This window comes from Schistocerca cancellata, chromosome 8 (assembly GCF_023864275.1).
Source record: "Schistocerca cancellata isolate TAMUIC-IGC-003103 chromosome 8, iqSchCanc2.1, whole genome shotgun sequence".
Taxonomy (NCBI): domain Eukaryota; kingdom Metazoa; phylum Arthropoda; class Insecta; order Orthoptera; family Acrididae; genus Schistocerca; species Schistocerca cancellata.
In genome coordinates, this window is record NC_064633.1 from 559,336,705 (window position 1) to 559,408,793 (window position 72,089).

A 72,089-nucleotide genomic window follows, 5' to 3' on the forward strand; every position below is an offset into this window, starting at 1 on the left:
GAAAGCTACTCAAACTGGTGGCGCTAATGTGCATTTTGTGCAACTGTTTCAGCATCATGATCAGTCTCATCCTAATGCGGCTGTTAGGCATGTTAACATGGGGCTGGGGAAGACTCTGATGATAGAGGGCATGGGTCACAATTCAGTAGACAGGGTTTCACTAGGCATGGCCTGAACCTCAATAGGTATGGGAAGGGGAAGCTAGCAAAGCTTATATGTGACAGTGTAGGGAGTGGTGGTGGGATAACTCATGGAAAAATTCCTGTAGTAGTTGGTGTTAGAGCTGCACCTTTTACACTGAAGTCAGCTCATGTGTATACCTGCTTCAAGGAAGTTCCTCTAACTAAAGTTTCACCTTCAGAGGGCATCATGTTTTCAAGCAGAGAAGGAATTAGCATATTTCATCAGAATATAAGAGGTATTAGAGATAAAGTTAGTGAACTGCTTATAGATGTTTACTTTGTAATTACTGGTATATCAGAGCACCACTTGAATAATTTGACAATTCAGAGGCTTCCTTTACCAGGCTACAGATTAGCTGGCCGTTTTTCAAGGAGTTCCTTGTGGGGTGTGAGAGTGGCCTTGCGCGTGAAAAACAGTATTTCATTTGAGTCCATACATGTATCATGACACTGCACTGAACAGATATTTGAATGTTGTACAGGGGCAGTTGAATTTAGTGAAACTTAACTTCTAATTGTTGTTGTTTATAGGTCCCCTAACTCTGACTTCAGAGCATTTCTGCTCAAGCTAGAGAGGGCTCTTGATTCACTTTATAGGAATACCAGAATTAACTTAAGTATGTTGTTAAATTAACTTAATATGTCATGTATTGGAAATTTGACTCGTTCCACATCATTATGAAATATCGTATTCATGATCCATGGAACTAGTATTAATCTAATCTAATCTAGTTATTCGTGGTGACTTCACTATAAATTTTGTATATGATGGTGCGAGAAAAAGGACATTGGTAGATCTCCTACATTCATATTATCTGATACAGACTGTGTTTTTTTCCAACTAGGGTGCAGGGGAACAGTAGCACAGCCATAGACAATATTTAATGGCATTTCAGACCATGATGCACAAATTTTAACACTAAGAGGCTTTTGTACCCAATCAAATGTTATATATTATTACAAACTACATAGAAAAGTTAATCCAACAGCAATAGAGAGTTTTTGAAACCTCATTAAAGAACAAGAGTAGCAGGATGTTTAGAGTGCGGATAACATAGATGACAAATATAATAATTTCCTTAACACATTTCTCATGCTCTTTGAGAGTTGCTTTCGATTACAATGTTCTAAACAGGATACTAACAATAAAAGGCAGCCTGGGTGGCTGACTAGTATGATAATGATGTCATGTAGAACAAAGTGGGAATTGGATCAGAATGTTAGAAGTAGTCACAGTCAAGCTATGGTGTCTCATTTCAGACAGTATTGTAAGGTGCTTAAAAATGTTATTAGGAAGTCAAAGTGTATGTGGTACACAAATAAAACAGATAATTCACAGGATAAAATTAAAACCATATACTCAGTTGTGAAGGAAGTGTCTGGACAGCAGCACAAGATCAACAATATAAAGTCAGTTCATAGTTAAAATATTTCTGTTACTGATAAGTCAGATATGTGTACAATGTTTAAGAATAATTTTCTGAGCATAGCTGGTGAATTAAATAAAAACATAGTTTCTACAATGAATCATATAACTCTCTTGGAAAATGTCTTTCCGAGATTGATGTCTGAAATACCTCTCCATGATACTGACAAGGGGGACACTGAGTCAATAAATAAATCAGTGAAGACTAAGGATTCTCATGGATATGATGGAGTGCCTAGCAATATTAAAGTACTGTGCTGCACCTGTTAGCCCCGTATTTAGCAGTATTTGTAATTTTTCCTTTAAGAATGGTCAGTTTCCTGAATGATCAAAGTACTCAGTAGTAAAGACGCTTTATGAAAAGGGAGAAAGGAATAATGCAGACAATGTTAGACCAATTTCTATTTTTTCCAAAGTATTGAAAAGGCTGCATATGTAAGGTTAATTGATCATTTTATATCACATAATTTGCTATCAAATGTATAGTTTGGGTTCAGAAGTCAGTTAACAACTGAAAATGCTATATTCTCTTTTCTCTCTGAGTTATTGGTTGGGTTAAACAAAAGGTTTTAATAGCTAGGAATACTTTTTGATTTAACTATGGCATCTGATTGTGTTGATCACAAAATATTGCTCCAGAAGTTGGACCATTAGGGAATAAGGGGAGTAGCTCACAATTGGTTCAACTCTTACTTTAGCAACAGACAGCAGAAGGTCATTACTCACAGTGTTGAAAATGGCTGTGATGTGGGGTCTGAGTGGGGTACAGTCAAGTGGGGGGTGCCCAAGGGATCAGTGTTGGGGCCACTCCTGTTCCCTATTTACATAAGTGATATACCCTCTAGTATTATGGGTAACTGAAATACTTCTGTTTGCTGATGACACAAGCTTGGTAGTAAAGGATGTTGTTTGCAACATTGGCTTGGTTTCAAATAGTGCAGTTCATGACATAAGTTTATGGCTTGTAGAAAATAAACTAATGCTAAATCACAGTAAGACTCAGTTTTTACAGTTTCTAACACACAAATCGACAAAACCCAACATTTTAATTTCACGGAATGGGCACATGATTAGTGAAACTGAACAGTTAAAATTTCTAGGTATTCAGGAAGTAAGCTGTTGTGGAAAGCCCACATTCAGGATCTTGTTCAAAGACTTAATGCTGCCAGTTTTACTATTCGAACAGTATCTGAAGTGAGTGACTGTTCGACACTAAAATTAGTCTACTTTGCTAATTTTCATTCACTTATGTCATATAGTATTATATTTTGGGGTAACTCTTCCCATTCTAAAAGCATATTTTTGGCTGAGAAATGGGCTGTTCAGGCAATAAGTGGTGTAAGTTCACAAACCTCTTGTCAACCTCTGTTCATTAGTCTGGTTATTTTGACATTGGCCTCTCAATTTATATATTCCTTAATGTCATTTCTTGTTAACAATATTAGCTTATTACCAAGAATAAGCGACTTTCACTTAGTTAATACACGACAGAAATCAAACCTGCATTTGGATCCTACTTCCTTAACTCTTGTGCAGAAAGGTGTGCAGTACACTGCTGCATCTGGTATTCAAAAATCTTAGCAGCAATCCATATGCTTTCAAATTGAAACTGAAGAGTTTCTTCATGCGTTGCTCCCATTCTGTCGATGAATTCTTGAAAAATTAAGCTGATTCTTGTATTGTTGATTGTGTCTATTTAAACTTATGGCTTGACTTTTTTGGGTTCATAAACATTTTACTTTTATCTGTTATTAATTTTATGTTGTAATTTCATGTACTGACATGTTCCATGACATTGGAGATTTGCTCCTCAATTTGGTCCTGTGGAATTTGACATTCAAATAAATAAATAAATAAATAGGTTACCTACTAATGTGGACCTCCTTTTGCCTGGTGTAGTGCAGCAACTCAAATAGGTATGTACTCAGGAAGTTGTTGGAAGTCCTGTGCAGAAATGTGGAGCCATGTTGCCTCTATATCCATCCATAAATGCAAAAGTGTTGCTGCTGCGGGGTTTTGTGAATGAACTGACCTCTCAATTATGTCCCATGAATGTTCAATCGGGTTCATGTTGGGCGATCTGAGTGGCCAAATAATTTGCTCAAATTGTACAGAATGTTCTTCAAAACAATTTTGGCTATTTGACATGGTCCATTGTTGTCCATAAACATTCCATCATTGTTTTTTGAACATGAAGTCTGTGAATGGTTGAAGATGGTCTCCAAGTAGCGGAACATAACCAATTCTAGTCAATGATCTGTTCAGTTCTATGTAAACACAGGCCACACCACTATGGTTTACCGTCAGTACAAACAAGGCGACCATAGGTAACAGAAGAAATACTTCAGTTGATCGAAGAAAGGAGGTATAAAAATGTTCAAGGAAATTCAGGAATACAGAAATACAAGTCACTTAGGAATGAAATAAAGAAAAGCTGCAGGGGAGCCAAGATGAAATGGTTCCATGAAAAATTTGAAAAAATCGAAAATAAAATGTTTGTTGGAAGGACTGACTCTGCATGTAGGAAAATCAAAACAACCTTCACTGAAACTAAAAGCAACATTAAGAATGCAATGGGAATACCACTGTTATTGGCATTGGCCCCTTACCTACCTTGCATTCATAATGAATCTCTCGCCCAGCACAATGCCCCAAGTGACTGGAAAAAAGCGCGGATGACTCCAGTATATAAGAAGGGTAAAAGAACGGACCCACAAAGTTATAGACCAATACCCCTAACTTCGGTTTGCTGCAGAATCCTTGAACGCTTTCTCAATTCAAATATAATAAACATTCTAGAGACTGACAAGTTTGTGTTCACGAATCAGCATGGTTTTAGAAAGCAACGCTAGTGCGAAACTCAGCTTCCCCTTTTCTTACATGATATGCTGAGAAGTTTGGGTGAAGGGCAACAGGTAGATTCCATATTTCTACATTCCAGGAATGCATTTGACACTGTGCACCATTGCAGGCTGTTAACAAAGTCATGAGCATATGGAACAAGTTCACAGATATGTGAGTGGCTCAAAGATTTCTTAAGTAATAGAACCCAGAATATTGTCCTTGACAGCGAGTGTTTATCAGAGGGAAGGGTTTCGTCAGGAGTGCCCCAGTGAAGTGTGATGGGACCACTGTTGTTCTCTATATACATAAATGATTTGGTAGATAAGGGGGCAGCAATGTGTGGTTGTTTGCTGATGGTGCCATAGTGTACGGAATAGTGTCAAAGATGAGTGACTGTAGGAAAATACAAGACGACTTATACAAAATTTCCAGTTGGTTTGATGAATGGCAGCCAACCCTAATTGTGGAAAAATGTAAGTTAATGCAGATGAGTAGGATGATCAGACCTGTGGTGTTCAGATACAGTATTGCTAGTGTCCTGCTTTACAGTGTCAAGTCAATTAAATATTTGGGCGTAACGTTGCAAAGCGATATGAAATGGAATGAGCATGAGAGAACTGTGGCAGGGAAAGCGAATGGTCAATTTCGGTTTTTTGGGAGAATCTTAGCAGAGAGTGTGGTTCACCTGTAAAGGAGACTGCATATAGGACGCTGGTGTGACCTGTTCTCGAGTACTGCTCTTGGGTTTGGGAAGACATCGAAGCAGTTCTGAGGCAGGCTGCTAGATTTGTTACCGGTGGGTTCAAACAACTCATAAGTGTTACGGAGATGCTTTGGGAAATCAAATGAGAGTCCTTGAAGGGAAGGTGATGTTATTTTCGAGAAACACTTTTGAAAAAATTTAGAGAACCGGCATTTGAAGCTGACTGCCAAATGATTCTACTGCCATCAACATACATTGCACTTATGGACCACGAAGATAAGATACGAGAAATTAGGGCTCACATTGAGGCATACAGACAGTTGTTTTCCCATCACTCTCTTTGCGAGTGGTACAGGAAAGGAAATGACAAATAGAGGTACAGGGTACTGTACAGTGTCTTGCGGAGTATCTATAAAGATGTAGATGTTAAATGCAGAGGAGAGAGCGGATAGGTGGGAAAAATGCATTGAAGGCCTCTATGGGGGGAAGGACTTGTCTGATGATGTGATGGAAGAAGGAGTAGGAGTTGGTATAGAAGAGACAGTGGATCCAGTATGAGAATCAGAATGCAAAAGAGCTCTGGAAGACTTAAAATCAAATGACATAGAAGGGATAGATACTAGTCCATCAGAAGGTCTAAAATCATTGGGGGATGTGGCAACAAAACGCCTATTCACATTGGTGCGTTTTTTTTTTTTTTTTTTTTTTTTTTTTTTAGGGCGCAAAACTTCTACGGTCATTAGCGCCCAGACTTTGGTGTGAAGAATGTATGAGTCTGGCAACATACCGTCTGACTTTCAGAAAAGTATCATACACACAATTCCAAAGATGGCAAGAGCTGACAAGTGCGATAATTATTGCACAATCAGCTTAACAGCTCATGCATCCAAGTTGCTGACGAGAATAATATACAGAAGACTGGAAAAGAGAGTTGAGGATGTGTTAGATTTATTTATTTATTTATTTTGATCCAACATCAACTGATTACAAAAAAGGCTTTTTTTTCTTGTTCCAGTCTTCTGGATAAGTCAGAGCCTTACTTACTAGGGTTACGTATTATTGGCTGGCACTTTTATCTACACAAGTTTTTCTAAATTTAGTTGAGAGGACAGAGTTACATATATGGACTACACATAAAAAAAATTGTTATTGCCGTACATACCATCTACAGTTTGTGACACAGTATTCATATCTTACATTCAAATATTTACAGTTTGTCACACAGTCTAAGATCTGAGATTACATATATTGTTAGATACATGGTCTTCCATCATACGAGGGTACTAAATCTAGAAACTCATCTATTGAATATACAGGATTGTTTAGGAGCCATAATTTTAATTTCGTTTTTTTGTTTTGTAATGGGCAATTTGGAGATATTAGGATGGAAGCAATTCAGTAGTTTTATGTCTGCATAGTGAGGGCTTTTCTCATAAAGTGTTGTTCTATGGGAGATGATGTGGGGTCTCTCTCTACCTCTAGTGTTGTGATTGTGTATTTCTTTATTAAATGTTTTGTTACTGTTTACTACCAGAATGATTATCTTCAGCACATACAGTTTATCAACAGTTGGTATTTTAAATTCTTTAAACAAATTTCTGCAGGACTCCCTGGCACATTTCTTTCTCATAATTCTAAGTGCCTTCTTTTGTAAGATAAGTATGCCTTTCATATTACCTTTACTGCTGGATCCCCATACCTCTATCCCATAGCTTAGATGGGATTCAAATAGTGCAAAATATATTTGTCTCAGAGTGGTGATGTTACAAAAAGGTGTCAGTTTTCTTAGGACATATATGGTAGTACATAGCTTTTTGCAAATATCATTCACATGATCAGAGCAGTTTAACTCTGCATCAAGTGTCATGCCAAGAAATTTGGTCGATTATTGTTTTTTAATGTATTCGTCACCCATTAAGATTTGGTTTTCATGAGATTTTTTGCCTCCCAAGATAACATTCAATATAGACAGATTTATTTGTGTTTAATTTTAGTTTGTTTTCATTAAAATATTGCAGAATTTAGCCTGCTGCAGTATTGGTTTCCACTTCGAGCTGCAAATAGTTTGGATTGCAGCATATTAAAGGGGTATCATGTGCATATAAGATAGCTGTTGCATGGTTTGTTATGGGCTGAATATCATTAACATAAATAATAAAAAGAAGTGGTACTAATATTGACCCCTGTGGAATACCAAAATTTATGTCAGTGGTGTTTGATTTGTATGCTCCCTCTGTAGTGCTAATAGACACAAACTGGTTCCTATTTGTCAAGTAGGACCTCATCAGATTATGGGCTGTGCCTCGAATGCCATAGTTCCACAGTTTGTCCAGTAATATGATCGTATCAACACAGTCAAATGCTTTTTGTAAGTCCAGAAAGATGCCACATACATGTTCTTTATTATCTATTGCTTGAGTGACACCTTTGATTAAGTTGGATGCTGCTGTAATGGTGGACGACCCCTTGACAAACCCATACTGCCCCTTAGAAATCACTTTTTTGCATACCAGGAAGTTCCAGATTCTAATGTATATTACTTTCTCAAAGATTTTGGATATTTTTGGAAGAACAGAAATGGATCGAAAGTTTTCTACTAGATTCCTGTTTCCTTTTTTAAAAATAGGCACAACTTGGGCAATTTTCAACTCATCTGGAAACAGACCATCTTCCATATGAGAGTTGATAACTGTTGATAAAGGTGATGCAATTTTATGTATACATTTCTTAAGAGTGTCCAGACTAAGACCATCATATCCTGCTGTATGGGAATTCTTTAAGCTATTCACTATTTTAACTATTTCTTCTTTACTTGTTGGCATCAAAAATATACTTCCTGACACTGGTGTTCATCTGAATTTGTATTTATGATTTTTAAGCTGATTGTTTATGCTGGAGCCAACAGAAGCAAAGTAATTGTTAAATAGATATGCTATCTTATTCTGATCAGTTTCTATTGTGCCGTTTATCAGCAAGTGATTTTCAGTTGTATGTTTCCCAGATTTACCTATTTCTCTATTTACTAGTGACCATGATGTTTTGGAGATATTATTTGAGTTCTGAATGACACTTTCAAAATGTTTCTGTTTTTCAGAAATCAGGAGGTCTGTATAGTATTTCTGATACTTTTTGAACTCTTCTTTTAATTTTTTATTCCTCAAGTCATATAACATATCATACTCATACCATCATAGTTTTTCTCTAGCCTCAGTGACTGAACTTAATATACAGTTTCGGGTATGGCATGTGACTGAATTATCTTTTTTATTAATGGGCAGACTTGGTTGAGAATGTAGTATAATTCACTTGAGAATTTTCCATAACTGTAATGTGTTGTTAGAATACTGTTCCAGTCCACATTGCTTAGCATGTTATTCAAGTGAGTTATATTGTGGTCTGTATTGATCCTAATATATCTTTAGCAATTGTGTGTAGGAACCTTTTTTATGTTCACACCTAGTTCTACTGAATGGCGGTCTGACAAAGCACTTATAATAACAGAAGATGTAAGATTGTAAAGACGAATATCAGTGATTATGTTATCTATTGCAGACTGGCTTGTTTCAGTCTCCCTGGTTGCCGTGTTTATTAGGTATCTTACATTATATTCAAGCAGAGTATTCTTGAATAGTCTAGTGTGTAACTATCTGCTAATACATTTATGTTGAAATCTCCTATAATGACAATCAGTTAGGCTTTAGGAAAGGTAAAGGCACTAGAAAGGCAAGTCTGACGTTGTGGTTGATAATGGAAGCAAAACTGAAGAAAAATCAAGATACATTTATAGGATTTGTCGACCTGGAAAAAGCGTTCGACAATGTAAAATGGTCCAAGATGTTCGAAATTGTGAGTAAAACAGGAATAAACTATAGGGAATGGCGAGTAGTATACAATATGTACAAGAATCAAGAAGGAACAATAAGAGTGGAGGACCAAGTGCGAAGTGCTCGGATTAAAAATGGTGTAAGACAGGGATGTAGTCTTTCGTCACTACTGTTTAACCTACACATCAAAGAAGCAATGATGGAAATAAAAGAAAGGTTCAAGAGTGGAATTAAAATTCATAGTTAAATGATATCCACGATAAGAATCGATGATGGCATTGCTATCCTCAGTGAAAGTGAAGAAGAATTACGGGAGCTACTGATGGGATGAACAGTCTAATGACTACAAAATATGGTTGTTGTTGTTTTCTTCAGTCCTGAGACTGGTTTGATGCATCTCTCCATGCTACTCTATCCTGTGCAAGCTTCTTCATCTCCCAGTACTTACTGCAACCTACATCCTTCTGAATCTGTTTAGTGTATTCATCTCTTAGTCTCCCTCTACGATTTTTACCCTCCATGCTGCCCTCCAATGCTAAATTTGTGATCCCTTGATGCCTCAGAACATGTCCTACCAACCGATCCCTTCTTCTTGTCAAGGTGTGCCACAAACTCCTCTTCTCCCCAATTCTATTCAATACCTCCTCATTAGTTACGTGATCTACCCATCTAATCTTCAGCATTCTTCTGTAGCACCACATTTCAAAAGCTTCTGTTCTCTTCTTGTCCAAACTATTTATCGTCCGTGTTTCACTTCTATACATGGCTACACTCCATACAAATACTTTCAGAAACGACTTCCTGACACTTAAATCTATACTCGATGTTAACAAATTTCTCTTCTTCAGAAACGCTTTCCTTGCCATTGCCAGTCTACATTTTATATCCTCTCTACTTCTAGCATCATCAGTTATTTTGCTCCACAAATAGCAAAACTCCTTTACTACTTTAAGTGTCTCATTTCCTAATCTAATTCCCTCAGCATCACCCGACTTAATTCGACTACATTCCATTATCCTCGTTTTGCTTTTGTTGATGTTCATCTTATATCCTCCTTTCAAGACACTGTCCATTCCATTCAACTGCTCTTCCAAGTCCTTTGCTGTCTCTGACAGAATTACAAAATATGGACTGAGAGTAAATCAAAGAAAGACGAAAGTAGTGAGAAGCAGCAGAAATGAGAACAGTGAGAAACTTAACGTCAGGATTGATGGGCATGAAGTAGATGAAGTTACAGAATTCTGCTACTTAGGCAGCAAAATACTCTTTATGATGGTTGGAGCAAGGAGGACATCAAAAGCATGACGGACGGTGCAAGGAGGACATCAAAAGCGGACTAGCACTGGGAATAACGACATTGCTGGCCAAGAGAAGTCTAGTAGTATCAAACATAGACCTTCATTTGAGGAAGAAATTTCTGAGAATGTACATTTGGAGCACAGCATTGTGCAGTATGTTATTCTGAGTTTCTTTGCCTCTGCCCATTATAAAAAAACATCCCAGACTACTTTGCTTTCATTCTCTGCATTCTATATTATTTTGTCATTAAATGACTTTTTTTGCAGCAATCAGCACCTTCCTATAGATCTTTTTGTATCTATGATAGAAATTTAAGTATTCTGGATCACTGTGAATCTTTTTCATGGAACTGAGCTATTTTAGTGTTTGGGAGGACTTCTTAATACTTGCTGTTATCCATCTGTTTTTGTGAGATGTTGATACAGACATGTATACTTTTGGAAATGCCTTTTCAAAGTTAAATTTAAAGAATGTGGAGAATTTACAGAATTTCATATTCGCATTGGTTTCCTTATACACTTCATCCCAGCTTTGTTTTTCTAGTTCTTTTGAAAAATCTTTAATTTTGATTCCTGTTAGATGTCGTTAGTAGGCTTGTAGTCTAGGGAATGATTCGATGCCTGATTTTACTGTTGTTATTTGACAGAGATGTTCTGATAGACCGAGATCTTTTACAGCTGCATCACATTTTCCCCTGTCCATATTTGTGGCCACATGGTCAATTACTAATACAGTCATTGTGGTAATCCTTGTTGCACTATTGACCAATAGGGAAATGCCAAAATTTTGAAGGATGTTTATGAAGGTGCCGCTGAATTCATTTATGATATTAGTGTTGATGTTAATGTCCCCTCATAGAATTATCTTGACCTTTGTACTTGAGACTTTGTCCAGAACTTCTGTTAATTTATTGAAAAAAGTGTCCTCACTACCACTGGGAGATATATACACACACACAAAATGATTAATTTCTTGGTGATATCAGGCCCTGTTAATTCAATAGCTGATATTTCAAAGTGTTTGTCTTCCCTTACTATACTGAAGTCACGTCTTGATTTGATTTCTGATATAAATGCGTGATCCACCACCCCTTGAAGTAGTTCTGCAGTAAGAGTTTGCCCTTTCATACAATGATAATACTACATGTTGGATTTCTGTATCTCTACACCAGTGCTCAGTAATACAAACTACTGTGCAGTTCAAAGATTGGAGCTCAACTTCTAATAGAAGTATTTTATTTTTTTATTGATTGCATGTTTTGATGGAGGATTGTTCAGTCTGTGAAATGCCCCATGTTACTCTTTCCAATGGTTTGTTTTTCTTTGTGATATCTGGTATGTGTGATATTTGAAGTGTAAAAATCTGTATTGTGAGTGATTGTTTCAGTATTTTTTAAACTGCTGGAGATACTCTTTAGGCAGGGGAACTTGTTGTCTGGATTTATCCTAAAAAAGAGCTACTTTTCGTACCTATGACAACAGGTATGTGACCATGTGTGGTCCGAGATCCATCCCCATACTTTCATGAATCAGCTGTACCAACCTTCCCTTCCCAGTCATGTTTAGGTGTAGGCCATGCCTAGTGAAACCCCATCTGTTGATAGTCCCAACGGTCACCAGAGAAACACGAGCAAAGTTGGCTGCCCTCAGAGCCATCCCTAACCCCACATTGGTTCACCTCACAGCTCCAACAAGGTGTGGTCGATCATGATGTTGGAACAGCTCAACAAAGTGTACGTTGGTGCCATGAGTCAGGGAAGCTATCTTGTCCAGGTCACCACCTATGTCATATGCCCCATCCCTGTCCAAACTGTTTCCTGCCCCACCCACTATCACTACATGGTCCTCTTTTGTAAAGTCCTTACATAAAGACCTAGGTCATCTATCACAGGACTTAGCCCTACATAGGCTTGCAGCTACTGGTGGCCAGGTGCACTGCCCCTGAACTTTCCTGTAACTGAGGGCCTACACCTCGCCCATGGCCACTACTTAGCAGCAGCACTGTCTTCTTCCTAACACTTCGTACATTCCTAGGCTTCTTGGCCTCGGTTGAAGTATGCTACACATTTCCTGCTCCTTGTTCTACCTGAGGCTCTTCTCCACTGAACTCTGGCAGTAGCAGATACCTGCTTTTGGTGTTGATGATAAAACTGTCAGATGGCGTTCTCTTTCCTCCTAACCTCCTACCAGCTGCCAGTTCCCAACTACCTTCTTCCCCCTACCTCCCTTGATCCTTATGAGTTCTGTCCTTGCTTCCTCCAACTGTGCCAGAAGGGCACAGATTTTCCTTTCCTGAACAGGAATAAGAATGTTCCTACTGCATACTCTGCAGTCCGAGGAGAGAGCCTCTTCTGTTCTCCCAAAATTCTCCCCACTGCATCCCCCCGCTCCCCCCCCCCCCCCCCCCCCAGTGAAAATATTTCCTACAAGATTGGCAACAAATCCCTCTACTCACTACCCTATAACAGCTCCCAAATTTCTCACTCATGGTCAGTTTCTGAAGAATAATTAAGTTTAAGGAATGTTTTAGATTTGTCAAGGACACGACACAAAGGTCCTATGTGCGGTGGTGGTTGTTTTTGTACTGATTTAGAGATACAATGACAGAAGAATGATGTCTCAAATGGCTCTGAGCACTATAGGACTTATCATCTGAGGTCATCAGTCCCCTAGAACTTAGATCTACTTAAACCTAACTAACCTAAGGACATCACACACATCCATGCCCGAAGCAGGATTCGAACCTGCGACCATAGCGGTCACGCGGTTCCAGACTGAAGCGCCTAGAAGAATGAATTTGTAATTACTTTGCTTTTAGAGAATTTACGTTATCAGGCTTGTTTGGTCAGGTTTTTAAACGTTTATAACTCGGAAAATTTAGGCCTAGATCGCGTCTATCTAACCAGTAAATAATACGAAATGTGTTAGTGAAATACGATTTAGAAACGTTTAATTACGCTTTTATTGTGACAATAGAAACTGATGAAACTAGTAGCTGTTTTTTTTAAACGAGTTTTGCACTATCAAGAAAACTTGAATACAATTTTTTGTGTTTATGTCACGCAAAATTTCGGGTTATGTCGCGATTATCGGGACTTCAGCTAAAGAACAAGTTGTTTCAAGAACAAGCTCTGCTGGGACGCTAAGATTCAGTTGTGTGACAAGAACGAACACTACAGTAAGTACACAAAACAAAGAAAATTTGAATTTGACACTATTTTCTCTTAAATGAGTTCTTTTAGCGGACGAAGAAAATACCTGTGATTTCACTCGGCGGCCATCTTGCAAGACGGCGAGGGAAGGAATATATGGGAAACACTAATAAAAAGAAGGGGCAGGATGGTAGGACATCCGTGAAGACATCAGGGAATAACTTCCATGGTATTAGAGGGAGCTGCAGAGTGTAAAAATTGTATGTGGATACGAGCCCAAGAGAGGCGCTGCCGGTGATATCCTGCTGTTAGCAAAGGCACCCGCGTCGATCGTCTGCTGCCACAGCACATTAACGCGAAATTTCACCGCACTGTCATAACGGATACTTTCGTCGTACGTCCTACATTGATTTCTAGTGCTTTTTTCACGCAGTGTTACTTGTCTGTTAGCACCGACATCTCTACGCAAACACCGCTGCCCTCGGTAGTTAGAGGCCTGGCCCCACAGAAAGCGGTCTGCGACCTCGAGCAGTGGCGGGCATGCCGCGTCGTTGAAATGCGTGTTGTTGCATAGCGGCGGTCTGTCTCAACATACGTCGTGAGCGACTGCAGCCGCATTTTTTGCCCTGTTCTCACACCGACGGCTGAGGGAAAGTCCGTCGGCCACTGCGTTCATCTACATCGACATGGATGCTCTGCAAATCACATTTAAGTGCCTGGCAGAGAGTTCATCGAACCACCTTCACAGTTCTCTATTGTTCCAATCTTGTATAGCGCGCGGAAGGAACGAACACTTATACATCTTTCCGTACGAGCTCTGATTTCCCTTATTTTATCATGGTGATCGTTTCACTCTATGTAGGTCGGTGTCAACAAAATATTTTCGCATTCGGAGGAGAAAGTTGGTGATTGAAATTTCATGAGAAGGTTCCACCGCAACGAGAAACGCCTTTGTTTTAATGATGTCCACCTCAAATCCTGTATCATTTCAGCGGCACTGTCTTCCCTATTTCGCGATAATACAAAACGTGCTGCCCTTCTTTGAAATTTTTCGATTTACTCAGTCAATCCTATCTGGTAGGGATCCCATATCGCACAGCAGTATTCTAAGAGAAGACGGGCAATCATAGCGTAGACAGCCTCCTCAGTATATCTGTTACATTTTCTAAGCGTCCTGCTAATAAAACACAGTCTTTGGTCAGCCTTCCCCACAACATTTTCTATGTGTTCCTTGCAATTTAAGTTGTTCCCAGTTGTGATTCCTATATACACTCCTGGAAATTGAAATAAGAACACCGTGAATTCATTGTCCCAGGAAGGGGAAACTTTATTGACACATTCCTGGAGTCAGATACATCACATGATCACACTGACAGAACCACAGGCACATAGACACAGGCAACAGAGCATGCACAATGTCGGCACTAGTACAGTGTATATCCACCTTTCGCAGCAATGCAGGCTGCTATTCTCCCATGGAGACGATCGTAGAGATGCTGGATGTAGTCCTGTGGAACGGCTTGCCATGCCATTTCCACCTGGCGCCTCAGTTGGACCAGCGTTCGTGCTGCACGTGCAGACCGCGTGAGACGACGCTTCATCCAGTCCCAAACATGCTCAATGGGGGACAGATCCGGAGTTCTTGCTGGCCAGGGTAGTTGACTTACACCTTCTAGAGCACGTTGGGTGGCACGGGATACATGCGGACGTGCATTGTCCTGTTGGAACAGCAAGTTCCCTTGCCGGTCTAGGAATGGTAGAACGATGGGTTCGATGACGGTTTGGATGTACCGTGCACTATTCAGTGCCCCCTCGACGATCACCAGTGGTGTACGGCCAGTGTAGGAGATCGCTCCCCACACCATGATGCCGGGTGTTGGCCCTGTGTGCCTCGGTCGTATGCAGTCCTGATTGTGGCGCTCACCTGCACGGCGCCAAACACGCATAAGACCATCATTGGCACCAAGGCAGAAGCGACTCTCATCGCTGAAGACGACACGTCTCCATTCGTCCCTCCATTCACGCCTGTCGCGACACCACTGGAGGCGGGCTGCACGATGTTGGGGCGTGAGCGGAAGACGGCCTAACGGTGTGCGGGACCGTAGCCCAGCTTCATGGAGACGGTTGCGAATGGTCCTCGCCGATACCCCAGGAGCAACAGTGTCCCTAATTTGCTGGGAAGTGGCGGTGCGGTCCCCTACGGCGCTGCGTAGGATCCTACGGTCTTGGCGTGCATCCGTGCATCGCTGCGGTCCGGTCCCAGGTCGACGGGCACGTGCACCTTCCGCCGACCACTGGCGACAACATCGATGTACTGTGGAGACCTCACGCCCCACGTGTTGAGCAATTCGGCGGTACGTCCACCCGGCCTCCCGCATGCCCACTATACGCCCTCGCTCAAAGTCTGTCAGCTGCACATACGGTTCACGTCCACGCTGTCGCGGCATGCTACCAGTGTTAAAGACTGCGATGGAGCTCCGTATGCCACGGCAAACTGGCTGACACTGACGGCTTCGGTGCACAAATGCTGCGCAGCTAGCGCCATTCGACGGCCAACACCGCGGTTCCTGGTGTGTCCGCTGTGCCGTGCGTGTGATCATTGCTTGTACAGCCCTCTCGCAGTGTCCGGAGCAAGTATGGTGGGTCTGACACACCGGTGTCAATGTGTTCTTTTTTCCATTTCCAGGAGTGTATTTAGTTGAATGTACGGCCTTTAGGTTTGACTAGTTTATCGTGGAACCCAAATTTAACGAATTCCTTTTAGCACTCATGTGTATGACTTCACACTTTTCGTTATTTAGGGTCAATTGCCAATCTTCGCGCTATACAGATATCTTTTCTAAATCGTTTTGCAATTTGTTTTGATCTTCTGATGATTTTATTAGTCGATAAACGACAGCGCCATCTGCGAACAAACTAAGACAGCTGCTCAGATTGTCTCCAAAATCATTTATATAGACAACGAACAGCAGAGGACCTGTAACACTACCTTGGGGAACGCGAGAAATCACTTCTGTTTTACTCGATGACTTTCCGTCAATTACGTGGGTAATCCCAAAAGTAAGGTCTCCTATTTGTTTATAAGAACATAGACCTGTTTATTTCTACAATGGTTTACGTCAGTATACAGCTTGAATATTTAGCTATTTTTCGACATAATCACCATTTCTGTCAATGCATTTTTGTAGACGCTGTGGCAGTTTTTGTATGCCCATGTCGTACCAGCTCGCCACGATGCTGCTCAGAAAGTTATGAACCTCTTCTTTCAACTCGTCGTCGGAGCTGAATCGCCGCTCTTCAGCATACAGAATTTGTTTTAAAAAAATGAAGACAATAAATAATAAAAGCTGGCGATAAAATCGGCGACTTCAATGGTAAAATGGCGGAAAATTCTGGAACTTAAAACATAAAACAAAGGGTTGATGATGCTAATAAAATACACAGGAAGCAGAAAAATAATAGACAGACAATTAAAAAACACAGCGACAGTCTGGTTTCTGTTCACGAAAGATATAAAATTCACACCCAGCGACAGCATGACACTTGAACAGTGCTCTAAAAGTTGGCACAAATATGACATACCACAGCCGAGGGCAGATGGGGAAGGGGGCTGGACAGATGATGGGAAAGAAAAGGGGGCAAGGAGAGGAAAAAACGAAGTGAGGAGGAGGGGGGAAGGAGCCGATAGAGGACGAGAACCCATAAGAGGGGGTGGGGGTGGGAGGGCTGGGCAGACGCGACAGGGAGCGGGGAAAGGTAGAGAAGGGGACTGCAAAAGGACTGGGGGGGGGAGGCAGAGAGAAGTTAGGCGGGGAGAAAACAGGATGGAAGGGGGGGGGGAAGAGGGAGCCCGGGGAAAGGACAGAGGAAAGGAGGGGAGATGAGGATCAGAGTTGATAGGAGGGATAAATGGAGGGAGAGAGGACATTATCCAGGAGGGGGAGTTGATGGAAGCCAGCTTGGGAAAGGAGATGAAGGGTGTAGAGATGGAGGGTAGGGGGACACAATGGTGAAGGTGGGGCAGAGGGCAGGGGTGGGAGAGGAGAGGAGCAACCAGGGGATGAGGGGGATCAAGGTGGCGGGAGAGTATGCAGATATGTTCAAGGAATAGGAGCAAATGGGGGAAAGGAATCGGGTGGAGGATCCGCGAGGGGAACGGGTGGGGTATATGGAAGGCGAGGTGGAATGCATGGCACTCGAGGATCTGGTGGGCGTGCTTGAGTTTGTCCATAGCCTTCATATATGCCTCTAAACCAATGGTTGATCATTTTCGCAACACACCTGCGGGAATAACACCACGACTAACCCAAACGACTGTCTTACCTGCAGAAGCAGCTAGAGTCTGGGCAGGATACGGTGGCCAATGCACAGTGACCAATTTTCGTCCAGCGCACTGGACGAGTTATCCGTTTGTTTGGGAAGGGAGGCTGACACTGCCTACCACCTGGCGGCCAGTCGGCGATGACAGCACGCCATGCAGTCTTACTCAAACGATTTTACAGAAACTATTCAATAAAAAATTTCATTTTCGCTTCATTTGTAGCTTTATACGTCAGTTTCAGAATGATGTTCCCATCATTTCGTTAATGGTCATAGTTATTGTGATAATTACAGGGAAGTAAGACACTGCTCGAAATTCGAAAATGTTTGCAATGAAAAATAGGGGTCGCTATGATTTTGTGTTTGATGCATATTACATAATACACTCCTGGAAATTGAAATAAGAACACCGTGAATTCATTGTCCCAGGAAGGGGAAACTTTATTGACACATTCCTGGGGTCAGATACATCACATGATCACATTGACAGAACCACAGGCGGATAGACACAGGCAACAGAGCATGCACAATGTCGGCACTAGTGCAGTGTATATCCACCTTTCGCAGCAATGCAGGCTGCTATTCGCCCATGGAGACGATCGTAGAGATGCTGGATGTAGTCCTGTGGAACGGCTTGCCATGCCATTTCCACCTGGCGCCTCAGTTGGACCAGCGTTCGTGCTGCACGTGCAGACCGCGTGAGACGACGCTTCATCCAGTCCCAAACATGCTCAATGGGGGACAGATCCGGAGATCTTGCTGGCCAGGGTAGTTGACTTACACCTTCTAGAGCACGTTGGGTGGCACGGGATACATGCGGACGTGCATTGTCCTGTTGGAACAGCAAGTTCCCTTGCCGGTCTAGAAATGGTAGAACGATGGGTTCGATGACGGTTTGGATGTACCGTGCACTATTCAGTGTCCCCTCGACGATCACCAGTGGTGTACGGCCAGTGTAGGAGATCGCTCCCCCCACCATGATGCCGGGTGTTGGTCCTGTGTGCCTCGGTCGTATGCAGTCCTGATTGTGGCGCTCACCTGCACGGCGCCAAACACGCATACGACCATCATTGGCACCAAGGCAGAAGCGACTCTCATCGCTGAAGACGACACGTCTCCATTCGTCCCTCCATTCACGCCTGTCGCGACACCACTGGAGGCGGGCTGCACGATGTTGGGGCGTGAGCGGAAGACGGCCTAACGGTGTGCGGGACCGTAGCCCAGCTTCATGGAGACGGTTGCGAATGGTCCTCGCCGATACCCCAGGAGCAACAGTGTCCCTAATTTGCTGGGAAGTGGCGGTGCGGTCCCCTACGGCACTGCGTAGGATCCTACGGTCTTGGCGTGCATCCGTGCGTCGCTGCGGTCCGGTCCCAGGTCGACGGGCACGTGCACCTTCCGCCGACCACTGGCGACAACATCGATGTACTGTGGAGACCTCACGCCCCACGTGTTGAGCAATTCGGCGGTACGTCCACCCGGCCTCCCGCATGCCCACTATACGCCCTCGCTCAAAGTCCGTCAACTGCACATACGGTTCACGTCCACGCTGTTGCGGCATGCTTACCAGTGTTAAAGACTGCGATGGAGCTCCGTATGCCACGGCAAACTGGCTGACACTGACGGTGGCGGTGCACAAATGCTGCGCAGCTAGCGCCATTCGACGGCCAACACCGCGGTTCCTGGTGTGTCCGCTGTGCCGTGCGTGTGATCATTGCTTGTACAGCCCTCTCGCAGTGTCCGGAGCAAGTATGGTGGGTCTGACACACCGGTGTCAATGTGTTCTTTTTTCCATTTCCAGGAGTGTATGTTGCTGCATATGAAATTTCGCTGACGTACTGAATTTTTCTTTAGGCTTGTGTGGAGGTCTCCGTCTGTCTCCTACCTTGAGAAAATTGATCTGACGTAGCACACTCACCTGCGATCGCGCCGCGCAACCGATAAGGCCGCAGTGAAATATTCACAACATTCCTCATATTTCATAAACTGTTCGCGGCATCGAAATGAGATTTTGGCAAATGACAGCAATCAGAGAGAAGTGTATCTTGCCGTATGTTATTATGCAAAATTTCTTTATCTACAATGTTATTCCACTAACTACAGACCCTTTCGATGGAAGAATGTAATTTTTAAGAGTCATCGACAGCTGATGAAACGAGAAATGCTGTAGGTTTAGGAAAAAGTTAAGTGAAGACATTACAGGTTTATTTTGTACCGAGGATATGTTTTTGCATAATGTACTGACCTTACTTTTCCTCAGTTGCTCAATTAATAAACTTAATAAACCACTGTTTCAGAATTCTCTTGCAATTGCATCTGCGCAACATGTCAGTGAGGCGAGACTGGGTAAACTCCGCTGTGTTTGGGGAAAAGAAGCGAATTTTAAAATGGCAATGAAGAACTGTGTTGGTGTTACTCAAAATTCGCCACTGGTGACACTTCTCTGAAAGTTACAAATGATTAACAAGCCAAGCGAAAATAAACTGCTGCATTTTCAGTGGAATTCTTTTTAGACACTAACCAAAGCAGAGGTGAGTGATGTTTTCGAATGGTCGCCATGCGAGCGTGGGCATGTATGGGGCCTGCTTAATATTTACAAAGAAATGTGAGTGTAGGCTTCAGCTTAGAACGGCGTTTCCCCTCCAGCGCTCGGCGGTTCCCCTCCAGCACTTGCCCTCACCCCCCACCGCTATTGCTCCTCCCACACTTGCCCTGCCGTCTGCGCCCTACCGGTCACGGTATTCTGCGTGGGCTCTACGATGGATGTCTCCTTCTTTGGTGATTGGATGTGGTGCCACTCCAGTGACTGCCTCTTTGTTTCCAGCTCAGAGTTTCGTCATCTGTAAGGATCTGTGACAGGAAGGCCTCTCCATTAGCCTCAAACTACTACAAGAGTCCAAACGAAATGGCTGTTATTTGAATCTCGTGGACTGTTGTGAGCATTTGTGGAACCTTCCTTGAGCTCACCTTTGAATATCCGAAAGTCCCAGTCATTATACACGCTAGAGATGGGGGATCCGCTCCTGAACTGGTTCATAGAGTTGAATCTTTCAAAGGAGTGAACAATCAGTGATTCAGAAAAAAAGAATGGTAGCTCCAAACGTTTCCCACGGCAGAGAGAGAGAGAGAGAGAGAGACGGAGCATATCAGCGGCGCCTCTGCTGGTCAGAGCACAGTGCACGCCACACAACACAGCCGGCGCCGGCCTCTGCCCTGCTTCTACCTTGGCTGCCTGCATTGTGCAGTGCCCCATTGGATTTTGTGTTTCACATATGCCGTGTGGTCTCTGTGCATCCTCTGCCGCGTGCAGTGTCTGGCGCAGCTTAACTTAGCATCGCACTCTGTCGGCGATCGTTTCAGTCGCACGTCCTGCCCTCTGGGCAGTTGATGCGAGCAACAGGACAGAGAGCCTCCTAGCGGAGAACATAAGAACTACTTGCAACAACCTGCTCGCAAGAGAACAGACGATTTGTCTCGGAGCGGGTGACTGGTGGCCATTCACCATTCCCCCCACCCTCGGAACTCGCCCGCTCAACGCTCACCTCACCGTTCTCGACTCTAGCCAGAGCGTTGAGCAAAGCAACTCAGGTGCCACTCTGGTCTCTGCGGTCTTAGCTCACGCAGTAATACAGCTCGCGGTTCGACCTACTCGACTCAGCGCCTCTGCATCGGAGTTCGTCTCTACTGGATATTGTTCTTCGTAGTAATACCGCTATGTATATTACATTATTTGTTATGTATACATCATTTGTTTTTATTTTATTTTTATTTGTTTAAACTGATCAGATTAGGTTCCTGACGACTCCTCTTACTATAGGATTTTTATTATGGACACTCGAATTTCCGCTATAATTACGAGCGAACCGATAAACGTATCGCAGAATGTGATACACCAATATTTTCCTTGTTTTATTCTGCGTAAGGCTATATGCAGCACTTTAGTCTTACAGTCAAATTTATATATTTTTTTCTTATTCTGGTACGGATTTTGCGATTTTAGGCTTCTTTGGAAGGAAACGTTCACTTTAAAAATATATGGCTTGCGATGTATTTGTACGAGGTTAATGAAATTTTAATACATTATAGCCAAATATATTGTTAATGTAAATCTCAAGTTACAACATTTTCCGATCACCCAAAAAACCACGATAGTGCAAAATAAATCAATAATCAAAAACTTTGTCATATCGTGGAAATTTCAATAAACAATACAAAATTCTTACTCATTATCTGTGTTACTTCAAAATAGGATCAAATAAGATTAAAATACAGGTATAGTACTGGAATAAACCAAGTTTAAAGGGCAATGTGCCTTCCATTTATTTTCTATTGTGAATGAGTGGTTAGTCATGAAAAAGAGCTAGTTCATTTCAGGGGGTGAACAGTTCTGATCCGATCTCTGAAAAGAACAGTTTTGCCCATCTCTAGTACACGCACTACCAATGCTCACCGATAGCTACACAGTAAATTGTTGAGCTGTTGTGCCTTCATCTGTACAGATAACGCCATCTGTGCGGTTCAACATGTCGGGAGACGTGGCTGTGATAGGACGTGGCCGATCATGGAGCTCAGTTTCTCCACTTTCGGGCACTTTAAATCTCTTTACCCATCGTCCAACAGTACTCCGATCAGCTGCATTGTTACTGCACATTGCCGCGCGGGATTAGCCGAGTGGTCTTAGGCGCTGCAGTCATGGACTGTGCGGCTGGTCCCAGCGGAGTTTCGAGTCCTCCCTCAGGCATGGGTGTGTGTGTTTGTCCTTAGCATAATTTAGGTTAAGTAGTGTGTAAGCTTAGGGACTGATGACCTTAGCAGTTAAGTCCCATAAGATTTATTTCACACACATTTGAACATTTTTTTGTTACTGTACATTGCACACATACGTTTATGCATGTTCATCACAGTTCCTTTTTCCGCAACCAGGAACACAATCACAGCATAGCTTGTAACGAGTGTTTGAGTAGACGCCGTTTTGATGCCTTTACGGCTCTATCAACTGTACAGTGTTCGAAACTTCACCTACGCGCAGAAGAAAAATCAAATTTGAGGCACCTAAAAGGATGTTTTCCTGTGTCTATTAATGGCTGAGAAAAATGGAGCCTGTTTTGTTGAACGACACTCTTAGGCAGTCTTTCTTTTTGACGTTTCTTTGGAAAATATACATTTTTTTTTCTTTGTGTTGTCAAGAGCAGAGCCTAGCTCTAGTGCATATGTGCAGTGTTAAGTACACACATATTTCGTTCAAATCGATATTGTAAAACGCAGATATCCGGTGAAAGATACCAGCGATCTGTATCATAAGTACTGGTTGGCAAAAATAAAAAAAGAAATAATACTTCGGCCTTTTTTTCTCTTTTTATGGTAGCTTGCTTCTGTCTTGACTTCCGTCTTCTGTGCTACAGATTAGACATGTTCTGTAAGTATATGTCCTGCACGTAATTTTCCGCGGTCTTTAATTAAGATTAAATATAAGTATATAATTTACTTTATTGTTATCATTCAAAGAATTTGTTTGCTCGAACTTTGACATGTGTATTTATTTATTCACCATTTTCCAGAATATTCAGTGGCTAGAACAGTGAAGTCGGAAGACGAAATGACCGAACACGTAACGTATTCCCCCATTAATTTGCCTTCGAACAAAATAGAAAGCGGCTCTGAGATACATCACCGGCCATTTAAAGTACCTTGCAGTATTTTTCCATGCAAGCTATGCCGTGAATCATTCGGTCATTGGTATCCAGGCAATGACGTCCTCAGTCTTCAACACCAGTGAAACACAGGTCCCGTAGTTCTACTTAAAAAGATGGCAGTAGAACAAATAATAATAACCACGTTCAGTGTTCCGTATTGCAGAGGCAGTTTCTTTCCGAAGCACGATCCCCAGGCGATAACAGAATCACTTACTACACCAAATGAAGTGTTCTCTTGCGGCGATTGTTGTCTACATGTGTTACATTCATATTATTCCATTTAATTAATTCAACTGAATCGCCACTCTGAAAACTTTTACTGCTGCAGAGGAAGTGGAGGGAGCGAACACTTCACTTCCTATGTGCCTTTGAAGAATGGGACAGGATAAAGGGAGGGGGAGGGGGGTTACGTGGTAGTGGAACAGAATTATCCATCGTTACACATCTTAAGATGCTTTGGGGAGAATATAATTACACTACTGGCCATTAAAATTGTTACACCAAGAAGAAATGCAGATGACAAACTGGTATTCACCAAATATATTATACCAGAACTGACATGTGATTACATTTTCACGCAATTTGGGTGCATACATCCTGAGAAATCAGTACCCAGAACAACCACCTCTGGCCGTAATAACGGCCTTGATACGCCTGGGCATTGAGCCAAACAGAGCTTGGATGGCGTGTACAGGTACAGCTGCCCATGCAGCTTCAACAGTTCATCAAGAGTAGTGACTGGCGTATTGTGACGAGCCAGTTGCTCGGCCACCATTGACCAGACGTTTTCAGTTGGTGAGAGATCTGGAGAATGTGCTGGCCAGGGCAGCAGTCGAACATTTTCTGTGTCCAGAAAGGCCCGTACAGGACCTGCAACATGCGGTCGTGCATTATCCTGCTGAAATGTAGGGTTTCGCAGGGATCGAATGAAGGGTAGAGCCACGGGTCGTAACACATCTGAAATATAACATCCACTGTTCAAAGTGCCGTCAATGCGAACAAGAGGTGACAGAGGCGTGTAATCAATGGCACCGCATACCATCATGCCGGATGATACGCCAGTTTGGTGAGATGAATACACGCTTCCAATGTGCGTTCACCGCGATATCACCAAACACGGATGCGACCATCACGATGCTGTAAACAGAACCTGGATTCATCCGAAAAAATGGCGTTTTGCCTTTCGTGCACCCAGGTTCGTCGTTGAGTACACCATCGCAGGCGCTCCTGTCTGTGGTGCAGCGTCAGGGGTAATAGCAGCCATGGTCTCCGAGCTGATAGTCCGTGCTGCTGCAAACGCCGTCGAACTGTTCGTGCAGATGGTTGTTGTCTTGCAAACGTTCGCATCTTTTGACTCAAGGATCGAGACGTGGCTGCACGATCCGTTATAGCCATGCGGAGAAGATGCCTGTCATCTCGACTGCTAGTGATACGAGGCCGTTGGGATCCAGCACGGCGTTCCGTATTACCCTCCTGAACCCACCGATTCCATATTCTGCTAACAGTCATTGGATCTCGACCAACGCGAGCAGCAATATCGCGATACGATAAACCGCAATCGCGATAAGCTACAATCCGACCTTTATCAAAGTCGGAAACGTGATGGTACGCATTTCTCCTCCTTACACGAGGCATCACAACAACGTTTCACCAGGCAACGTCGGTCAACTGCTGTTTGTGTATGAGAAATCGGTTGGAAACATTCCTCATGTCAGCACGTTGTAGGTGTCGCCACCGGCGCCAACCTTGTGGGAATCCTGTGAAAAGCTGATCATTTGCATATCACAGCATCTTCTTCCTGTCGATTAAATGTCACGTCTGTAGCACGTCATCTTCGTGGTGTAGCAATTTTAATGGCCAGTAATGTATTTAGATATAAGCACTGATGTTGAAAAAATGCTGGATGATGAAAAGGTTTATCTCAAACGCTCAATGCACTTGAGCATCATAGTGCGTAAATTACAAATAAACCAGAGATCTGAATTGTTGTCATTTAGAATGACGTAAGCACCAAACACGGCAACACCCTCGGTTTCGAACGTCACACAGTGCACTGGTTTGTAATTAGAGTTGCGCTCTACCGAAACTACGGTTCGGTAGTTTTGGCACACTTCATACATGACGTAGTAAGTTCTAGCATTACCGGTCATATTCGTAGAATTGATAGGGAAATAAACATAAATGAATTTGTAAGAGAGAAAATGGGAGCCGACATTCTCTTCGTTTTCATTTGTTTGGTTGTTTGTTTTGCACATAATTAGAATCGCACGTCATTCAGTTTTACTTCATTGTGTATTTTACATCCTTACAGAATACAAATTACGTTTTATAAGTAATGAAAATTAGTTGATCGCATAACTTCTGTGATTTCATATAACGAAACTAATTACTTTTGATGCAAGTATAATTTGCATGCACAAACATAAAAATATGTATAATTATTTTTGTTATTTTGTACTCAAGAGAACGTTCTTCATCGTGGTCAAAGGCAAGAATTTCCTGTCGTTATTGATAAATGCGAAAGTTTTTATGAATAACACTAACAAATTTTACGTAAGTTCGACGAAGTACTGAAGCGATGTTTGGTATGTTTTTGTTGCGCGTTTTTTTTTTTTTTCATTTTATCTTTCTGTTGAGAAAATTGCGTTTTCTAGTGCTATATGATGAATCGGTATTGTTTTCTTAATTTTCACTACAACATCCTCTTTTTCACGTTACAAATCAATAGTTTTCGAATTAAACCTGAACCAGTCATTGACAATTTCAGCTTTTTTGTAAATACTGTTAATTTTTAAGTAACGGGAAGGAGGATAAATATGTAGAACAGAAACGCTCCGCAGGTTATGCAGCCTCCGTAGGTTATATATCCTCACTCAGTTTCTGGAGGGTTCACCGCTTCCGGTTTTTAGGGGTATCTAGTAAGACACTGATGGCATACGTAAAGAAAGCGATCGTTATGAGTTAACGCCAGATAGCTACGCAACACAGCTAACGTACAAATGTCCTAATGTGTGTGAATTTCTAAGGGACCAAACTGCTGAGGTCATCGGTCTCTAGACTTACACACTACTTAAAATAACTTAAACTAATTTTTGCAAAGAACAAAACACACACACACACACACACACACACACACACACACATGCCCGAGGGAGGACTCGAACCTCCAGCAGGAGGGACCGCGCAATCCGTGCATGGCGCCTCGAAGCACGCGACCACTCCGCGCAGCAACTAACGTACAGGTAACGTGGGTGCGACCGTAACTAAGATTACTTATGGCAGTCTACAGTAGTTTTGCAACTCTACTTGTGATTCATATGGACTCTACTTTGTTGGTTTTGGTACATTGATCGGAAGTGATTCAACAAGTTACCTCTTTCTTCAACTTTATTTTGTATATAAAAAACTGGATTTCTTATCTTCCACATGCAGTGCTCGAACTACTTGCTAATATAAACTTTTTGCAGCTGTAAGAATGATCATTTCAACAAAGTTGGTTCCACTGATCAGATAATGTTTGCCGCCAACACAATTTTGGATAGTCAGGAACCAAATAATCCGATTCTGCCACCGTGGGCCATCTTCAAATCTAGAATAAAATAATCACATCACTACGCTACATCAGATGACAATTTGGCCTTCTGACTTCATGTTGTTCATTTGTACTACTATAGATGGTAGTGCAATGGCTTCACAGTTTCATTAAAGCAGACTAGTGACACTACACGTATCCTATGGTTATTTTTTCTGTTACTTGTATGACATTATTGTACGGCCACTGTGGTTTTATTCTAGACCTGAGGACAGCTCACAGTGGCTGAAACTTATTATTTGGTTACTGATAGTACTGGAACAAAGCCAGTACCATTCCAAAGTACCGTTATCCAAGATGGCGGTCATGACATCAGAAACACCCCCCCCCCCGTGTGACGTCAATCATGATGGCCGATTTTGGCGGGAAGATGAGGCATTGGCCTACCTCCACTAACCTAACAAAAAAAACCTGACAACTTCAAACTTGTCTATTTCATATCACCGCCACCATTCCAAAGCACCGTTATTGCCCGCATCTCGTGGTCGTGCGGTAGCGTTCTCGCTTCCCACGCCCGGGTTCCCGGGTTCGATTCCCGGCGGGGTCAGGGATTTTCTCTGCCTTGTGATGGCTGGGTGTTGTGTGCTGTCCTTAGGTTAGTTAGGTTTAAGTAGTTCTAAGTTCTAGGGGACTTATGACCACAGCAGTCGAGTCCCATAGTGCTCAGTGCCATTTGAACCATTTGCACCGTTATTCAACATGGTGTATCCACCATGTGGTACGTGTATAGTTCCTATCGCCGCTACCAGAGGGCTCTGTCATCACATCAGCTGATGGCGTTGTGGGGTGGTGGAAATGGCTGGAACCAATACAGTCCCTTAATTGAGTCACGTGTTCGACTTCTGCCAATAGGATTCAACTATCCTATGACGTTATTGTAGGAGATAATAGGTTAAGTTCAGTAGCTCCGGGGCCTCAGTCTCGGTCAGTCACTCAGCGGGAGACTAAGAAGAACAATCATGAAGCGCCAGTCGACCTCCAGCACAGTCACTCAGAACAGGATCAGACGGAAAAGTAAGGATCATACTTCACATTATTCTATATCGTTCATTATCCTTATTATTAATCTTCAAAGTTTTCACGTATTCGCTAATATCTGATGCGTCCTCATCTTTTTTCAACAGAGTCGACGCCACCATGCCTATCTCCGCAGATGCGTCCGGACCTGCATCATCATCAGCCTCGTCAACCATCTCATCCGGAGCTACACCAGCGGCTGCCGGCTCACCTGATCCAGTAGCGACCACGTGGGATCCTGTAGCCCACCTAGCTCACATGTTGGAGCAGGACAAGGAGCTGCTGCTCTCCGTCCCACTCAGCAACTTGTGTGATGAAGACGCGCGATCTGCTCACCACACGACGATTTCAAACACTGGTGGTGTTAAACATCAGCTAAATGGAGGTCAGTACTGGGTGCCAACATATAACTTATCCCAATCGAACACTCCCGTGATAGTGCAACCACCGAGTTTTGATACTGTAGATAAAAAGAATACGTCGAGTGCAGCTACGCTATTCACCACGACATATAATTTAACTCCCAGTGGCTCCAAACGTGTGAACATTGCTATCGACGTCTATCATGTCTGGGGGATCCAAGCTATAATGGAGTTTGAAAATATTTCCAAAAGTGTTAAAGTGCCGATTTCCGAGTTCGACTGGGACGAGATGTGCCGTGCACAGCACTACATCAATCAACAAATGAGCACCGAATATAATCCATCTCATTCCCCACCAGGCATTCGTCTTGCAGATGCTACACTTTCTATTACTACTGTATATGATGACTGCGCCTTATGCGTTAAATCAGGTGTCAACTGCTTCTATCTAAGACATCTGTCAGTTATGAAATTCTCCAACCTAGACTCCGCCATACGGCTTGCTCTCGAGAGACTGAATCGTTGGTTGCCTAGTATAGAGGCAGCATAGAGTGATGTTCGAAACTTTCTACGTGTTAATAATACACATATTGACGGTTTTGAACAGCACCTTCGTTCGCATATGACCCTTAAACCTACAGACTTCCAGTTGAAATGCGTGTGCCTAAAACCAGAGTACTCAGAGTTAGCTATTGTACTGCGCGAGATATGTGCAGAATTTATTGCCAACCATAAAGAATTATTTGGTAGATATTGTACAGGTTCTAAGAAGAAACGTACGGATTATGATGATACCCCAGAAATAGTACATCCAATGTACGATTTTTAAATAAATAATTTATATCTAATCTCAACTAGTGTTTGTCTTTTATTTCATACCACCACTCCCATTATAATAAAATTATTCCAATAATTTTTTTAAAATTCTACTCAAATTATGATCAGCTTACTCTTCATACTTGTTTTCTTCGTGTAGACAGTATAGCTCAATCGGTTAAGTGACAGAACTATACTTGCTACACACAATTATTATTATTATTATTATTATTATTATTATTATTATTATTATCCTGCCAGTTATATTTTCTATATATATGTCAAGTACTTGTTTGTACATGGCTCATTTACTATCATGGCTGACTGGGTGAAGCACCCTCGCCACAAGGACTTTGTTGTCGGTGATTGGTCTTGTGAAGATTCAAGTGAAGAGCAGAAGAAGAAGAACAAGAAAAACGGAATTCTACTTCCCGATAATATACGAGCAATTATTGTAGGCCCATCCAATTGCGGCAAGACTAACGTCCTCATGACTCTGCTAACGCATGTAGACGGCCTCCGATTTGAACATGTCTGTCTATTCTAAAAAACACTCTTTCAACCCAAGTATCAGCTATTGCACGAGTTATTTCGAGGCGTAGATGGTGTTACATACACGACATTCAGTGAAAGCTGTGATATCCTCCCCCCTCCCCCCCCCCCCCCCCCACCTGAAAAAGCAAAACCAAACTCAGTATTCATATTTGACGATGTTGCCGTCGAAAACCAAGACCAAATTCGAAAATATTTCTCTTTCGGTCGTCATATGGATGCTGACGTATTTCATCTAAGTCAAACATATTCCAGAATCCCCAAACAACTTGTTAGGGATAACGCAAACCTCGTTATAGCCTTCAAGCAAGACAATCTTAATTTAAAACACATTTACCAAGCAGACGTGGGAACGGATATGTCGTTCAATGATTTTGTAAAGATATGTGCAGACTGCTGGAACCATTCACAGTATGGGTTTCTCGTTATTGATAAAACAAGAAAACTGAATGGGTGGTAGGTACAGACGAAACTTTTCAAGAATTTTTGCATATATAGCAAGGTAATAGACGTTAGAACATCAGTCTACGCCATACCATGGACAAATTCGCGCGTATGTCCACCTCTCAACCCCAGAGGATCGGTGTACACATACAGAACATTCGCTTGTAATTGGATGCGAAAATTAAGGCTATGGCGCATAAAGTTGCAGGTATGCTCAGGGAACTAGAGACGTATTACCAGAGCCTTCTGAGAATGGTGAATGCGTTAAATGAGCTAGTTAATCAAGTCAGCAAGAAAGTAACCGACTTAACTGAAAAGGTCGATGTTATTCAGGGAAAAATAGATGTAGACCTGCTTGTTGTTGATAAGGGCGATCACGATCATACTAAGAAGCGGAAGAAAATGAATGCATATGTAATGCCCCACGTCGCAGAGATGTCTGATTAGTAGTCTATACGCTGAGATGTCGACGACCAAGCAGAAAGTCATTCAAGCACGTAAAGCAGTCAGTGAGAAATTACGGCTGCTGAGGTTAGGGCATATTGATCGTCAGCAAAGACTAAGAGAGACCTTTAAGCCCGTTACTGAATCTCTCCGACAGCTCTCACCAAAAACGAAAACGCACGATAACGACAGTCTTGCCATTGATGAATTCATTGTTATTCACGCTCCAGGTCAGATAGATAGAACATTCGGCGTTAGCCCGGGAAGACAGTACATGTTGGGCGCGCATCCCATAACTGTAACTGAAGACAAAATACAAATAGGTCATAGACAGTTTGACCGAACACAAGGCTTAATGAACCTTGTTTTCCTAAGACCTACCAAAAAACCTGTAAATTATTCAGTTAATGATAAGGACACGTACCGTGAAATACTACACATGACTGGTGTACACAAGATCACCAAAAGCCTAAGCAACAGGAAATATAAAACCATTATAAAACCAATACTTGAAGACCAAAACACCAACAACGGTGCCAGCAGCGGTGATGGTATTGATATTGGTCTTAAAGCAGTGAACAATCGAATCCCTCAGTATATATATTATGACGACGCCAACGAACTAATAGATCAACTACGTCTGCTCATGGCATCAGCTGCTGCAGCTAATACAGCTCATTCCAATGAAGTTGTCTCCATAATCTCTGAGCATTGAGAGAGAGGTTTCATCAAGTAAGTATGGAGACCGTAGTTCGAGAACTACACAAACCAGCACACAAAACATAACCGCGCAGGCATGTCATGATTAAAGGGTTGGATGATTGAAGGCAAGCTGATCTTGCAGATATGCAGCAATATTCACATGAGAATAATGGCTTCAAATACATTTTAATGGTTATTGATACATACTCCAAATTTGCATGGGAATTACCAGTCAAACAAAAACCGGTCCAAATGTCGCTGATGCTTTCGAACGCTTGCTACAGACAGGAACCAATCGATGCCCAGACAGTCTCCAAACCGATCATGGTGGTGAGTTCTACAATAGGTACTTGAAGACAGTGATGCAGCGGTATGGAATACGAGGTGCATTCAAGTTCTAAGGCCGCCGATTTTTTTTCTGCGGACTGGAAAGAGATAGAAACATGCGCATGGTTTTAAAATGAGGCCGCGTTCATTGTCAATACGTCCCAGAGATGGCAGCACCGTACGGCAGATGGAATTTTACCGCCAGCGGCGAGAATGAGAACTGTTTTAAATACTTAAAATGGCGACGTTTTCCTTACTTGAACAGCGTGCAATCATTCGTTTTCCGAATTTGCGTGGTGTGAAACCAATTGAAATTCATTGACAGTTGAAGGAGACATGTGGTGATGGAGTTATGGATGTGTCGAAAGTGCGTTCGTGGGTGCGACAGTTTAATGAAGGCAGAACATCGTGTGACAACAAACCGAAACAACCTCGGGCTCGCACAAGCCGGTCTGACGACATGATCGAGAAAGTGGAGAGAATTGTTTTGGGGGATCGCCGAATGACTGTTGAACAGATCGCCTCCAGAGTTGGAATTTCTGTGGGTTCTGTGCACACAATCCTGCATGACGACCTGAAAATGCGAAAAGTGTCATCCACGTGAGTGCCACGAATGCTGACGGATGACCACACAGCTGCCTGTGTGGCATGTTGCCAAGCAATGTTGACGCGCAACGACAGCATGAATGGGACTTTCTTTTCGTCGGTTGTGACAATGAATGAGACGTGGATGCCATTTTTCAATCCAGAAACAAAGCGCCGGTCAGCTCAATGGAAGCACACAGATTCACCGCCACCAAAAAAATTTCGGGTAACCGCCAGTGCTGAAAAAATTATGGTGTCCATGTTCTGGGACAGCGAGGGCGTAATCCTTACCCATTGCGTTCCAAAGGGCACTACGGTAACAGGTGCATTCTACGAAAATGTTTTGAAGAACAAATTCCTTCCTGCACTGCAACAAAAACGTCCGGGAAGGGCTGTGCGTGTGCTGTTTCACCAAGACAACGCACCCGCACATCGAGCTAACGTTACGCAACAGTTTCTTCGTGATAACAACTTTGAAGTGATTCCTCATGCTCCCTACTCACCTGACCTGGCTCCTAGTGACTTTTGGCTTTTTCCAACAGTGAAAGACACTCTCCGTGGCCGCACATTCACCAGCCGTGCTGCTATTGCCTCAGCGATTTTCCAGTGGTCAAAACAGACTCCTAAAGAAGCCTTCGCCGCAGCCATGGAATCATGGCGTCAGCGTTGTGAAAAATGTGTACGTCTGCAGGGCGATTACGTCGAGAAATAATGCCAGTTTCATCGATTTCGGGTGAGTAGTTAATTAGAAAAAAAATCGGAGGCCTTAGAACTTGAATGCACCTCGTACATCACTACTCGACATTCACTCACCTTAAGGCGAGTATCGTGGAGCGCTTGAATAGAACAATAAAAGGCCGAATGTGGATGCGGTTTAACCTTCGCGGCTCATACAAATGGACAGATATCTTCCCAGAAATAATTGCTCAATATAATAGAACCAAACACAGCACAATAAAAATGCGGTCAATCGATGTTCGTGATAACACACTCATGGATACCGTTTACTTTCACATTAAGATACTCGATCCACGCAAACAGAAATTTAATGTAGGTGATTTGGTGCGTATCTCAAACCACAAGACCGCATTTGAGAAATCATACCTACCGAACTGGTCAACTGAGATATTTACAGTTTAAAATGTGCAGCGAACGAATCCTAGAACTTATTTATCGAAAGACAGTAAAGGTGAAGAAATTGCAGGCTCCTTCTACACTGAGGAGATGAAGAAAAGCTCAGAACCAGATCTTCTTCTCATGGAGAGAGTCATAAGACTACTTGGAAATAAGGCCCTAGTCAAATGGCTTGGTTTTCCTGCTACACAAAACAGTTGGATTGATTTTATGCCAGGGATTTGCTATATAATGAGCACTCATCGCCCAGAACCACCACAATAGCCTGACATGCGCGATCGAAGACACATTAGAGGAGGCGGTGGTGTTCTGGACAAACTACTTGCGGAATTACACATCCCTGCGTATAACTACTGTGGACCTGGGACAAAGCGGCATTCGCAGTTGATAAAACCATGCGCCGAAAAATCAAGTTAGGATTAGGAGTGATGAATTTCAAGCGAGTTACGAACGCTGCACGTCGCATACTAAACAAGAAGAACAAGAAGGCTTGTTTGAAGAACTGTATCCTGACAGCGATGTATACAGCTAAAAACGCAATGAAGGACAAAGAATCACCAACGAGAAGAACAAGAAGATCGGTTAAAGCACCTCGTGTTCTACCAATACCCAAGACATTCGGCGGTTTTATTCCTTTTCTCATCCCAGCCCTCTCCGCGCTCTCAGCGGTAGGTTCGCTCGCCGGTGGGGCTGCAGCTATCGCTCGAACAGTCAAGAATGCGCAAAACTCGCAAGCCCAGTTAGAAGAGGCGAGAAGACATAACCGCATGATGGAAGCCGCAGCCATTGGAAAATGCCTATACTTGAAGCCGTACGGGAAGGGTCTTGGTCTATTCATAAAAAAAAGCTCATTAGCGGTCCTACCAGATCGACCACTCACAAATACAGACCTTCTTAAGTTTGTTAGGCATAAATTCAAGATACCAAGATTCCGTGGTGTGTGTATGAGGGATACATTACATAAGACTATGTGGAAAACTGGTGAATACGGTATTGTGAATTCAGATGTTGCCGGAGGTCCTGGCACCCACTGGGTGGCGTACGTTATGAAAGGCGCTGGGACAGTGTACTATTTCGACTCCTTTGGTGACCTGCAGCCACCCGAAGAATTACAACAATACATCACTTACAGAAGACATGTACTATACAATTATCAACGGTATCAGGACTTTAATACATACCCCTGCGGACATCTTTGCATCATCTTTCTCTTGACATTCACAAAGAAGAATAAGAACAAGAACTAACGTATATAAGCAGGATGTTTAAACATTCATTTATCAGTTGACGTTCAGATGCAATGTCGTACCCTTTGACGTTGAAAGGATGGTCATCTATATTGCGTGCAAATTACTCCCCACCAACTGAGTTAAGTGCAGGTCAATGGAGTGTTGCATTGATTGGACTGGAGACGTACAACAGCATCCCGAATATCACCTACACCAACAATAAACTGCATCTCGATATTAATGGTAAAAAAAGATATTCTTGAAATTGAATCTGGTGCATACGAATTTGACGATCTAAACAAACTCTTAAAACAGTCTGGAAAAGGTATTGAACTACGTGCAAACATTAGTACACTTAAATCTGAAATAAGGACTCTAAATGCAACGGTTGACTTCAACCAGAAATATTCGATAGGACCCCTGCTTGGATTCACAAAAGGGCAGATTTTGAAGAAAGATCCAGTTAAATTTTACAAGTCGAATTAGTCAGTGGATGTACTCCCAGTCAGCACAATACGTGTCGAGTGTAACATTGCTATGAACTCCTGTCTCAACGATACTCTCATTCACACTATTTACGGATTCTTCCCCTCAGTTGCAAAGGGGTATAAGATTATTGAGACTCCTGCCAATGCAATATACCTTCCAGTGACTGCTCAGACATTGGGCTATTTGGAGCTGCGTATTGTGGGTCAGAATAATAAACTTGTCGACTTTCGCAGTGAGGAAATCATTGTACGATTACATCTAAGACAAGATGGGCGTGCGGTATAAAACAAGTCCACGCAATCCACAGTGCGCCACTTCGCTGCTGAACAGCAAAGTGATAACACGTGCGCACCCCGCAATGACGTCATCACTCAATATAACCAGTCCAGTAGAGTATGATGACAGAATTATACGTCAGGAATACTTCTCTCATAAATCTTACGCTTCAACCACGTTTAACAAGAATGATGAAATCAGGATTGTCATGCAGCACCAGGACGCACTCACGCTTCCGTGCAAGAGTTTCATATATCTCGAGGGGTCATTCAAGGAAACTGATGGCACCGATACAGTGGGGCCCAAGCTGACACGCAACGCATTGGCATTCCTCTTCCAAGAGATTCGCTATGAACTGAATGGTTCTGAGATTGATCGTACACGCAATGTTGGCATAACATCGACCCTTAAAACATACGTCTCGGCATCACCAGCAGATCTGCATAGTTTTGAAAATGCTGGATGGTTCATAGACGAGGCGAAGGGTAGAACACCCCAGGAGTACAAGCAATTTACTGCATGCATACCTCTAAAAATACTTATGGGATATTTTGAGGGTATGAGAAAGATTATTATGAACGCTAAACAGGAACTCATTCTCGTGTGGAGTGCGACAGACAATAACTCGTACATTCAAGGAGCTCAAGAAGAGAATAGGATAATAATCAACAAATTAATATGGAAACTGCCTCACATCAGTGTATCCGACGAGGAACGTTGGAAGCTTTTAAAAGTGCTGAATTCAGGTACATTTCTGTCACTGACATTCCGCTCGTGGGAGATCTTCGAGTATCCAGTGTTACCGACCGCGAGCAGACAAACATGGGCTATTAAGACCTCCAGTCATCTAGAGACACCCGGCTTCATTGTACTTGCGTTTCAGACTGAAAGAAGAGCAAATACAGCAAATGATTCCACCGTGTTCGATAACTGCAAGTAAACTAACGTCAAAGTCTACCTCATTTCAGAATTCTACCCATATGACAATCTACATCTGCAATGGAATGAAAATTTATACAGCCTCGCGTATGACATGTATGCAAGTTTTCGTCATTCTTACTATGAAACTTCTGAAGGAGACGAAGGGGGGGGGGTCTACTGAGCCCTCGTAAGTTCAAAGAGCTTTCACCGATCATTGTAATAGACTGCTCTAAACAGAATGAGATCATTAAGTCTCGACCTATATACGTTCGAATTGAATTTGAATCATCTACAAATTTCCCAGAACACATCGCTGCATATGCCTTAGTCCTGCACGACAGAATAATCAATTACTGTCCGCTCACAGGTATTGTGCAGAGAGCTGTATAAATGAATATTTCCTGTCCTGTGCATTGATCATTTGACGATGGCGTCTCAGCCGGTGAAGATCATTGTAGATGTTCAAGGATTCCATGATGGAGAGCGAAGACAGTTGGTATTTAAAGATGCTTTTGTAGCCTACACACAAGACGCAGAAATAATTGAAACCTTCTCTGCAAATATTCGATCACCAAGACCGTTCACGCAAGTGAAATATTGTAAAGCACGGACCAGTGCACTGTGGTTAACTGATTTTTATCATGGAATTCACTGGGATGATCCTGGCATACCCTTTAAAGATATGGTGACTGCACTTAAATTATTCGATCACAAGGACACCATCGCTTACGTGAAGGGAAAGGACAAAATCTCCTGGATGCGTCGAATATTTAAATTTGCATCTATTCAAGACCTTGAATGGTACGGATGTCCATCCATCCATCGACTGAAGAACATTTACCAAAAAAGTGCTTTTGTATCTGCATATGAGAATGTAAAATTTCTTTTAACTTTTATTAGAAATAAATAATTTATAAGATTGACTGTTTTTTTTTTTCTTTCTATGACACCAAACGTCCCTAGAATTGTGAGTTTATTCGTTGATATTGTATATGAAGGGAATTACACTGGAAATGTCCGAGAGAGACACATACCTAAGCCTTTGACATGGAATGCACCTACTGTCATAGTTAGGTGCCGATGCGTCAGACTACGGTCTCGAAAGTAATTGCTGACGTAGGGCTGTAAGAGATAGCGTTGCAGAGCACTGCGTGCATTCGTGAAACCAGTCCAAGTCCGGCACTTGTCATTAAAAGCAGGGAGCCTTATAACTCTCTGCAGTGCAGTGTGGCTGTATCTATGTATTCTACACACAGACACACACAGACAGAAATAAATTTATAATATTTTTAATAAAAAGAATAATGATTATTAGGGCATGAAATAATAATAACATTTTTTAGAATGAAATAACTGAGTTTATTATTGAATTCAGAATTTAACAGTTTTCACATTATACATATATATGAGTTTACAGATACAGCATTGGTTTATGACGAAAAATATGAACGTTCACATCTTTCTAGATAATTGTTTTATAAAATATTTACATCATTCAGAAATATATAAGCATTCTGCTCAGATAAATTATATATACAATTTTAAGGCTAATGCAGAGGTACTACTACAAGCTAATTACACACTATCTTACAAAGTAAATAACATCGATAGTGAAGTTCCACCAGAAAAAAGAAAACACTTAAGTAAAGGCAAACGTATTTGTTTCAAGTCGATGGCGCTAAACATTTTCCAAAATAACAACAAACTGAATATAATTTTTTTCTCAAGTAAGTCGATTTAAAGATTTTCAACTACAAGAACAAGGTGAACATATATATATATATATATATATATATATATATATATATATATATATATATATATATATATATATATATATATATATTTCTTTTAAGTGGTTGCCTGTAAACATTTTCCACTAGAACAAGCAAGTGAACATATAGAAAGAATTTAATTAGTGGAACTCACACACTTAAAAATTAGTTCCGACTGGATGGCTAGCGGTAGGTGAAACTTATAAACTAAAATCTAAGCTCTATAAGGACTAGCATTGAAGCACATATGAAGTGAGAAAATTTTTTTTTTCATACACAAGTTAATTGGCAAAATTTATAGTCTTTTCATATATATATTAATAATGGCCAACAATATGTAGATATAAAAACTTTTAAAAGAATCAATTTTATTTATTTTTTATCATTTTCTTTGAAACACTAATGAATATATTTACATACACACACAATTAACACAAGTTCGCGCACATTCGCACACTCAGACATACATGGAAGCACGCAAACTGATACACACAACAAAACACCCTCATCCAGTATTTACACTATGATAAAAGAGCCATACTATTTCCACGCATAACTCACATTCATAACAGTCACACGCTCATTCCCTCTCTATCACTCAACCAGAGTCCCCTGCCTCTACTTTCGTTTCAAGTAAATAGTGTGAGTATGGGAGGGTTCCCACCCCATCCTCACAAAAAATGACTCTTTTATCGTCATGAGGAGACAGTCCGACTTTAGACTGTAGCACAGTGTACACCTCGTGAGCTTGTGATCTAACGCTAGTTTGTTGAACCATGTGTGGACGAGCGCCTTCAACGCTACAGCCATACAGGCACTGCAAATAGTCCTCGACCGTAAGCGCACGAGACGCGATCCGTCTAACGCCCTTTGCCCGCCTCAGAGTGCCCCCATCTATTGTACGATATGCATACATTTTCGACCTCAGTCTCACAAACTCTACAATTGGTAAACCATTCGACTCATCTTTCATGAGACCGATAACCTTCTTGTTCTGCCGAACAATACCATAAGGATTATTGACCTCATAAGAAGAGGTGTCGAATTCTTTACCATTGCACCTAATTACTTCACATGGATCACAGTTCTTGATCCAGTAGATAAAGCTGTCTGTATCCATATAAAGTAATTTTGGATCTACAAAATGAGGTTTCGCAAACTCATAGAGGAATCGGTACACGTAGAATTTGGAGATATCGAGTATACACATCCCCAAATAGATAGGCTTCATAAACTCTACTGCAGTCTTCGACACCTCCAAAGCAACAAAGCTTTCATTGAAGATAGTGGCATGCTTAAAATTTGGCCTGGCAATACAATATCTCACGCCATAACGCCCTTCCCATGTGGTTCTAATCAAAATATCGTATTCTTTTCTTACATTCTACATAGTTTTCCGAAAGTGGATTTATTCGTTAATTTATAAAAGTCTTTTTCAAAATCATTAGTCACGACCGTCCTCTTTTAGGTATTTAGTTCAATATACTCCTTCAGCCAGGGGGATTGCGTGAAGGAGATTGCCCGGTTGACTCTAACAAGCTCCATTCCTAATCTGAGGCACTGCTGCAGGTTACGATAATGAATAATATACCTCTGCTAACCCCCAACAGTGGCCAGCAGTTTAGGGATGGTGCTTCCTCGTGGAATTTGTTGCTCTGGAGGACATAACGGCAAGTCGCTTGTCTCTCCATGCAGATTATTAGGGTACGAGATGTCTGCCTCAAGCACATACCCTACATCAGAATCAGCCGCAAGACCCATTATTTGTCCACCTAATCCCTTCAATACGTCTTCGGGCACCCATTGGAACCCACCAACTGGCAGTTGTTGCATCATAGCACACCCATATAAATTGTTAACATCTAAGTACAAAATGTAACTAGAATCAAGGGATGCGTTGTACTCGACACCCATCCCCGGGTTATTTGCCTTGGTGTGCCTGTGAACACATTGACAAAGTCCGCCGCGGATCCCTCGTTCAAAAAATAGAAGCATTGCAGCATCAGTCAAAAGTTCAATGCTGCGGTCCGTTTTTTTTAGCATAGCGTCCCAGGACAACCCAGGTGCCGTGTAATAAAAGGTGGGGTCCAAAGACTAGGTGGTCATACATACACTCCGGAACTTTTCGAAAACATCTGCAAGCAAACACACGTCCATGTCCACGTATAACCTTGCATATTCTCCTAAATTGGGGATGTTGAATTCCCGCCAGACATTAGCGGCTTGCTCATAATCGCCTGTGAGAGTACTGGTAAAAGAAGTCATGTCGGGAAGCCTGGTTTCATCGAGTTTTGCCATACTAACAAGATACTCGTACGGGAAAAGTCCTTTCCTAGTCGCAAGTTGAAACTTTTCCTCATCGGGAAATGCAGATCGAGTGATATGCATATCATTCCAGGTAGAGTCTCGACCAGTTTCTCGAGCGAAGTCTGCATAAATCGTAGAGAGTCAAGGGAGCGGAGCGTAATTTTTGGTGTCATTCGTTTTGAGAAAGAAATGTACTTCTCAACACTTTCAGGGAGGACATTGACCTGATCATTGTTCATACCGAACTTAGCCAAGTGCTCAATGAGAAAATGAGCGTCATACACGCTCAAATAATGAACAAAAGACCGGTATGTGTCTAGTGTCAGCTACCCAGGGGATTTAATTAACAAAATGACATAGCTATTCTTAGCAACGTATAATGTAAAGGTTCAGCCAGTATTTCTTACGTGGACGCCGCGCAGTGAAACCCGGAGTTCCGCAGACACGGAAGGGCAAGTGTCACACAGTACAAATAGCGTGAGCTAGAAACACGTCGAGGATACGAACAGCGCGTTTCCTGGACCTTGGAGGGCGAGAAGGAACTTTCCGCCCCGGGACTCTACTGGACATATTGCAACCAAAAAAGGTCCACAGCGACGAAATGTCCTGGAAGACCGAAAAATAAGTTAGAGAAAGCGGATGCGAGGGCTGCGTCCGAGCAGGGCAGACTTTCAAAATGGGTAGTTAAGGGCATCCACGAGCAGCAAGAAGGAGAGCCGTCGCAGAAGTTGAAGAGGGCACAAGCAGACGAGGCCTGGCAGCATCGAGAAGGTAGCAGCCGCTACTGATGAATCTATAGGAACTGCAACTACGGGAAGACGGTGATGCTCTGGTGGAAGCAACTACAACTGTCAGTTAAGTAGAAGTTTTGCATTGGAATAGTGTTGAACAGCGACAGATTGTCTCGGTCTCAAGTAGCCTCTACAGTTATTTTCAGCAATAGAAGCAACAAGCGACTGGCTGGTGCTTGTCTCCTGTGAGATAGGACAAGGGTCCATTATTTAAACGAAGAGTGAATTCAAAGGCGGTAGTTCTCGTGAGTAGTCGTTTCCGACATGGAGTGACAAGTGGAGATTCTGGCTGAATCTATAGAAGTGTACAGAGTAAGGGGAAGGGTCTGACACCTGACATGTCCTTTGTGATATTAGTTGAATAAATTGCGTTAAAGGAGAAATCTCACCTTACTGTTTTGACAGTTCAGTGCTGCCAATTCCCTCCTTGTACCCGCTACCTATTGTAACGGAACATATTAAAGGCTTTACTGTACCGAAGTATGCGATACCCTCCAAATTCAACCAGTTTAACGAGTATTTATGATTATAGAAAAGTTATTGTGTATGTTAACAATGATTGCATAACATGTCTGCATAAACAGTCAACCCATTAAATTATACTGAGTAATTGACCCACACAAAAGTTTATATCACTTGATCACTGATACAGCAAATGTCATCATGTAAAAACACTAAGTTCATCTTAAATAATTAATATGAAGTACGAAAAATAGTGTCCAACTTAGGTATTTTGGATCTCCTTAAATAAAAATCACCCAGTGAAACCTATTTGTTCACTAGGAGCGTTTTCACTCAGTATTCACGAAATCAATCCTATTTCAGACGAAAACCAACGTAATTCTTAATAATTCATGTTATTTACTTATTTATGCAAATTAGACAAGTCAATTGACAAACTTCTAAATAACGGCCTTTTTGTAACAAGGAATTATTCTGTCAAGTCAACAAATCTGTCTGTCATTTTAATAACATGTTAAATTATGTCACTCGATGCAAATTAATAACTTTTCTGCACAAATTATGATAACAGATGTACATGTGACTTGTAAACTATACCTCTTTTTAGTAGTTCTTTGACAATGTTATAAATACAAGCAGCAAGAACGGTCGGGAGGCAGTCGGAATGTCACTTTGGTAAAGTGTGTTTGTGTGTTATTGTTTGAGGTGGATAAACAATGCAAAGAACATGTAACGGAAGTACTACTTTGTGTTGAGTCATGGTCTTTGGTGGACAGTGGAATTAAGATGGCCACCAGAGTAATAAATATTTGAAGTTTACATATTTGTTGGTTTCGCTCGTTCTTTATCATCAAAAGCACATAAAAAAACACGGGACCTCATGTTTTTAACCCTAGACAACCAGATTTAGAGGCAGCATCAGCATCGAGACACAGCAGCGATCCAGCAAGTAGCAGCGATTACCACAACATAATGCATTTTAATGGCGCCAACCTAACATCAAGTGCTAACAAGCTCCGTAAATGGGAGTGAAATAGTGCGATTATAGCAATTAGCTATATCTACGACCAGGCGACCATTACACTATTCAAAGTATTGTCTAATGTAATTACACCTCCTACACGCTCTTAGACAGTCCAGGAGATTCTACTCCCTCTCACTTCTGTAATAAAGGCTAATTAAAGGGAACCACAAACCCATAATTGTCGTCAACTTCCCGATTGCGCCACGCAGGCTCGACCAACTCTATATTGGTATCCGGGACCTGTGCCGGCACGCGACAAAAATTTTTGGTGCCAGGTGTGGGGGGTGGTGCCGTGTATGTGTATATCCATAATACCAGGGTGGGGGAAAGATAAGGAGCAGGAGACAGTTGTACCACCGAGCACCGCAAGAAGAAGAGGCCCGTACGAGTAGCAGCGCCCAAGACTCGGCAGACCAGAGGAGCCCAGCAGCCCAGCGAGAGGTCGAGCAGCAGAGCCAGCAATAGGGAGGCCCAGCAGAGCCCAGCGGACGGGAGGAGCGGCCCAGGAGCAGGCAGCGGACACGGGCAAGACAGCGCGTCGAAGTTGTAGAATTTTGGAACACGTATTGTGTTCGAGTATAATGACTTTTCTGGAGACGAGAAATCTACTCTGTAGGAATCAGCATACGTTTCGAAAAAGACGCTCATGTGAAACCCAGCTCGCGCTATTCGTCCACGAGACTCAGAGGGCCATAGACACGGGTTCACAGGTAGATGCCGTGTTTCTTGACTTCCGCAAGGCGTTCGATACAGTTCCCCACAGTCGTTTATTGAACAAAGTAAGAGCATATGGACTATCAGATCAATTGTGTGATTGGATTGAGGAGTTCCTAGATAACAGGACGCAACATGTCATTCTCAATGGAGAGAAGTCTTGCGAAGTAAGAGTGATTTCAGGTGTGCCGCAGGGGAGTGTCACAGGACCGTTGCTATTCACAATATACATAAATGACCTGGTGGCTGACATCGGAAGTTTACTGAGGCTTTTTGCAGATGATGCTGTGGTGTATCGAGAGGTTGTAACAATGGAAAATTGTACTGAAATGCAGGAGGATCTGCAGCGAATTGACGCATGGTGCAGGGAATGGCAATTGATTCTCAATGTAGACAAGTGTAATGTGCTGCGAATACACAGAAAGATAGATCCTTTATCATTTAGCTACAAAATAGCAGGTCATCAACTGGTAGCAGTTAATACCATAAATTATCTGGGAGTACGCATTAGGAGTGATTTAAAATGGAATGATCATATAATGTTGATCGTCGGTAAAGCAGATGCCAGACTGAGATTCATTGGAAGAATCCTAAGGAAACGCAATCCGAAAACAAAGGAAGTAGGTTACAGTACGCTTGTTCGACCACTGCTTGAATACCGCTCAGCAGTGTGGGATCCGTACCAGATAGGGTTGATACAAGACATAGAGAAGATCCAACGGAGAGCAGCGCGCTTCGTTACAGGATCATTTAGTAATCGCGAAAGCGTTACGGAGATGATAGATAAACTCCAGTGGAAGACTCTGCAGGAGAGACGCTCAGTAGCTCGGTACGGGCTTTTGTCAAAGTTTCGAGAACATACCTTCACCGAAGAGTCAAGCAGTATATTTCTCCATCCTACGTATATCTCGCGAAGAGACCATGAGGATAAAATCAGAGAGATTAGAGCCCACACAGAGGCATACCGACAATCTTTCTTTCCACGAACAATACGAGACTGGAATAGAAGGGAGAACCGATAGAGGTACTCAAGGTACCCTCCGCCACACACCGTCAGGTGGCTTGCGGAGTATGGATGTAGATGTAGAAGTAGTAATAAGGTCCTTTGTAATTATAAACAATGACCTCCTCCAGTACTGATAAGGGTGGCATAAGCGCGAAATATGCGTTAGTTTTAGTTCCTAAGGTTTTCGAGGGTAACCGAAGGGAATTACAAGAGTTCATTGAGAATGCGAATGCTTCTTTCGATGTTGTTAAAAGCGAGGACGAGAAGTTATTGTTCCAATATATAAAGTCCAAAATAACAGGGGAGGCCAGGTCGAAGCTATTAGTGAGAGATCAAACCTATAATTGGCCGGAGGTTCGAAGCATATTGGAAGAGAATTATTCGGATAAGAGAACCATAGATTTCTACACATGTCGCATGGAAATATCCGGGAGAATCTGTAGCATCTTGGGGTAATAGGATAGACGAGCTACCCAAAGCGTTCAGAGTTGCCGTAACACGAGTATCAGAGAAGGCGCAGCTGAAAGGCGCATTAGAATTGGTTTACGCACTCTGACGGTAGCCACTTGCTAAGTCTAACGTGGAAAAATACTTGGCCTTTCCTAACTTGTCCAGTATTTCCGATATATTCGGTATTAGGAACGCTTCCCCTATTGAAATCTCATTCAACTTTCTGTAACCCGTCACCAATCTGTACTTCATTTGCCCACTAGCATCAGTCTTCTTTGGAACTAACAATACTGGTGCGTTCCAGGGACTCTGACTTTCCACAATATCATCGGCCAACATTTTCTCTATATGTTCCCTCAATATCTGTTTCTGTGCTTCTGGAATCCGATATGGTCGAACATTGATAACTATGCCTTTATGCTCAGGCAGTATCGGAAGTGTATGCTTTACTGTTTCTGTAAAGGATAACCTGTCCCCCTTTAAATGAAACACATCGCAACATGCACTACACAATTTCTGCAACTCATGCTTTTCTTCTTCGTTTAAATGCTCCGTTCGTAAAGCTTCTCGGAACTGTAAGCTGCGATTCCTATAACTTTTTGCCTGTTCCGGCGCGTCTTGCACTCTTCGTACTGCGGCTTCATTGTATATCTTTTCTGCCACCAACTGTACGGAACTTAAATCACATTCTTCCTCTCTTGTATTCAGTACACTAATGATACACTTCCCTTGTACGTTTCGTACAATCGCCCCTGGAACGTAAATACCCTGTGTTATCTCTTGTTTCAGTACAATAATCTGTTCGCCTTCTGAAATAGCTTCGTGTCGCTTGACGCAAATTCTCATAACTTTCTCCTCCCTTGGTCCGACTGTTCCACTGTTGTCGCGACTTTCGCGTTCCTGGCTGTGCGTCATCCCACCTGATGGCTGCCTCGGCCCGTTATTCTCACCGACGACATCACCGACGACATTCTGGTCCTTCAAGTTTTCGTGGCGCGGCCTGTAACATCGTTTCTTCCCATACTTTCCATTTGTCGGGTCCTTACCCTTCTGATGCGCATTTATCTCTCTCATACTTTGTACTTCTCTTGGTTCCTTTGTTGCTTCCTCTTCGGGCACTGCTAATAATGGCGTTGTGCATCCATTTATTTCTAACTTTTTGTTTCTGTAATCAATGACTGTTCTATGCTTTTGTATAAAATCTCTGTCTACCAAACCATTATACGGGACATCTGTTCCCTTGCTTAACACGTGAAATGTGTGTTCCCCAACACAGTTTCGACTATTCTCAAAGTCAATATCACAGTACCAAGCGTACTTACTGAACCATTTGTTACCCCTTTTAACCTCCGCACTTGTGCTCTGTTAACTTTGCAACCCTGGGATCATAGCTTCTTCCCTAATTAGACTAATATGTGCTCCTGTATCTATTGAAAACTTCAATCCTCTACCGATTTCTTCGCAATGAGTCGTCATAACACCATTTTCTGCCTCGCAGTCTATCACCCTAACCTTGGGCCATTTGATGGTGGTAACACGTGACTGCTCCGTATCCCACCTACTTAGTTTTCCGAAACCGCTTTCTTTTTTCCCGAGGTTACTCCTACTTTTTCCATACATTGGTATGCGGTATGCCCGTATTTATTACATATAAAACACTTGGGGGTTCGGCAGTCCGTCGCCTTATGTCCACGTCTCTGACATTTCTCACAAATTATAATTTTACTACAGTTAGCAACTGTATGCCCTGACTCACCACAATTATAACAAAAATTCTGGAACCTCCTAGCTTCCTCTGCCCTAGTGGGTGTCTTTAGTCTTTACCCATCGTACTTTACTAATCATCTTTGGTTTCCTACATTCTCTAGCAATGTGACCCTTTTTCCCACAATTATAGCATTTTTATCCCCGGTTATTTCTAATTTCCGTCTCTCTACGAGTCCCTTTATGAAATCGTCCTTTTTCTTTCATCGATAGCAGTGCACTTTCCTCCTGCTGTGCTATTTCTACTGCATCCCCAAGACTTATTTCTTCCCCTCTACTGCGCTCAGTTGTCTGTATTCTATCATTTACTAGTCCCTGAATAAAGCATGCAAGACCTAAAACTCTAGAACGTTTAAAGAAATACGGTTCATGGAAAGCAATGAAAGGTGATGTCGAGCAATACATTAGAACATGTGATAAATGTCAGCGAAATAAGTTTACGCAGAGTAAGATAAAGATGCCATTAGTTGTTACAGACACGGCAGAAACTGTGTTTGAGAAGTGTTATATGGACGTAGTTGGTCCTTTAGACGTAACAACAGGAGGTAATAGATATATTTTAACATTTCAGGATGATTTGAGTAAGTTCACGGCAGCTATTCCAGTGGAGAGGCAAGACGCAGATACAATAGCTGAGAAATTCGTTTAAGAAATTATATTACGATATGGAATTCCATCAGTATTGTTAACAGACCAAGGATCAAACTTTCTGAATCAAGTGTTTAAGAGATTAAGTAAAATATTGAGAATCAAAAAGATCCAGACCACTGTTTTTCACCCCAGACGAATGGAGCGTTAGAAAGGACGCATCGAACGCTAGTGGAATACTTATGGCACATTATAAACGAGGACTACAGCAATTGGGATAAGTGGGGTCCTTACAGTAAGTTTGTTTTTAATACTACCCCTCATAGCAGTACCGGGTATACCTCATTCGAGTTACTGCTTGGAAGAATTGTGAATGTACCAGGAATCTTACAGAAGGGGACAGCCACAACAGGGTGCAATTATGAAGATTATGTAGACCAGTTCAAAACAAGAATGCAGGAAGCTCATAGAATAGCACGAGAGAAAATGAAAGATGCAAAATTAACCAACAAGGCTTACTATGACAGGACAGAGAATTGCCGAAACTTTTAGATAGGTGACAGAGTGCTGGTACATGACGAGACCGTAAGATGCGGGAGATCGAAGAAACTAGATTCCCAATTTAGAGGTCCCTACGAAGTAGTGGAAGTAGATTTGCCTAATGTGGTATTGAAAACTCATAGAAAGCAACAATTCAAAGTACATGCTAACAGGCTGAAGCCATATTATTAGGCTATAAAATTTCGCTTACTGACCTGTGGCGTTTTGGATTTGGATCGTCATCTGCGTGGTGTGGTCATACTGTTTTCAGCTCTTGGAGAAGCGGACAATGTCGTGGAAATTCACTCGATAAAGGCGCCTCCAGGTCTGTACTACCACCATGAAGGAGAAGTAGAAATTACTAGTACAACGTGGAAACTGGTAACATATGTTAACCTTAAAACATTGGATGAGAAATTATATGCTGCTGCAAGGATGGGAACAATGGCGGTGCAACAATGTAGGGAAAAGCAAGCGCGTTTAAACATTAGCAGAACTGAGTGTAACGTTTTAAGTAATGGAGTCGAACAGAGTGTAGAAAGGCTACGAGAAACGAAATCACTTATACATCAATTAACTAGGTCCGGAAGGCGGCTAGAAAAGAGGTATTTTTAACTTTGTAGGATAAATCAGTAAAATATTGTTCGGCACTTTGGACGAGGCGGATGCTGCATATTATAAAACGCATATCGATCGGATGGAAGCAAGATCCGAGCAGTTATTGAAGTTGTCAAAAGAGCAAGTGGCTGTAGTTAGAGCCACGCTGACTGGTCTAAATAGAACGGTAGAATCAATCAGTTCGAATGAGCAATTGCTCAAGAACGGAATGGCCAAGCTGGAACAATTTATCACCTATTCATTGAAAACAACTGATCATGGTTTGAGACGGATGGCAGCATTCATGACGACCAAAGAGGAGCTCCTAAAGTTGCAAGGCTTGTTTAATGAGATAGGTGCGCAATACGAACAATTAGTAAGTGCCATAGTTCATGCACAGAAGGGTATCCTTGCACTTCATATTGTGAATCCAGCGCAGATTGTTCAGAATTTAAGATTAATTCAAGACGACTTAAGAGACGTAAGATTTCCCATCCCTCTAATAGAAGAATATGGGTATATACTTTTAAAAGTTATGGATTTTGATGTATTTGTAATCAAGGAGGTATTAGGTTATGTGATTAATATACCCCTAAATGAAAATAAGGAATTTAATCTATATAAGATATTATCACTACCAGTGGAAGTAACGGCTGGCACAGGACAGTTTACTTACATACAGCCGGAAAAAGGATATTTACTGTTAGATAGCTCTAAAAAGTTATATGCTACGGTATCCTATTAGCATTTAGAATGTAAGGAAGTAGATAAGAATAGGAAAATATGTAAACAGACGTTTGGCCTAATATCAATGTATGACCAAGAGGACTGTGAAGTGAAGTTACTACAAGATTCACAGATCCCAACTAATTGTGTTAAGAAAATGATTTCCTTGGAACGAAGTTTATGGACTCGGATAAGTACCAATGAATGGTTGTATATAGTACCTAAGGAGGAAGACATGACGATTTTATGCAGTTCACATCTGTTACAGGACGTAAAAGTTCTTGGGAGAGGAATAATAAAATTCAAAAAGAATTGTAAAGGATATGGGACACACATATATATCCAATCAGACAAAGTGTTTCAAAGCAATTTTACTAGGAAAGATATTATACCTAACTTAGATATTAATTTATATTGTTGTGAGGAAGTGAAAACGAAAATTAATGAGTCGGAAATAAGATTTGATTTACCTTTGAAGCCCGTCACTTCCAGTCTAGATGATTTAAGAGTAGCACGTAAAAGAATGGAAGAAATTAGTAAATTCATAGACAAGGAACAAATTGAATTAGAGAGAGAGAGAGAGAGAGAAAAGAGTCCAAACATATTCAATTACTACGTATATCAGTATAAGTTTAATTATCATAGTCATTGTATTTCTGTGTTGTGTGAAGTGTAATTGTTGTAAATATTTATACAAGAAGTTGTTTGATGAGAAGGGAGGAGGGAGCTGTTGTCGCTCGATTTGTGTAAGAACAACTGTAGTTAATGCAACTAAACATCTAGGCTACCTGTAAGATCATGAGACAGAGACGAAGAAATAGTAATTTATGAAAGGCAGCCACGAGATGCGAATGACAGAGTATTTATAAAGAATAGACGCTAGAACATAGCAAGTAGTCATTTCCTTTCAGGGTAATATAAGGACAATTTTTTGTAATACTGTGATGCAAAGTTGTTTTTCTTTCATAAAAAAAAGAATTGTAATAATTTGATGTATTAATGGCACTTTGGGTAGTGTGCATTAATGTACTTTTGGAGGGAGGTGTCAGGTCCCCAGAGGATTTAATTAACAAAATGACATAGCTATTCTTAGCAACGCATAATGGAAAGGTTGAGCCAGTATTTCTTACGCGGACGCCACACAGTGAACCCGGAGTTTCGCAGACACGGAAGGGCAAGTGTCACACAGTACAAATAGCCTGAGAAGGAACTTTGCGCCCCAGCACTCTGCCGGACATATCGCAACCAAAAAAGGTCCACAGCGACGAAATGTCCTGGAAGACCGAAAAATAAGTTAGAGAAAGCGGATGCGAGGGCTGCGTCCGAGCAGGGCAGACCTTCAAAATGGGTATTTAAGGGCATCCACGAGCAGCAAGAAGGAGAGCCGTCGCAGAAGTTGAAGAGGGCACAAGCAGACGAGGCCCGGCAACATCGAGAGGGTAGCAGCTGCTACTGATGAGTCTGCAGGAACTGCAAGAAGCTTTGCATTGGAATAGTTTTGAACAGGGACAGTTTGTCTCGGTCTCAGGTAGCCTCTACAGTTAGTTTCAGCAACAGAAGGAACAAGCGACTGGCTGGTGCTTGTCACCTGTGAGATAGGACAAGGGTCCATTATTTAAACGAAGAGTGAATTCAAAGGCGGTAGTTCTCGTGAGTAGTCGTTTCCGACATGGAGTGACAAGTGGAGATTCTGGCTGAATCTATAGAAGTGTACAGAGTAAGGGGAAGGGTCTGACACCTGACATGTGCTTTGTGATATTAGTTCAATAAATTGCGTTAAAGGAGAAATCTCACCTTACTGTTTTGACAGTTCAGTGCTGCCAATTCCCTCCTTGTACCCGCTACCTATTCAAAGTATTGTCTAATGTAATTACACCTCCTACACGCCCTTAGACAGTCCAGGAGATTCTACTCCCGCTCACCTCCGTAATAAAGGCTAGTTAAAGGGAACCACAAACCCATAATTGTCGTCAATGTACCGATTGCGCCACGCAGGCTCGACCCACTCTATATTGGTATCCGGGACCTGTGCCGGCACGCGACAAAAATTTTTGGTGCCAGGTGTGGGGGGGTGGTGCCGTGTATGTGTATATCCATAACACCAGGGTGGGGGAAAGATAAGGAGCAGCAGACAGTTGTACCACCAAGTATCACCGCAAGAAGAAGAGGCCCGTACGAGTAGCGGCGCCCAAGACTGGGCAGACCAGAGGAGCCCAGCAGCCCAGCGAGAGGTCGAGCAGCAGAGCCAGCAATAGGGAGGCCTAGCAGAGCCCAGCGGACGGGAGGAGCGGCCCGGGAGCAGGCAGCAGACACAGGCAAGACAGCGCGTCGAAGTTGTAGAATTTTGGAACACGTATTGTGTTCGAGTATAATGACTTTTCTGGAGACGAGAAATCTACTCTGTAGGAATCAGCATGGGTTTCGAAAAAGACGGTCATGTGAAACCCAGCTCGCGCTATTCGCCATAGACACGGGTTCACAGGTAGATGCCGTGTTTCTTGACTTACGCAAGGCGTTCGATACAGTTCCCCACAGCCGTTTAATGAACAAAGTAAGAGCATATGGACTATCAGACCAATTGTGTGATTGGATTGAGGAGTTCCTAGATAACAGGACGCAACATGTCATTCTCAATGGAGAGAAGTCTTGCGAAGTAAGAGTGATTTCAGGTGTGCCGCAGGGGAGTGTCATAGGACCGTTGCTATTCACAGTATACATAAATGACCTGGTGGATGACATCGGAAGTTCACTGAGGCTTTTTGCAGATGATGCTGTGGTGTATCGAGAGGTTGTAACAATGGGAAATTGTACTGAAATGCAGGAGGAACTGCAGCGAATTGACGCATGGTGCAGGGAAGGGCAATTGAATCTCAATGTAGACAAGTGTAATGTGCTGGAATGATCATATAATGTTGATCGTCGGTAAAGCAGATGCCAGACTGAGATTCACTGGAAGAATTATAATTTGTGAGAAATGTCAGAGACGTGGGCATAAGGCGACGGACTGCCGAACCCCCAAGTGTTTTATATGTAATAAATACGGGCATACCGCATACCAATGTATCGAAAAAGTAGGAGTAACCTCGGGAAAAAAGAAAGTGGTTTCGGAAAACTAAGTAGGTGGGATACGGAGCAGTCACGTGTTACCGCCATCAAATGGCCCAAGGTTAGGGTGATAGACTGCGAGGCAGAAAATGATGTTATGACGACTCATTGCGAAGAAATCGGTAAAGGATTGAAGTTTTCAATAGATATAGGAGCACATATTAGTCTAATTAAGGAAGAAGCTATGATCCCAGGGTTGCAAAGTTAACAGAGCACAAGTGCGGAGGTTAAAAGGGGTAACAAATGGTTCAGTAAGTACGCTTGGTACTGTGATATTAACTTTGAGAATAGTCGAAACTGTGTTGGGGAACACACATTTCACGTGTTAAGCAAGGGAACAGATGTCCCATATAATGGTTTGGTAGACAGAGATTTTATACAAAAGCAAAGAGCAGTCATTGATTACAGAAACAAAAAGTTAGAAATAAATGGATGCACAACGCCATTATTAGCAGTGCCCGAAGAGGAAGCAACAAAGGAACCAAGGGGAGTACAAAGTATGAGAGAGATAAATGCGCATCAGAAGGGTAAGGACCCGACAAATGGAAAGTATGGGAAGAAACGATGTTACAGGCCGCGCCACGAAAATTTAAAGGACGAGAATGTCGTCGGTGGGAGTAACGGGCCGAGACAGCCATCAGGTGGGATGACGCACAGCCAGGAACGCGAAAGTCGCGACAACAGTGGAACAATCGGACCAAGGGAGGAGAAAGTTAAGAGAATTTGCGTCAAGAGACACGAAGCTATTTCAGAAGGCGAACAGATTATTGTACTGAAACAAGAGATAACACAGGGTATTTACGTTCCAGGAGCGATTGTACGAAACGTACAAGGGAAGTGTATCATTAGTGTACTGAATACAAGAGAGGAAGAATGTGATTTAAGTTCCATACAATTGGTGGCAGAAAAGATATACAATGAAGCCGCAGTACGAAGAGTGCAAGACGCGCCGGAACAGGCAAAAAGTTATAGGAATCGCAGCTTACAGTTCCGAGAAGCTTTACGAACGGAGCATTTAAACGAAGAAGAAAAGCATGAGTTGCAGAAATTGTGTAGTTCACGTTGCGATGTGTTTCATTTAAAGGGGGACAGGTTATCCTTTACAGAAACAGTAAAGCATACACTTCCGATACTGCCTGAGCATAAAGGCAAAGTTATCAATGTTCGACCATATCGGATTCCAGAAGCACAGAAACAGATATTGAGGGAACATATAGAGAAAATGTTGGCCGATGATATTGTGGAAAGTCAGAGTCCCTGGAACGCACCAGTATTGTTAATTCCAAAGAAGACTGATGCTAGTGGGCAAATGAAGTACAGGTTGGTGACGGATTACAGAAAGTTGAATGAGATTTCAATAGGGGAAGCGTTCCTAATACCGAATATATCGGAAATACTGGACAAGTTAGGAAAGGCCAAGTATTTTTCCACGTTAGACTTAGCAAGTGGCTACCGTCAGAGTGCGTAAACCAATTCTAATGCGCCTTTCAGCTGCTCCTTCTCTGATACTCGTGTTACGGCAACTCTGAACGCTTTGGGTAGCTCGTTTATCCTATTACCCCAAGATCCTACAGATTCTCCCGGATATTTCCATGCGACATGCGTAGAAATCTATGGTTCTCTTATCCGAATACTTCTCTTCCAATATGCTTCGAACCTCCGGCCAATTATAGGTTTGATCTCTCACTAATAGCTTCGACCTGGCCTCCCCTGTTATTTTGGACTTTATATATTGGAACAATAACTTCTCGTCCTCGCTTTTAACAACATCGAATGAAGCATTCACATTCTCAATGAACTCTTGTAATTCCCTTCGGTTACCCTCGAAAACCTTAGGAACTAAAACTAACGCATATTTCGCGCTTATGCCACCCTTATCAGTACTGGAGAGCAACTGTATGCCCTGACTCATCACAATTATAACAAAAATTCTGGAACCTCCTAGCTTCCTCTGCCCTAGTGGGTGTCTTTAGTCTTTACCCATCGTACTTTACTAATCATCTTTGGTTTCCTACATTCTCTAGCAATGTGACCCTTTTTCCCACAATTATAGCATTTTTCTCCCCGGTTATTTCTAATTTCCGTCTCTCTACGAGTCCCTTTATGAAATCGTCCTTTTTCTTTCATCGATAGCAGTGCACTTTCCTCCTGCTGTGCTATTTCTACTGCATCCCCAAGACTTATTTCTTCCCCTCTACTGCGCTCAGTTGTCTGTATTCTATCATTTACTAGTCCCTGAATAAAGCATGCAAGACCTAAAACTCTAGAACGTTTAAAGAAATACGGTTAATGGAAAGCAATGAAAGGTGATGTCGAGCAATACATTAGAACATGTGATAAATGTCAGCGAAATAAGTTTACGCAGAGTAAGATAAAGATGCCATTAGTTGTTACAGACACGGCAGAAACTGTGTTTGAGAAGTGTTATATGGACGTAGTTGGTCCTTTAGACGTAACAACAGGAGGTAATAGATATATTTTAACATTTCAGGATGATTTGAGTAAGTTCACGGCAGCTATTCCAGTGGAGAGGCAAGACGCAGATACAATAGCTGAGAAATTCGCTAAGAAATTATATTACGATATGGAATTCCATCAGTATTGTTAACAGACCAAGGATCAAACTTTCTGAATCAAGTGTTTAAGAGATTAAGTAAAATATTGAGAATCAAAAAGATCCAGACCACTGTTTTTCACCCCTTCGAATGGAGCGTTAGAAAGGACGCATCGAACGCTAGTGGAAATCTTAAGGCACATTATAAACGAGGACTACAGCAATTGGGATAAGTGGGGTCCTTACAGTAAGTTTGTTTTTAATACTACCCCTCATAGCAGCACAGGGTATACCCCATTCGAGTTACTGCTTGGAAGAATTGTGAATGTGCCAGGAATCTTACAGTAGGGGACAGCCACAATAGGGTGCAATTATGAAGATTATGTAGACCAGTTCAAAACAAGAATGCAGGAAGCACATAGAATAGCACGAGAGAAAATAAAAGAGGCAAAATTAACCAACAAGGCTTACTATGACAGGACAGAGAATTCCCGAAACTTTAAGATAGATGACAGAGTGCTGGTACATGACGAGACCGTAAGATGCGGGAGATCGAAGAAACTCCCAATTTAGAGGTCCCTACGAAGTAGTGGAAGTAGATTTGCCTAATGTAGTATTGAAAACTCATAGAAAGCAACAATTAAAAGTACATGCTAACAGGCTGAAGCCATATTATTAGGCTATAAAATTTCGCTTACAGACCCAGCATGGTGCCCAGACCCGTGACGTTTTGGATTTGGATCGTCATCTGCGTGGGGTGGTCATACTGTTTTCAGCTCTTGGAGAAGCGGACAATGTCGTGGAAATTCACTCGATAAAGGCGCCTCCAGGTCTGTACTACCACCATGAAGGAGAAGTAGAAATTACTAGTACAACGTGGAAACTGGTAACATATGTTAACCTTAAAACATTGGATGAGAAATTATATGCTGCTGCAAGGATGGGAACAATGGCGGTGCAACAATGTAGGGAAAAGCAAGCGCGTTTAAACATTAGCAGAACTGAGTGTAACGTTTTAAGTAATGGAGTCGAACAGAGTGTAGAAAGGTTACGAGAAACGAAATCAGTTATACATCAATTAACTAGGTCCGGAAGGCGGCTAGAAAAGAGGTATTTTTAACTTTGTAGGATAAATCAGTAAAATATTGTTCGGCACTTTGGACGAGGCGGATGCTGCATATTATAAAACGCATATCGATCGGATGGAAGCAAGATCCGAGCAGTTATTGAAGTTGTCAAAAGAGCAAGTGGCTGTAGTCAGAGCCACGCTGACTGGTCTAAATAGAACGGTAGAATCAATCAGTTCAAATGAGCAATTGCTCAAGAACGGAATGGCCAAGCTGGAACAATTTATCACCTATTCATTGAAAACAACTGATCATGGTTTGAGACGGATGGCAGCATTCATGACGCCCACAGAGGAGCTCCTACAGTTGCAAGGCTTGTTTAATGAGATAGGTGCGCAATACGAACAATTAGTAAGTGCCATAGTTCATGCACAGAAGGGTATCCTTGCACTTCATATTGTTCAGATTGTTCAGAATTTAAGATTAATTCAAGACGACTTAAGAGACGTAAGATTTCCCATCCCTCTAGTAGAAGAATATGGGTATATACTTTTAAAAGTTATGGATCTTGATGTATTTGTAATCAAGGAAGTATTAGGTTATGTGATTAATATACCCCTAAATGAAAATAAGGAATTTAATCTATATAAGATGTTATCACTACCAGTGGAAGTAACGGCTGGCACAGGACAGTTTACTTACATACAGCCGGAAAAAGAATATTTACTGTTACATAGCTCTAAAAAGTTATATGCTACGGTATCCTATTAGCATTTAGAATGTAAGGAAATAGATAAGAATAGGAAAATATGTAAACAGACGTTTGGCCTAATATCAATGTATGACCAAGAGGACTGTGAAGTGAAATTACTACAAGATTCACAGATCCCAACTAATTGTGTTAAGAAAATGATTTCCTTGGAACGAAGTTTATGGACTCGGATAAGTACCAATGAATGGTTGTATATAGTACCTAAGGAGGAAGACATGACGATTTTATGCAGTTCACATCTGTTACAGGACGTAAAAGTTCTTGGGAGAGGAATAATAAAATTCAAAAAGAATTGTAAAGGATATGGGACACACATATATATCCAATCAGACAAAGTGTTTCAAAGCAATTTTACTAGGAAAGATATTATACCTAACTTAGATATTAATTTAGATTGTTGTGAGGAAGTGAAAACGAAAATTAATGAGTCGGAAATAAGATTTGATTTACCTTTGAAGCCCGTCACTTCCAGTCTACATGATTTAAGAGTAGCACGTAAAAGAATGGAAGAAATTAGTAAATTCATAGACAAGGAACAAATTGAATTAGAGAGAGAGAGAGAGAGAGAAAAGAGTCCAAACATATTCAATTACTACGTATATCAGTATAAGTTTAATTATCATAGTCATTGTATTTCTGTGTTGTGTGAAGTGTAATTGTTGTAAATATTTATACAAGAAGTTGTTTGATGAGAAGGGAGGAGGGAGCTGTTGTCGCTCGATTTGTGTAAGAACAACTGTAGTTAATGCAACTAAACATCTAGACTACCTTAAGATCATGAAACAGAGACGAAGAAATAGTAATTTATGAAAGGCATCCACGAGATGCGAGTGACAGAGTATTTATAAAGAATAGACGATAGAACATAGCAAGTAGTCATTTTCTTTCAGGGTAATATAAGGACAATTTTTTGTAATACTGTGATGTAAAGTTGTTTTGTAATAATTTGATGTATTAACGGCACTTTGGGTAGTGTGCATTAATGTACGTTTGGGGGGAGGTGTCAGGTCCCCAGAGGATTTAATTAACAAAATGACATAGCTATTCTTAGCAACGCATAATGTAAAGGTTCAGCCAGTATTTCTTACGCGGACGCCACACAGTGAAACCCGGAGTTCCGCAGACACGGAAGGGAAAGTGTCACACAGTACAAACAGCCTGAGAAGGAACTCTGCGCCCCGGGACTCTGCCGGACATATCGAAACCAATATAGGTCCACAGTGACGAAATGTCCGGGTAGACCGAAAAATAAGTTAGAGAAAGCGGATGCGAGGGCTGCGTCCGAGCAGGGCACACCTTCAAAATGGGTATTTAAGGGCATCCACGAGCAGTAAGAAGGAGAGCCGTCGCAGAAGTTGACGAGGGCTCAAGCAGACGAGGCCCGGCAACATCGAGAGGGTAGCAGCTGCTACTGAGGAGTCTGTAGGAACTGCGGTGATGCCCTGTTGGAAGCAACTACAACTGTCAGTTAAATAGAAGTTTTGCATTGGAATAGTTTTGAAGAGGGACAGTTTGTCTCGGTCTCAAGTAGCCTCTACAGTTATTTTCAGCAATAGAAGCAACAAGCGACTGGCTGGTGCTTGTCACCTGTGAGATAGAACAAGGGTCCATTATTTAAACGAAGAGTGAATTCAAAGGCGGTAGTTCTCGTGAGTAGTCGCTTCCGACATGGAGTGACAAGTGGAGATTCTGGCTGAATCTATAGAAGTGTACAGAGTAAGGGAAAGGGTCTGACACCTGACATGTCCTTTGTGATATTAGTTGAAAAAATTGCGTTAAAGGAGAAATCTCACCTTACTGTTTTGACAGTTCAGTGCTGCCAATTCCCCCCTTGTACCCGCTACCTATTCAAAGTATTGTCTAATGTATCTACACCTCCTACACGCCCTTATACAGTCCAGGAGATTCTACTCCCCCTCACCTCCGTAATAAAGGCTAGTTAAAGGGAACCACAAACCCATAATTGTCCTCAACGTTCCGATAGCGCCAAGCAGGCTCGACCAACTCTATATTGGTATCCGGGACCAGTGCCGGTTTGCGACAAATTTGTAAAAGCCTTTTTCAAAATCATTACTCGCGACCGACCTTTTTTCGGTATTTAGTTCAATATACTCCTTCAACCAGTGGGATTGCTTGAAGGACATTGCCCGGTTGACTCTAACAAGCTCCATTCCTAATCTGAGGCACTGCTGGAGGTTACGATAATGAATAATATACCTCTGCTAACCCCCAACAGTGACCAGCAGTTAAGGGATGGTGCTTCCTCGTAGAATTTGTTGCTCTGGACATAACGGCAAGTCGCTTGTCTCTCCATGCAGATTATTAGGGTACGAGATGTCTGCCTCACATACCCTACATCAGAATCAGCCGCAAGACCCATTATTTGTCCACCTAATCCCTTCAATTCGTCTTCGGCCACCCATTGAAACCCACCAACCGGCAGCGGTCGCATCATAGCATACCCATATAAACTGTTAACATTTAAGTACAAAATGTAACTAGAATCAAGGAATGCGCTGTACTCGATACCCATCCCCGGGTTATTTGCCTTCGGCATGCCTGTGAACACATTGACAAAGTCCGCCGCGGATCCCTCGCTCAAAAAATAGAAGCATCGAAGCATCAGTCAAAAGTTCAATGCTGCGGTCCTTTTTTTTTTTTTTTTTTTAGCATAGCGTCCCAGGGCAACCCAGGTGCCGTGTAATAAAAGGCGGGGTCCAGAGAGTACGCGGTCATACATACACTCCGGAACTTTTCGAAAACATCAGCAAGCAAACACACGTCCATGTCCACGTATAACCTTCCATATTCTCCCAAATTGGGGATGTTGAATTCCCGCCAGACATTAGCGGCATGCTCATAATCTGTAGTAGTTATGGCGTCGCCTGTGAGAGTACTTGTAAAAGAAGTCATGTCGGGAAGCCTGGTTTCATCGAGTTTTGCCATGCTAGCAAGATACTCGTACGGGAAAACTACTTTCCTAGTCGCAAGTTGAAACTTTTCCTCATCGGGAAATGCAGATCGAGTGATATGCATATCATTCCGTGGTAAAGTCTCAACCAGTTTCTGGAGCGAAGTCTGCATAAATCGTAGAGAGTCAAGGAGGCGGAGCGTAATTTTTGGTGTCATTCGTTTTGAAAAAGAAATGTACTTCTCAACACTTTCAGGGAGGACACTGACCTGATCATTCTTCATACCGAACTTAGCCAAGTGCTCCACGAGAAAATGAGCGTCATACCCGCTCAAATTATGAAAAGAGAGGGGTATGTGTCTAGGTAACTGATACTTCAAGTTGCATGTATTGTGAGCTGCACCGCGGAACTTACCCCGTAAGATGAGGATGGTGTCTACGAGGAGTCTCCACTTTTCTATCTAAGGCCAGCCCGCAAATATGACAATTAACAGCCTTTTCATACAATTCATCATTTTCCTTTGATTTGGTCATGGGAATATTGATGCTGTAGAGCTTCTGAACTTGCCATGAAAGTTTTTCAAGCTCAGTGAGAAGCCAAACCGCCGGATCGTTCCCTACATAAGACTGATAGCGGTTACGTTTAGAATCATATGCACATACAACTTGGAACGCCGCTGCATAAGGTACGTGTTTTTGTGTCAAGGTTGTGTGTGAGGCTAGGGGGTTCCCTTCACAACGAGTAATAGGAGCCAGCAAGCATTCAAAATCGGCGTACACAACAAAAGGACAACGCTGCTGGTGGTGAGCATTTTTAAATTTTATGAAGTTATTTTCCTCAGTGGGCATAACAACACGTACAGGGTCCTCGGAAGCACAATCTAATAGATGTGTCGCTAATAACTCTTGAGATGAAAAATAATTCAAACACCTTAAACATATATGTTGATTATGATCGTTTTTACTTAACTGGGAGGAAAAGAATCGGGACATGTCTTTGATCCAGACGTAGTGATAATTATCACGTTCGGAGAAGAGCAGCATGTTGACATGCAACTCTCGCTCACCTGCAAATTTTGAGAAATGGAGGGCGCCTACTACTGTACGCTTGTCCTGCTCATCTGACTTGCTTTTCTTCTCCAGGCCATAAACGTCGACCGATATTCCGGTATTCTGAGAATCAAACTTAGGTATGTCCTGGATTCTTACAGGGAACTCTATTCCATCAAAGTTATACCATCTCTTAATATCTTTGACTTTGTAACTGCCGGGACGCTCGGGATGATGTTTGTAATTGCAATTTCTCTCGCAATCCAGGACTGACCATGCAAAACACGCATTATCATACTTATTTTGAACATTAATGCACGCCTGCTTTTTCTCAATATCTGTAGAGAGTTCAATATAACTGGACCCTTCTCCATTCATTAGATCATAGGCATGTATATGGATGTCGAGGTGTGGTATACTGCTGAGCGCTTTAGCGGACCCACGTACTTCCATCTCGGAAAATCGGGCCATAATAGCGCTCAAGGTGGATTCTCGGTACCACTCAGCAATCGATGTGCTCCGAGAAATAACGCCATTGTCACCCCATATATAGTGCAGAGTCGTCGTCTCCGCGTCACCTTGATGTTTAGGGGGGTGACTCAGTTCACAGCATAATACTGCACTGCATTTAATGGCGTTAAATGCCGGATCTTCAAATGCTCGGTTTACACCAGCAAGTTATTGCAGCAATTTACTTGCGCGGAGGAACTTGCCGCGCGATTTGCGAGTGTAAACATATCGCAAAGTCGACTTGCGACCGTAGCAATTTATTGCGGAAGTGACTTGCTGCACCTTTTCCGCTTCCAGTGTGGACACCACTCAAGAATTATCTGCAAGTAACTTGCAGCTTTAAGGATTTATTTTTATTTCCTGCAAGTAGGAAGCGCAAGTTTTTAGTAAGTATGTCGTCTGCATAACACTCATATTTAACATTTTACTTAATGTGGTGACTTAATTTTATGTAACCATCTTACGTATTTTATGCAAACAAATTTCAGAAATGGAGGAGAAACGGGAACGGATGAAGCAGGATACAGAACATTTTATTGAAGCTATGGAGAGCTACCCCGAAATATGGAACGTGCATAACCGAGACTTTAAGGATAGAGTGAAGAAGATGAGCGCATTAAATGAAATCTCGTCGATATTCGACACATCTGTGAAAGAAGTACAGAGAAAGTAGCATAACTTGAAGACACAACCCCTTTGCCACCTGCAACCACTCGCTTGTTGTTTTAGGAGTCTAGAAAAAGATGATTTGTAATTATTACATGTTCTATTTAATTAGCTTGTCACTTTCCATTTTATGAACATTAGAAAAAAAGATTTTTATAAGCATGTCATTCTGTAAAATGCAGATTATTTCAATAAAAATTTAATTTCATTGTTGTGTTTTCACATACCTTCAAATAATTTTCCCTTTTCAAGATGTTAAAAATGGCTCTACATACATCGGGTACGATCAGAGAAATCGTGCTGACGGGAATATGAAACAAGTAGAAAGTATGAGTCTCCTACAAAGGAAAGATTTCAAAATTCAAACTTTTTTTGGTTGTATGTTTCACATAAATAAATGAAATGCCTATTTTATTCGTAGCTCACCGGTAGCTATAAATCGTAGAGTGATTAGCAAACGTTCCTTTTCTGAAATAGCAATACGGAAGTTTGTGTCTCGTTTTGATATGACGGGCGCTATTAACATCGACAAATACTCCAGATCATTTGAGGACATTCTGCAAAAGTTTTCAAAAGCATCCATGATCTCGATGCTAAGTTCTTGCGAAAGGTTATTATAGGCACCATTTTGCGATCTTCTCATTATCTACTCTCTAACCCAAATACTTCTCTTTTTATATTTCACGTTTTGCATTACAATTACAAGAGCTACAGCAGATCTCACCCGCCTACTTCTCATTTTACACTTCGGCTGACACTCGTAAAGCTCGCTCACCGATAGATCTGTACCTACAGATTGGAAAATTGCGCAGGTCGCACCAATGTTTTAGAAGAGTAGTAGGAGTAATCCATATAACTACAGACCTATATCATTGACGTCGGTTTGCAGTAGGATTTTGGAGCATATACTGTATTCAAACATTATGAATCACCTCGAAGGTAACGATCTATTGATACGTAATCACCATGGTTTCAGAAAACATCGTTCTTGTGCAACGCAGCTAGCTCTTTATTCGCACGAAGTAATGGCCGCTATCGACTGGGGATCTCAAGTTGATTCCGTATTTCTAGATTTCCGGAAAGCTTTTGACACCGTTCCTCACAAGCGACTTCTAATCAAGTTGCCGGCCTATGGGGTATCGTCTCAGTTGTGCGACTGGATTCGTGATTTCCTGTCAGGAAGTTCGTAATAATAGACGGCAAACCATCGAGTAAAATTGAAGTGATATCAGGTGTTCCCAAGGGAAGCGTCCTGGGACCTCTGCTGTTCCTGATCTATATAAATGACCTGGGTGACAATCTGAGCAGTTCTCTTAGGTTGTTCGCAGATGATGCTGTAATTTACCGTCTAGTAAGGTCATCCGAAGACCAGTATCAGTTGCAAAGCGATTTAGAAAAGATTGCTGTATGGTGTGGCAGGGGGCAGTTGACGCTAAATAACGAAAAGTGTGAGGTGATCCACATGAGTGCGAAAAGAAATCCGTTGGAATTCGATTACTCGATAAATAGTACAATTCTCAAGGCTGTCAATTCAACTAAGTACCTGGGTGTTAAAATTACGAACAACTTCAGTTGGAAAGACCACATAGATAATATTGTGGGGAAGGCGAGCCAAAGGTTGCGTTTCATTGGCAGGACACTTAGAAGATGCAACAAGTCCACTAAAGAGACAGCTTACACTACACTCGTTCGTCCTCTGTTAGAATACTGCTGCGCGGTGTGGGATCCTTACCAGGTGGGATTGACGGAAGACATCGAAAGGGTGCAAAAAAGGGCAGCTCGTTTTGTATCATCACGTAGTAGGGGAGAGAGTGTGGCAGATATGATACGCGAATTGGAATGGAAGTCATTACAGCAAAGACGTTTTTCGTCGCGGCGAGATCTACTTACGAAATTTCAGTCACCAACTTTCTCTTCCAAATGCGAAAATATTTTGTTGAGCCCAACCTACATAGGTAGGAATGATCATTAAAATAAAATAAGCATATGTAAACAGTATCAGCAAGATGTTGACGCAAGTTTCTTGCCAAAGAATTTGCGTAAGAATCTTGCTCAATTCTTGCACTGCTGTGTAAGCACAGCTGCAAGCGATAGCAATAACTTGCAGCAGTAACTTCGGCAAGCGACTTGCTAGTGTAAACCCAGCTTTAGACTTTGAGGAGCTCGGTCTCCAAGACGGGGAGGCACGCCTCCGAAAACCTCACAGGATCGCGATACCTTCCGCCCGGATTCTCAATTCTGGTGAAAGAGATTCGCCCCTCAAAAGCCCTAGCAACTGCTGAGTATTCTAAGGGGGTCATTTCGCCGTTATTCTGATCCAATTCATTATCGATAGGACGGGGGAGAGATCTACCGCTAGCCACAGGAGAATTACTATTACTACTATTACTACAACTAGGAGTGCACCCGGTATATGAAGGGGCTGGTGATGGGGCATCGTGATCATCATTTGCGGGGACAGGTATACATCTCGGAACGATCGATACCTTGCGTGGGCGGCGGCGGCGAGCTGCTTCCGGTGGAGGAGGAGGGGGGGACAGCCGGCTTGAAGGGCCAGGCTGTGGCGACGGTGGATGGGCTGCGTTGCTGCCTCTGCTTGCCGGTGGTGCGGGGACCCGGTGTTGTTGTTGTTGTTGTTGTTGTTGTTGTTCGCGGCCAGTCGGTTGAGTTGCGCCAGGACGCCAGAGCGCTTGCTGCAGCGCTGGGGGCGGAGCTTGCGCGTTTTCTGCAGCCGCCCCCCTAGGGGCTACGCAAGGCGCGGCGTGGCTTTGCGGTTCTGTGCGCCCGAGTACCGCCCCCGCAACCACCGCTCTAGGTACACGGCCTACGCCGTGTGATATACCTGTAACATAAATAAGAAAAATAATTAATTTATTGATTTATATTCAAAAGATTTATATTTATTCAGGTGATGTTGAGGGTATTAAATTAGGAAATGAGACACTTAAAGTAGTAAAGGAGTTTTGCTATTTGGGGAGCAAAATAACTGATGATGGTCGAAGTAGAGAGGATATAAAATGTAGACTGGCAATGGCAAGGAAAGCGTTTCTGAAGAAGAGAAATTTGTTAACATCGAGTATAGATTTAAGTGTCAGGAAGTCATTTCTGAAAGTATTTTTATGGAGTGTAGCCATGTATGGAAGTGAAACATGGACGGTAAATTGTTTGGACAAGAAGAGAATAGAAGCTTTCGAAATGTGGTGCTACAGAAGAATGCTGAAGATTAGATGGGTAGATCACATAACTAATGAGGAAGTATTGAATAGAACTGGGGAGAAGAGAAGTTTGTGGCACAACTTGACCAGAAGAAGGGATCGGTTGGTAGGACATGTTTTGAGGCATCAAGGGATCACCAATTTAGTATTGGAGGGCAGCGTGGAGGGTAAAAATCGTAGGGGGAGACCAAGAGATGAATACACTAAGCAGATTCAGAAGGATGTAGGTTGCAGTAGGTACTGGGAGATGAAGAAGCTTGCACAGGATAGAGTAGCATGGAGAGCTGCATCAAATCAGTCTCAGGACTGATGACCACAACAACAACAACATATTTATTATGATTTATTATGATTTAGTGTGATTTATATTTAAAAGAGGTTGTATACATGGAAGAAACCTGTAGTTACTGACAGGTTTAAGATAGATTATATAATGGTAAGACAGAGATTTATGAACCAGGTTTTAAATTGTAAGACATTTCCAGGGGCAGATGTGGACTCTGACCACAATCTATTGGTTATGAACTGTAGATTAAAACTAAAGAAACTGCAAAAAGGTGGTAATTTAAGGAGACGTGACCTGGATAAACTGAAAGAACCACAGATTGTAGCCGGCCGGTGTGGCCAAGCAGTTCTAGGCGCTTCAGTCTGGAACAGGTTCGAATCCTGCCTCGGGCATGGATGTGTGTGATGTTCTTAGGTTAGTTAGGTTTACGTAGTTCTAAGTTCTAGGGGACTGATGACCTCAGATGTTAAGTCCCATAATGCTCAGAGCCATTTGAACCAAACCAGAGGTTGTACAGAGTTTCAGGGACAGCACAAGGGAACAATTGACAGGAATGGGGGAAAGAAGTACAGTAGAAGGAGAATAGCTAGCTCTGAGAGATAAAGTAGTGAAGGCAGCAGAGGATCAAGTAGGTAAAAAGACAGCGGCTAGTAGAAATCCTTGGGTAACAGAAGGAATATTGAATTTAATTGATGAAAGGAGAAAATATAAAAATGCAGTAAATGAAGCAGGCAAAAAGGAATACAAACGTCTCAAAAATGAGATCGACGGGAAGTGCAAAATGGCTAAGCAGGGATGGCTAGAAGACAAATGTAAGGATGTAGAGGGTTATCTCACTAGGGGTAGGATAGATACTGCCTGCACGAAAATTAAAAGGACCTTTGGAGAAAAGAGAACCACTTGTATGAATATCAAGAGCTCAGATGGAAACCCAGTTCTAAGCGAAGAAGGGAAAGCAGACAGGTGGAAGGAGTATATAAAGGGTCTATACAAGGGCGACGTACTTGAGGACAATATTATGGAAATGGAAGAGGATGTAGATGAAGATGAAATGGGAAGTACGATACTGCGTGAAGAGTTTGACAGAGCACTGAAAGACCTGAGTCGAAACAAGGCCCCGGGAGTAGACAGCATTCCATTAGAACTACTGACGGCCTTGGGAGAGCCAGTCCTGACAAAACTGTACCATCTGGTGAGCAAGATGTATGAGACAGGCGAAATACCCTCAGACTTCAAGAAGAATATAATAATTCCAATCCCAAAGAAAGCAGGTACTGGCAGATGTGAAAATTACCGAACTATCAGTTTAATAAGTCACTAACAGCAAAATACTAACGCGAATTCTTTACTGACGAATGTAAAAACTGGTAGAAGCCGACCTCGGGGAAGATCAGTTTGGATTTCGTAGAAATATTGGAATACATGAGGCAATACTGACCCTAGGACTAATCTCAGAAGCTAGATTAAGGAAAGGCAAATCTATGTTTCTAGCATTTGCAGACTTAGAGAAAGCTTTTGACAATGTTGAATGAAATACTCTCTTTCAAATTCTGAAGGTGGCAGGGGTAAAATACAGGGAGCGAAAGGCTATTTAGAATTTGTAGAGAAGCCAGATGGCAGTTATAAGAGTCGAGGGGCACGAAAGGGAAGCAGTGGTTGGGAAGGGAGTGAGACAGGGTTGTAGCCTCTCCCGAATGTTATTCAATCTGTATATTGAGCAAGCAGTGAAGGAAACAAAAGAAAAATTTGGAGTAGGTATTAAAATCCATGGAGAAGAAATAAAAACTTTGAGGTTCGCTGATGACATTGTAATTCTGTTCAAAAATGGTTCAAATGGCTCTGAGCACTATGGGACTTAACATCTATGGTCATCAGTCCCCTAGAACTTAGAACTACTTAAACCTAACTAACCTAAGGACATCACACAACACCCAGCCATCACGAGGCAGAGAATGTAATTCTGTCAGAGACAGCAAAGGACTTGGAAGAGCAGCTGAACGGAATGGACAGTGTCTTGAAAGAAGGGTATAAGATGACCATCAACAAAAGCAAAACGAGAATAATGGAATGTAGTCGAATTAAGTCGGGTGATGCTTAGGGAATTAGATTAGGAAATGAGACATTTAAAGTAGTAAAGGAGTTTTGCTATTTGGGGAGCAAAGTAACTGATGATGGTCGAAGTAGAGAGGATATAAAATGAAGAGTGGCAATGAGAAGGAAAGCATTTCTGAAGAAGAGAAATTTGTTAACATCGAGTATAGATTTAAGTGTCAGGAAGTCGTTTCTGAAAGTATTTGTATGGAGTGTAGCCATGTATGGAAGTGAAACGTGGACGATAAATAGTTTGGACAACAAGAGAATAGAAGCTTTCGCATTGTGGTGTTACAGAAGAATACTGAAGATTAGATGGGTAGATCACATAACTAATGAGGAGGCATTGAATAGAATTGGGGAGAAGAGGAGTTTGTGGCACAAGTTGACAAGAAGAAGTGACCGGTTGGTAGGACATGTTCTGAGGCATCAAGGGATCACAAATTTAGCATTGGAGGGCAGCGTGGAGGGTAAAAATCGCAGAGGGAGACCAAGAGATGAATACACTAAGTAGATTCAGAAGGATGTAGGTTTCAGTAGGTACTGGGAGATGAAGAAGCTTGCACAGGACAGAGTAGCATGGAGAGCTGCATCAAACCAGTCTCAGGACTGATGACCACAACAACAACAACAATATTTAAAAGAGCGATAAATAATAATTAGAGTAAATAATGGTAATTATTTGAAGTAATGTTCAAAATTATTCACCTTCCCCGCTCTTACTCCATGGTTTGAGCAACTCGTGGCCAAAATCGAGGAGTTCCTCAATCCAGTCAGGCAGGTTGATCTGCTGCTGCGCCTCCTTCTCTGAAGACTGAGTGCGCTGTGGGGCGGACGCCGTTTGGACGCCCCCGCCGCCCCGCCGCCCCCGCCGCCCCCGCCGCCCCCGCCGCCTCCTTGAACGCTGTGGGTGGTACACCCCTCCCTGTGTGCTGAATTAGGAGCGTCTACAAAGAAAAGACAAGATTATGAAGACTAAATGTATACAATCGGAAAACGGGTATACAGGGTGAAAAGTATTAAAGCCGACAAACTCTGGGAGGTTGTAGGGGACATCAATACAAATATTTTCCCCTAATGTCATTTTTTCTCATGAGGGTTACATAAACCGGTGGAGGCCGTATTACAATCTTCAGTTGTTAGAGGCCATATTACGATATTCAGTTGTTAGAGGACGCATTGCGCTCTTCAGTTGTAGGTAACATCTGTCCACCAGTGTTGTAGTGCATTGTCTCTGTTTACTAATGGAGCGATACACCTGGAGTGAGTACACTGATATGGTTCGTGCGTACTACGTAGCGCACCACAACGGACGAGCTGCACAGCGGGTTTATCAACAACAATATCCTAATCGCTGTATCCCGCATCATATGACCTTTGCTGCTGTGTACCAACGTATGCGTCAGACCGGGTCATTTAGCAAATCACCTGGACAGGAACACCCTCGCACGGTAAGTACGCTGCAATTTGAGGAAGCTGTCTTGCAGCATGTGGAGCGGGATCCTTCAATCAGCACTCGTGCAATTGTACGTAACATGAGGACGAATCAGACGAATGTAAGAACAGTCCTTTGAGAGCAATTGTTACTTCCATTTCGCTTACAGCGTGTCCACAACCTGGAACCAGTTGATTATCCACCGAGAGCACAATTTTCGCAGTGCTACCTGGAACAGTGTGAAATGCATCCTACATTTCCGTCGTCTGTGTTGTTTACCGATGAAACAACGTTCGGCCGTGATGGAGTCTTCAACATGCACAATTCGCATGTTTGGAGTGAGGATAACCCACATGGCACAGTTACTAGCACTCATCAAGTGCGGTTCTTCGTTAATGTGTGGGTTGGTGCTGTTGGGGACTGTTTATCTGCTACCTAGGCCATTAAATGGCAGGCGCTATTACAATTTTCTCGCCAGAGCATTGCCAGAATTGCTGGAAGACGTCCCGCTCCCTACAAGACAACGTATGTGGTTCCAACATGACGGGGCGCCGACACATTTCAGTCATCGTGTGCGTCGACTTCTGGACCGACGGTTCCCAGAAACGTGGATTGGCAGAGGTGGTCCTGTACCATGGACTGCTCGATCATGTCCCCTCTGGACTTTTTTGTGTGGGGAGAGATGCGCAACCTTGTTTACGCAACTCCTGTTGCATCAGAAGAGGATCTGGTTGCCCGGATAGTAGCAGCAGCAGGAACAATTCTGGGGTTTTTGCCCGTGTCACACAGAACATGATCCGACGGTGTAACCTTTGTTTACGTGTCAAGGGAGGCATTTTTGAAAATCTACTGTAATTGAAATTCGGTTGTGTTAATGTGTCCTCTCTTGGTCATAAAAAAATTGAAAAGTGTTTGTTGGTTTAATTAATTCGCCGTTAGAGAAATCTTCCTCTACCGGTTTAAATACTCCTAATAGGAAAAAATGACATTAGGGAAAAATATTTGTTTTGATGTCCCTTACAACCTCCCAGAGTTTGTCGGTTTAAATACTTTTCACCCTGTATATTAGATGAAATTATTTAAGTTTAGGAAGTATGTTTTTATTAGAAATATACTTACATTCGAGCTGCACTTGGGCCCTCTCCATCTCGAGCTGCTTGTGTAGATCAGACAAGATTTGATGAATGAAATCTAGAAAGATGGAGAAGACAATATAATATCGCGAATGGAAAGGAAAGTGTGCATTCACTTAAATGATAGAAAAATGAGTAAACCAGGACATACAGACAAAAAGGAAAGAAATGAAATATTTATACAGAGCACTGCACAATAAATGTAAAAGACACACAACACGTGGAAGCTCTGTCTTTATAGCGGGCACTATAAAATAATTATAACACGTAACACATAACACGTGGAAAGTCATTCTTTACAGAGAGAGGTCCAAAACGGATATAAGACGTAACACACAGAACACACGACATTGAGAGAAATAACATTGAGACACACACACAAACATAGAATCCGTTAAAAGACCTAGCAAACTTTACAGAGAGAGGTCCAGAACGGATATAACACGTAACACAGAACAAACACACAACACGTGGACGAACAATATTTATAGAGAGCACTACAAAACAAATATAACACGTAAAATGAAATATTCAGACACGCAAGATAGAGGCAAACAAGACGTGGACAAACAATTTTTATACAGAGAGAGGTCCAAAAGGGGTAAAAGACGTAAGCCGGAACACACACACACACACACACACACACACACACACAGAACACGTGGACGAGTGATCTTTATAGAGAGCATTATAAAAGATATATAGCACTCATACACAGAGTTAAAGGGTACAGATATCGGAATACTGAAAATTTACTTACCAGGGAATGGAACTTCGTCCATATGAGCCCGTTTGCTGCTGCTGCTGTTGTCACTGGCGGATCCTGAACGCTTCATTTTTGCACGTTTAACTACGATGACGTGACAAGTACTGGACGAACGAAGTATACGAGCAGAGTGAGAGTGCGGTGGACCGTGCAGTGATTTATATAGGTCCTGCCTAGCGCGTGTATGTAGGCGGGAAGGAGGGGGGGGGTGTCATAGGTGACATAGAGAGATGACGCTATCTCTCTCTCTCTCTCTCTCTCTCTCTCTCTCTCGCACCGCGCCACGGCGATAGGAACTAGACATGCACGACGAGGTGGATACACTGGGTGCGGCCATGTTGTTGTTGAATAACGGTGCTTTGGAATGGTGGCCATGTTATGAAATAGACAAGTTTGAAGTTGGCGGTTTTTTTTGTTAGGTTAGTGGAAGTAGGCCAATTGCCTCATCTTCCCGCCAAAATTCAAACTTACCGCCAAAATTGGCCATCTTGATTGACGTCACGGGGGGGGGTCTCTGACGTCATGGCCACCATCTTGGATAATGGTACTTTGGAATGGTACCGGCTTTGGAATAATATCGGCTTTATTCCAATGCTAATGATATCCAAAATTGTGAATGTGGCAAAAGATGCCTAATGATTAAATCTATGAATCGCGTGATCTCCATTAACGACAGAATTGTTGCCTTCTCCAGTCTGTACTTTCTGTCATACTCTTCCTCAAAGGTACCCATAACCCACTGCGGTACCTCGGGGAAGTACCATTTCTGAAGGTTACCGTTGGACATTCCAACTCAAGATTTTCTTGCAAATCTGTATTTGAGTTTGTATTCTAATCTTGTGTTTCATGTTTCTATAAATGTTCCATTCATGCGTTACAGTCCAAAAGTTTATTTCCGAATGACAATGTGCTTGCTGTGTAAAATGATAAGCATCTCAGATCAGTAAAACATAATGTCCCACAATATTGCCCTAATTTGCCAAAATGATCTTCAATGCACAACCTGAATAAATAAAGAAGATAGAGAAAATTACTTTTATTTAAGAAAGTACTGGAAACAGTTAATGTTTAATAGTATATATAGTATCGAGAGATACGTGAATTATTCACAAGGACACAGTTTTGTCATTACGTTAAAGCAGGATTTCCTAAACTGTGTTCTGCAAGAAGTGATATGTGCTCCACAAAAAAGAGAAAAAAAAACAACTGATGATATGGCGGTTTTTTCATCATTTTGACGATACTACTTCTTTTTAAATTTTATTGTGATTTCTATATTGTTAGATATGACTTAAAATTGAGGTAACTACGGAATAAGACAAGTTTTTCCTATATTTTAAAATTTTGTGAACCTTCAAAATAAACAACATGTTCCTTCAAAGTACCAGTATTCTCAAAGTGTCCCGTCAGAGGAAAAGTTTGAGAACCCCTGCCTTGTAGAGTAATTGTGTT